Source organism: Hyla sarda, chromosome 2 (assembly GCF_029499605.1).
Source record: "Hyla sarda isolate aHylSar1 chromosome 2, aHylSar1.hap1, whole genome shotgun sequence".
NCBI lineage: Eukaryota > Metazoa > Chordata > Amphibia > Anura > Hylidae > Hyla > Hyla sarda.
In genome coordinates, this window is record NC_079190.1 from 236,751,516 (window position 1) to 236,823,604 (window position 72,089).

General features: G+C 43.6%; 1 long non-coding RNA gene across 2 annotated transcripts; it reads left to right on the top strand.

Annotated features, from left to right (window-relative positions):
* Window positions 1-4,267: 4,267 nt before the first annotated feature.
* Window positions 4,268-57,562, top strand: LOC130357813 (uncharacterized). Of its 2 annotated transcripts, XR_008889283.1 has the most exons (5): window positions 4,268-4,356; window positions 40,111-40,231; window positions 47,896-48,157; window positions 49,181-49,320; window positions 57,237-57,562. It is a non-coding gene; the product is annotated as an uncharacterized LOC130357813 (long non-coding RNA). The 2 variants fall into 2 exon arrangements; XR_008889284.1 differs by lacking the exons at window positions 49,181-49,320; window positions 57,237-57,562 and adding an exon at window positions 48,247-48,366.
* The last annotated feature ends 14,527 nt before the right edge of the window (window positions 57,563-72,089 follow it).

A 72,089-nucleotide genomic window follows, 5' to 3' on the forward strand; every position in this document is an offset into this window, starting at 1 on the left:
CCTACCTCTTATCTCAGAACTCTTTGATCGCCTTCAAGGTGCCCACATCTTTACCAAACTGGACTTAAGAGGTGCTTATAATCTCATCCGCATCAGGGAGGGGGACGAATGGAAGACTGCATTTAACACCAGAGATGGACACTTTGAGTATCTGGTCATGCCCTTTGGCCTGTGCAACGCCCCTGCCGTCTTCCAAGACTTTGTTAATGAAATTTTTCGTGATCTCTTATATTCCTGTGTTGTTGTGTATCTGGACGATATTCTGATTTTTTCTGCCAACTTAGAAGAACACCGCCAGCATGTCCGCATGGTTCTTCAGAGACTTCGAGACAATCAACTTTATGCCAAAATGGAGAAATGTCTGTTTGAATGTCAATCTCTTCCTTTCCTAGGATACTTGGTCTCTGGCCAGGGATTACAAATGGACCCGGATAAACTCTCTGCCGTCTTAGATTGGCCACGCCCCTCCGGACTCCGTGCTATCCAACGTTTTTTGGGGTTCGCCAATTATTACAGACAATTTATTCCACACTTTTCCACTATTGTGGCTCCTATCGTGGCTTTAACCAAGAAAAATGCCAATCCCAAGTCCTGGTCTTCCCAAGCGGAAGACGCATTTAAACGGCTCAAGTCTGCCTTTTCTTCTGCTCCCGTGCTCTCCAGACCTGACCCATCTAAACCCTTCCTATTGGAGGTAGATGCCTCCTCAGTGGGAGCTGGAGCGGTCCTTCTACAAAAAAATTCTTCCGGGCATGCTGTTACTTGTGGCTTTTTTTCTAGGACCTTCTCTCCGGCGGAGAGAAACTACTCCATCGGGGATCGAGAACTACTGGCCATTAAATTGGCACTTGAGGAATGGAGGCATCTGCTGGAGGGATCAAAATTTCCAGTTATCATTTACACCGATCACAAGAATCTCTCCTATCTCCAGTCTGCCCAACGGCTGAACCCTCGCCAGGCCAGGTGGTCGTTGTTCTTTGCCCGTTTTAACTTTGAAATTCATTTTCGCCCTGCCGACAAGAACATTAGGGCCGATGCCCTCTCTCGTTCCTCGGATGCCTCGGAAGTAGAGGTCTCTCCGCAACACATCATTCCTCCTGACTGTCTGATCTCCACTTCTCCAGCCTCCATCAGGCAAACTCCTCCAGGGAAGACCTTCGTTTCTCCACGCCAACGTCTCGGGATTCTCAGATGGGGTCACTCCTCCCACCTCGCAGGCCATGCGGGCATCAAAAAGTCCTTGCAACTCATCTCTCGTTTCTATTGGTGGCCGACTCTGGAGACGGATGTTGTTGATTTTGTGCGGGCCTGTACTGTCTGTGCCCGGGATAAGACTCCTCGCCAGAAGCCTGCTGGTCTCCTTCATCCTCTGCCTGTCCCCGAACAGCCTTGGTCACTGATTGGTATGGACTTTATTACAGACTTACCCCCATCCCGTGGCAACACTGTTGTTTGGGTGGTCGTTGATCGATTTTCCAAGATGGCACATTTTATTCCTCTTCCTGGTCTTCCTTCAGCGCCTCAGTTGGCAAAACAATTTTTTGTACACATTTTTCGTCTTCACGGTTTGCCCACGCAGATCGTCTCGGATAGAGGCTTCCAATTCGTGTCTAAATTCTGGAGGGCCCTCTGTAAACAGCTCAAGATTAAATTAAACTTCTCTTCTTCTTATCATCCCCAATCCAATGGGCAAGTAGAAAGAATTAACCAGGTCCTGGGTGACTATTTACGGCATTTTGTTTCCTCCCGCCAGGATGACTGGGCAGATCTTCTACCATGGGCCGAATTCTCATACAACTTCAGAGTCTCTGAATCTTCTGCTAAGTCCCATTTTTCGTGGTGTACGGCCGTCACCCTCTTCCCCCCCTCCCTACTCCCTTGCCCTCTGGTTTGCCCGCTGTGGATGAAGTGACTCGTGATCTTTCCACCATATGGAAAGAGACCCAAAATTCTCTTTTACAGGCTTCATCCCGCATGAAAAGGTTTGCCGATAAGAAAAGAAGAACTCCCCCCATTTTTGCTCCCGGAGACAAGGTATGGCTCTCCGCTAAATATGTCCGCTTTCGTGTCCCCAGTTACAAACTGGGATCACGCTATCTTGGTCCTTTCAAAGTCTTGTGCCAGATTAATCCTGTCTCTTACAAACTCCTTCTTCCTCCTTCTCTTCGTATTCCCAATGCCTTCCATGTCTCTCTCCTTAAACCACTCATCATCAACCGTTTCTCTCCCAAACTTGTTTCTCCCACTCCTGTTTCCGGTTCTTCTGACATCTTCTCCGTGAAGGAGATACTGGCCTCCAAGACGGTCAGAGGAAAAAGATTTTTTTTGGTAGATTGGGAGGGCTGTGGTCCTGAAGAGAGATCCTGGGAACCTGAGGACAACATCCTAGACAAAAGTCTGGTCCTCAGGTTCTCAGGCTCCAAGAAGAGGGGGAGACCCAAGGGGGGGGGGGGTACTGTTACGCCGAGCGCTCCGGGTCCCCGCTCCTCCCCGGAGCACTCACAACATCCTCGCAATTGCAGCGCCCCGGTCAGACCTGCTGACCGGGTGCGCTGCGATACCTCTTCCAGCCGGGATGCGATTCGCGATGCGGGTGGCGCCCGCTCGCGATGCGCACCCCGGCTCCCGTACCTGACTCGCTCTCCGTCGGTCCTGTCCCGGCACGCGCGGCCCCGCTCCTTAGGGCGCTCGCGCGCCGGGTCTCTGCGATTTAAAGGGCCACTGCGCCACTGATTGGCACAGTTGGCTTAATTAGTGTGTTCACCTGTGCACTCCCTATTTATACCTCACTTCCCCTGCACTCCCTCGCCGGATCTTGTTGCCATTGTGCCAGTGAAAGCGTTTCCTTGTGTGTTCCTAGCCTGTGTTCCAGACCTCCTGCCGTTGCCCCTGACTACGATCCTTGCTGCCTGCCCCGACCTTCTGTACCGCGCCTATCTTCAGCAGTCAGAGAGGTTGAGCCGTTGCTAGTGGATACGACCTGGTTGCTACCGCCGCTGCAAGACCGTCCCGCTTTGCGGCGGGCTCTGGTGAATACCAGTAGCAACTTAGAACCGGTCCACCAGCACGGTCCACGCCAATCCCTCTCTGGCACAGAGGATCCACCTCCTGCCAGCCGAATCGTGACAACGGATATTCCATTTTCTGTGTCTGCAAAAAGAATGAACCTGTTCTTCATTCTTTCTGCGGACACCTCACAGAATGTATAGCTATCTATGAGACAGCACATTCCTGTGCGGTCCTAGTGACAGAGATTTTCCGTGCGGACATTCCGACATGTGAACATAGCCTTAGGGTACATTCACACTATGACATTTCTGGTCCTCGAAATTTCACTTTGAAATTTCGGTGCAGCAGCCTCCCATTGTTTTCAATGGGCGTTAGCTGCACCATGCAACAATATTAGAATATCATGCTCCACTGAAAGGATACACATGTTCATTCTTTTGGCAGAATCTGCTTGAATATGGATTGCTGTCTAAGGAGACGGCACATGTCCCAGCGGTCTTAGTGCCAATTGATTCAGTTGGTGCGTGTGACCAACAGAATCGCTGTAGTGTGAATATACCTGTACACTGACAGGTAACACCAGTTAAATCAATGACATTTAGTTTGAGACTCAAAATGATTTGACAGGCACCTGGGTGCATTATGTTATCTGTGAAATGTATACACGTAATGCATTATTTGAGTGGTCAAGTCTATGTATATATGGTGTGGATAAGTGATCTGGGTTGCCAGCACCTTTGGTAAGATGAGTATTGTGCCCTCGAACTTGTGGACTAATAGAACTCTTCCCTCCACCAGTCTAATACTGAACTCCTGTGAACATTACTTGAAAAGTAAGGTTGAGAGGGGACTGTAAATTGCACATCATTCTCAGGATCAGCAGTGGCGTAGCTATAGAGGTCACAATGGTCGCTATCGCGACCGGGCCCCTTAGCCAGGGGGGCCCACAGGGCCCCCCTGCCACATTAACATGATGGATGCGCTGCCATCATGTTAATAAATCAATATGACAGCCACGGCTACCAGACCTGTCCGTTCGGCAGTAGCAGAGTCTGTATGGGGACCTGGGGACAGTGCGGTGGCATCAGGACCTGGAATAGCTGGGGACAGCATTAAGTGAGTGGAGGAGGAGGGGCCCTGCCCCTCTCCTTCCGTAGTGTAGCCTGACCGCCCGCTTATTTGCCCGCCCGCTCGCACGCTTGTTCCTCCGTCCGGCCACCCGCTCGCTCACCCACCCACCCGGCCGCCGTCCGCCCGGCCACCCGCCCGGCCACCCGCTCATCCGCCCGGCCATTCAGTGTGGAGCTTTCCCTTCCCTCCAGCAAGCCGACCCCGCTATCCTGCCAGGTATGACTTAAAACACTGCTCAATATAAATGTACGGCGCCGTTCATTTACGGCATGGCTATGAAGTTAGTGCCGGAGCTCCTGCACTCACTTCATAGTAGTTGCACAAAGTGACTTCCTCAGACACCTTAAGCCAGTGGTTTCCAACCATGGTGCATTCAGCTGTTGTAATACTACAACTCTCAGCATGCCTGGACAGACAAAGGTTGTTTGGGCATGCTGGGAGTTGTAGTTTTGCAACAGCATCCTGGTTGGAAAACTTTGGCTTACAGTAAATGTTAACTTTTAGAATTTTTTTTTTTTATATAATGTTTTATTATCATAAAACATTTTGTAATGATTAACATTAGTGTAGGGGCACACATAACAGATCCGCAGTGTATTTTACTCTGTGGATCTGCCAATGACCCGAACCTATAGGGTGCCTCCAGCTGTTTTCCACCCTGTGTGCTACTTGCAGCAGCAATTCGCCGTTACGAGCAGCCACACAGGGACCTGCGAGTTGCCGCAGGCACATTCTGTGTACTCACGGACATCGCGGAGCGGCTCATAGCGGCAGATTGCTGCTGCAAGCAGGACATGGGGAAAACAGCTGGAGGCACACTATAGGGTCAGGTCATTGACGGATCAGCATCGTAACATACACTGCTGATCCATTACGTGTGACCCTACCCTAAGGGTACGTTCACACGTGTATTTTCTGCTGCAGATCTGCTTCTGCAGATTTTGCTACCCATTGAAGTCAATGGGTAGCAAAATCTGCAGAAGCAGATCTGCAGCAGAAAATACACACGTGACCGTTCCCTAAAGCAGTGGCGTACCTAAAGTATGGCGAACCCGGGCCCTGCCAGGAGCACACACCTGGTGGGGGCACAGGTCACCAAAGCGCAGGGGGGCCCCAAGGCATTTTTTTGCCTCAGGGCCCTGTGGTTTCTAGCTATGCTCCTGAGGATCAGTCATCATCACAGTGAAAAATAACTCCTTGCCAACTCCTAAAATCCCTGGTCAATAACCATTTTCCAGTACTCTAGTATCTATGCTTGTAATATTTGAACTCCAGGCTCTATTTGTACTCCAGGCTCTAAGTGAATTCCATATTTCAACTTTCCCCAGTCATAAAGCTTTCAAAAAAATCCCTTTCTGTGTTGGTTTGGGATCATTCTTTTTGTAGATGTGGAGGATATCCCCTTATTATAGTTTTGGGGTGTCCACAGATATCTCTGAGGTCCCATACACTTGTAACTTCTCTTTGCTTGGCAAGCCAATCCTGAGCCTCTGCTGGGTACCTATCTGTAAGCACATGTCCACAAAACTTCTCCAGCTTTAGTCACTGCTCAGTTCCTTTCCTTGTGCAGTCCTCCATCTTCTGGACAATGTATGTAATTGCAGGATAATACAGAACAATAATACCAGGGGGTTACCTGGTTATTGTAAGTATGAGAGATATCAGGTCAATCCTGAGCTGCCTTTATTGTTATACTAACTTTAATTCTGGTAATATCTCTAAAAACTGTTGATTACCCTTTTTATTTTTTACTTGCCTGCCTTCACACTTGCACAGCTCTTTTATGTTTTTGCATTGTGGCTGGGCACATTATTCTGCATTATTCTGCTGAAAGAGGCCACTGATATTACAAAATGCTGTTACCATTAAAAGAATGTACTTAGTACCACATGAATGTCAGGACACAAGATTTCCCAATAGAACATTGTCCATTGTACCACATTACCTCCTAGAGCTTGCATTCTCCCCATAGTGCATGCTGATGGTATATTCTTCCCAGATAAGTGACGCAGAAGCACCTGGCCTTCCGCTTGATGCAAATCTTTTGTAAATTATTTGCAAGTGCCTGATGAAAAATCCAGTGTGGGTTATAAACTGGTTGCACCTTCAAAAATTTTTATAAGACCTGAAATAAAAGTTTGTCTGTAATCTAGACTTATTGATTCCATCTGGAGAAACACCTTTTGGTAAGCAGTCGTCCAACCCCCTTGAAAATCATCGTAAGTATTTTTGGCAACTCCGCTGCTGTGTCTCTGCTCCTGTCACAGCCACTCCTACCTCATTATCTGTTTATAAAAGATGGCTGCACCATTGTATGAAGAAGAAGTTTTTGCCTTCTGCCTTTTGTTTCAACCCTGTTTCTCATACTGTAGATCATAAACTCTTGTGAGTAGGGCCCTCACTCCTCTTGTTTTATTTGTTACCTAGTGTATAAATTCTGTAATGTTGGTTTATTGTGTATAAATATACAGCCACTATACACATGAATGTTATTGTAATGATTATTAATAATAACAATAATAATACTATTATTAATAATAATCATATCACCTATTATTTCAGGTGTCCACACCTACCCCACCTTACCTAAGAAAAGGTTCCATTTGAGGATTTGTTTTAAAGCGTACCTGTCAGAATCCCCCCCCCAAAAAAAAAAAAACTGTTATATGTTGCTCAGTACCTCACCCTTATCATGTACATCTAATCTTGATGTGTATATGACCTATATTTCTCTAAGTACCTTTATTCACTTGCCATCATTGATCAGTGAGGTTTCTGGACATCTCCTCACTCTGATGACTTCTCCCCCTCCCTTACGCTGCTCTGACTCACAGAGGGCCAGTTCTGGACCTGACTACAGCCATGTCAATCACTCATGGTGTCCATGACATGTCCATGACCACTGGACACTGCAGGACTGGTATGTGTCCCAGAAGGCAGGGGGACTCCTTGTGGACACTTTTTTGACTGGCTTTTTCAGTATGAAATACTGAAAATTTTCTGATGAAAGCTTTTGCAAAACAAATTGCTTTTGCATGCTTTATAACATATCAAATGTTATTATGATTATTAACCTGTGCTGCCCACCCTGACCTGTTTGTCTGTTTCTGACAATTCAACTTCACTGCCAGCCCCAGACCCTGGTCTGTACCTGAACTTGTCCCTGCCCGATCCTCCAAGGCTTCAGACCAATGTGTCTTGGTTTGTTGGACCAACTGCTCCCCTCACTGGGACTAATCTCTGAGGCAGGGACCTTTTAGCCATTTGCAGTGAAATCTAGATCCTTATATGAGGGTTTAAGGGTAAAAACCAGGTGGGATACTTAGACAATGTCCTCAAGAGCATATCAAAGCCAAACCAGATTAGTGGTACAGCAGGTCCACACCTGTTTCTCATTATAGCAGCTATACATCCCTATACTCACCGATCTGTGATGCACTGTGTTTGGAGACCTTTTGTTCATAGTCAGCTTTAGCTTTCACAGCAATATATGCAACAGTGACTCTTCTGTAGAATTGGACCAAATGAACTAGCTTTGGTTCCCCACCTGCAACAGGATGGTTCCCCAGATCATCACACCAGGGGCAGTGTCTTGCTCCAAGGCAGGATTGAAGCACTTACCACCAGGTTTCCATACCCCCACATAGAACCTGTAGGATTTGCCGCTACAGTTCCAGTCCATATTAATGCAGTTTCCGCATCCACATTACCACTGCAAACCAATGTGGCAGGACACATAAATGGTTCAGTGATACCAAATTTCCTTCTGCTAAGTGCCTAGATATCGTCCAGGCAGAGACAGGTGTGTGTAATATATGCGTCTAGATTCCTGACAGTGAAAAAAGCAGAGCTCCTAACAGCTTGATTAATATGTCCTACATAGCTGCCAATTTTATGACTATCTTGCTTCTCTCAGTCTAATGATGCTCCCTTCTCAAAGTCTGTCAACTGGAAAAGATGTTATCCTGTGTGTCGTAGAGACATTCTTAGCAGTCATGGATCTCTCACATAGACATACACTACCCAAAAGTACTCTATGAGAGCCTTTTTTAAAGGATAGTTGGGGAAGCAATTTTATGCTCCTTTGTGACAGTGTCTAATCAGACCACACCTGTAATGATTTTCATATCTGCCTGAGACAATCTGCATGCCAAGTTTTGCAGCAATCCAACATTTCTATCTGGGTGCATTTTTTTGTTGTTGTTGTCAATGAGTGTATTTTCTTTTATTACCTTGTAGCAACTAATATAGTGTTATTATCTAAAGTTAACAGATCACCTATTATAGCGGTGGTTTCTTAAGCTGTTACAGAACTTTACAGCCTGAGCAGCAGCCCTGTCCCTCCTCCCTTTCCCTAGTGTCAACTTGGAACTGCAGTCATGTGAAGGAGATTGATAGAGTACAGTAAGTTGAGAGAGACAGAAGCTGCAGAGACTACAAAAAGACTACACAAGAGCTTATTGTCAGGGCTGTATTTGCTGCTACTGGCTGACCAGTGCCTAGGGTGGCACCATACACTAATCCCAACCTGCTGCTATGGTCCTGGAGGTTCCTTTCCTAGGTTACATACTGACCTCTCAAGCCTTTCGCAGGGATTTTGCGAAGGTCCAAGCTAGAGATGAATGAACTTTTGAAAAATTCGATTTGGCCGAATTTATTCATGATGAATCTGTATTAGAAACTGCCATTTTTGGGCTACAGAGAGCCTCAATAGGGGTGTAGAACAGTTTGCTTTGTTCTGACATGCATAGGGAGTGTGCTGTGTCAATGAAATAATACTGTTGTTCAGTCTGACATGCAGATTACATGCCACACTATTAGAATCACTGCGGCAGAGCATCTGAATGTGGCAGCAGGGAGACCATATGGCGTCAAAATTTAAGTGAGTAAATAGATTTTTTAATGTCATTTTTATTTAATTGAATTTGGCTTTAAAGAGAGTAAATAGTTTTTTTAATGTAATTTTTATTTACTTTAATTTGAAAGTATTGAGCTGGCGTTTTGCTGCGAGGTGAGCTACCACCTGTTCCAGCCCATGCCTCTCACCGCCCCTGCCCCTTCCACTGTCTTACTCTTTTGTGGGACTGCAAATGTTTCATTTAATCAGTAATGGTTAATTGTGATCGCTCCAACCTGTTTCATTGGATTCTTGTGGTAATTCCACAGCTACTATATGAGGTCAATGACCATAGGGCCTCAGTCTTGAAAAGATTAAATCAAATTTTTTTAATTGAAATTTAAGATTTTGAAATGGAAATGTAAGTTTACACTCCCAAGTTTTAATATCCTGGGCCCCGGAGTGGGGTTACAGAGTACCAAATTTAACAAGGAGTCACATGTCCCAAGGCGGCACAATGACAGAGTCTGGAGGTTGCATCAGTATGAGGAAACCATATAGTGACTGAATGGCACAGCCTGGATTTGGCAGCAGCATGAGTAGAACATATAGTAGCTGAATGGCACAGCCTGGAGTTTGTGGCAGCATGAGGAGACCATGTAGTGTCTGAATGGCACAGCCTGGAGGTGGATGAAGCATGAAGAGACCATATAGTGGCTGAATGGCACAGCCTGGAGTTGGCTGAAGCATAAGGAGACCACATAGTGCCTGAATGGCACAGCCTGGAGGAGGCTGAAGCATGAAAAGACCATATAGTGGCTGAATGGCACAGCCTGGAGTTGGCTGAAGCATGAGGAGACCATATAGTGGCTTAATGGCACAGCCTGGAGTTGGCAGCAGCATGAGTAGAACATATAGTGGCTGAATGGCACAGCCTGGAGTTTGTGGCAGGATGAGGAGATAATATAGTGTTTTAATGGCACAGCCTGGAGGTGGTTGAAGCATGAGGAGACCATATAGTGGCTGAATGGCACAGCCTGGAGTTGGCTGAAGCATGAGGAGACCATATAGTGTCTGAATGGCACAGCCTGGAGGTGGTGAAGCATGAGGAGGCCATATAGTGGCTGAATGGCACAGCCTGGAGGTGGATGAAGCATGAGGAGACCATATAGTGGCCGAATGGCACAGCCTGGAGTTGGCTGAAGCATGAGGAGACCATATAGTCACACTATACTTAGAGTAACACTTGCCAAGAAGGGAATTAATAGTTCAAGAGTAGGGCCTTACAGGGGAATTTTTTTACCCACACCTGTTACAATGGACCATGCGTTGTTCCCTTCCACCTTTTAGAGTTCTTTGCATCGCATAAATACTTGGTGGTATTGGTGGCACGTGGTGTTTTTTGCACACCTTTCCTTTTGTTTGATTTAAAAAAAAGTTGGGTCCATATATTTTATCCTAAGAAAAGGTAAGTTTTACGTAATGCATATCCTCAATACTTACTTGTGGTCTAATGCAGAGGAATTTCTGAAACTAGGGACCAGCACCTTCATTATGTTTTGCAGTATCCATGGCAGCGCAATGAGAGAGCCTGGAGGTGGTAGCATCAGCATGAGGAGACCATAGATCAGAACAATTAGAGAGCCCGGAGGTGGCAGCATCAGCATGAGGAGACCATATGGCGGCACAATGACAGAGCGTGGAGGTGGTAGCATTAGCATGACAAGACCATAGAGCAGAATGAGAGAGCCTGGAGGTGGCAGCATCAACATGAGGAGACCATATGGCGGCACAATGACAGTGCCTGGAGGTGGTAGCATCAGCCTGAGGAGACCATATGGTGGCACAATGACAGAGCGTGGAGGCGGTAGCATCAGCATGAGGAGACCATAGAGCAGCACAATGAGAGAGCCTGGAGGTGGCAGCATCAGCATGAGGAGACCATATGGCGGCACAATGACAGAGCGTGGAGGTGGTAGCATCAGCAGGACAAGACCATAGAGCACAATGACAGAGCCTGGAGGTGGTAGCAGCAGCATGAGGGCCATGCCAACTGAAGGTTGAGTCTGAGGATCCCACCGACTGTTGACTGGGGGTTTCGAATGTCACTTGGGATGAAGTGGATGACTGAGTGAACCAACTAATCACGGCCTTTTCCCATGGTTTATAGTTGGAAATAAGGAGAGGTTCCTGTGTGGGGCTGCCCTTTTTAGGACGAGTAACATTTGCCAAGAAGGGAATTAATAGCAGCACAATGAGAGAGCCTGGAGGTGGAAACGTCAGCATGAGGAGACCATTGATCAGCACAATTAGAGAGCCTGGAGGTGGCAGCATCAGCATGAGGAGACCATAGAGCAGCACAATTAGAGAGCCTGGAGGTGGTAGCATCAGCATGAGGAGACCATATGGCGGCACAATGACAGTGCCTGGAGGTGGTAGCAACAGCATGAGAAGACCATATGGTGGCACAATGACAGAGTGTGGAGGCGGTCGCATCCGCTTGAGGAGACCATAGAGCAGAGCAATGAGAGAGCCTGGAGGTGGCAGCATCAGCATGAGGAGACCATAGAGCAGCCCAATCAGAGAGCCCTGAGGTGGCAGCATCAGCAGGAGGAGACCATATGGCGGCACAATGATAGAGCATGGAGGTGGTAGCATAAGCATGAGGAGACCATAGAGAAGCACAATGACAGAGCCTGGAGGTGGCAGCAGCAGCATGAGGGCCATGCCAACTGAGGGTTGAGTCTGATGAAACCACCGACTGTTGACTTGGGGTGTTGGATGTCACTTGGGATGAAGTGGATGACCCATCAATCACGGTTTCTGGGTTGCTGGTCGAGACACGACTGCTAGCTGACAACGGGAGCTCAGACCTCTCGCTGCGACTCCAGCTGCCACACGCCCCTAATCTGCTGCAACCTGTGTCTACCCTGATGAATTTAGGCCTCTGCCAGTCCTCTGTACATGTCCTGGCACTACTCTGCCGGACATACTTATTGTGTATATGAGGGGAGTACAATATGCTTCACTACGCTTAAAACAATATTTGTCTAGAAAAGCAGCAGGTGTGTACTATTGGCTGTCCTTTCACAGGATCTAGGCCCTTGACAGATTAACAGGAACAAAATAGTACACTACTTATATGTACGTATGTAGCATGCACTTATGAGGGCAAAGAAATGCGCTACAGTACGCTTAAAAATGCATATTTTTGCATAACACCAGCAGTACACAACAGTATGTACTAAACCCAAAATTGCACTCTCTAAAAGACTATTAGGAATGGACTGCTGGGTATGTATTATATCGTCTACAGACTAATATAACCAGCAGACCATTTGTTGTGGAACAAAGAGGGCAGAAAAATGCGCTACAGTACGCTTAAAAAACGTATTGGAGTAAAACACCAGCCGGTGATTACTTTTGCCTGGACTTTCACAGAATCTAGGCCCTTGACAGATTAACCGGTTCAAAATAGTACACTCCTTAGATGTAGGTATGTGGTATCCACTTTTGAGGGCAAAAAAATGCGCTACTGTACGCTTAAAAACATTTATTTTTAGTAAAACACCAGCCGGTGACTACTTTTCCCTGGCCTTTCACAGTATCTAGACCCTTGACAGTTGAACAGGTACAAAATAGTACACTACTTAGATGTAGGTATGTGGTATGCACTTATGAGGGCAGAAAAATGCGCTAGAGTAGGATTAAAAAATGTATTGGAGTAAAACACCAGCCGGTAATTACTTTTGCCTGGACTTTCACAGTATCTAGGCACTTGACAGAAGACTCTATAATGCAGGACGGTGAAAAACACAAAGAAATCCTTTTAAAAATAAAAGGGTCCCTCAGCAGGCACGACAGCATGAAAGACCCCATTTGCTCAAGGTTGGATGCCGAGCTACTCATGTCTCGTTCCTCGTCCTCAGTGATGTCAGGGAAGGTATCATCTTCTTCCCCCCAGCCACGTTCAACACCACGGGAACCAGATAGGTGACAATGAGCACCCTGGGATGCCTGTTGTGGTTGGTCTTCCTCCTCCTCTTCAAAGCCACATTCCTCCTCTGACTCCTCTTCCTCACAATCCTCTTCCAGCATTGCCGCAGGTCCAGCAAGCGATGCTGATAAGGCTGTTTCTGGTGGTGATGGTGACCACAACTCTTCCTCTTCACGCTCATCTACTGCCTGATCCAGCACTCTTCGCAAGGCACGCTCCAGGAGGAAAACAAATGGTATGATGTCGCTGATGGTGCCTTTGGTGCGACTGACTAGGTTTGTCACCTCCTCAAAAGGACGCATGAGCCTACAGGCATTGCGCATGAGCGTCCAGTATTCCCTGCTCCGCAGATGATGTCCTAGCACCCCGGTCATACAAATATTCGTTAACTGCTTTTTCTTGTTGGAGCAGGCGGTCGAAGATTAGGAGAGTTGAATTCCAACTTGTTGGGCTGTCGCAAATCAAGCGTCTCACTGGCATGATGGACAGAGATGTCAGCAGAGAGTACCAGAAAAATTAGGCATGCACACATGGCTGAAAAATGTGGTATTATTGCAGTCGCTGCTGTAGCAGAGGCCAGAAAAATTGCAGCAGCAGAAAAAGTGCAGCACCAGAGGCCAGAAAAATTAGGCATGTACACATAGCTGAAAAATTTAGTATTGTAGCAGCAGCCAGAAAAATTTCTGTTTGTTTCCCAGCCAGAAAGTGCCCTAAAACATTGCGGCTTGAACCATAGTTGGTGGCGGATAAGTCATGCAAGTCATCCTTGGTCGCCACCTTACCCAGATGGAACGTGATTGGTCGGATTCTTCAAAAAAGAGTTGCCGCCGATGCCTCTTGGAATCCTCCAAAGAGGAAATACATGTCCCATCCCTGATTGGTCACCACCCGGACCTTCCCAGCAGCGATTGGTCGAATTCTTAAAAAAAGATTTGCCTAGGAATCCCCCAAAGAGGAATCATACGTCTTTAACCTTGTCGCCGCCCGGACCTGCCCAGCAGCGATTGGCTGAAAGATTTGAAAGACATCCTGCCGCCACCAGCGGCAAAGACTTGCAACCTGAACTCATACGTCCCCTCTCTGATTGGCTCACTCGACATCCCTAACAGCCAATCGGAGTTAAGCTTACCATCCCCATGCCCATGTTTGTTTGACATCCCCTCACCGACTTTTTCCTATGACAGCGTAACTGTACACAGCCATGTACGGCACGTTCCTTATTGGTCGCCCCCATACCATCCAGCAGCGAGTGACCAATCAGCTTCAAGAGGCCCGTCTTCATTCAAAATCCACCGCGGCAACCCTGCACAGCGTCACCAGGTTTACCCAATGCACAGTGTAGGTGATATACCTGCCCTGACCATGCTTTGCAGACCAGGTATCAGTGGTCAGATGGACCCTTGCCCCAACACTGTGTGCCAGACATGCCATTACTTCCTGTTGCACAATTGAGTACCGGTTGGGGATTGCCTTTTGTGCAAAGAAATCTTGGCCGGGTACCTTCCACTGCGGTGTCCCAATAGCTAAAAAAATTTTTTTAGCTATTTTTATTTTAATTTTTTTTTTTTATTTGTTTTTTTTTTTAATTCATTTTTTAAAAGCTGGCGGGCTATGAGTTCAAACAAGCCAGCCGTCAGACGCCGGGCTAGGGGGTGACCTTGTGACATTGGCATCTTACGCTCAAACATGTCCTTGACAGATGTAGACGTAGAGTAGACGCTGTAGGCCTGACACACGCTTGCAGACAACTAACTGCTATTCAATCTATTACAGTCAAAAATTTTTTTTTTTTGTTAAATTTACACAACTGTCACACCACATATGATTTGCACTAGTGTGACAATGAGCCCAGCAGGCCCAAAAACTCCCAAGTGTGAAGTGAACTAACTGATTTTATTTCACAGCCAAAAAAAGGAATTTTTTTTCCAAATTTACATTACGGTCACACCACATATGATTTGCACTAGTGTGACAATGAGCCCAGCAGGCCCCAAAACTCCCAAGTTTGAAGTGAACTGACTGATTTTATTTCACAGCCAAAAAAGGGAATTTTTTTCAAATTTACATTACGGTCACACCACATATGATTTGCACTAGTGTGACAATGAGCCCAGCAGGCCCCAAAACTCCCAAGTTTGAAGTGAACTGACTGATTTTATTTCACAGCCAAAAAAGGGAATTTTTTTTCAAATTTACATTACGGTCACACCACATATGATTTGCACTAGTGTGACAATGAGCCCAGCAGGCCCAAAAACTCCCAAGTGTGAAGTGAACTGACTGATTTTATTTCACAGCCAAAAAAGGTATATATTTTTTTCCAAATTTACACTATGATTGGTCACCCCAAAGATGATTTGCACTAGTGTGACAATGAGCACTAAGGGCCAAAAGACTCCCAAGTGTAAAGTGAAGTGACTGATTTTATTTCACAGACAAAAAAGGAATTTTTTTTGCACAAGTGTCACACTAAATGTGATTTGCACTAGGGTGCCACAATTTGCCCTGCAGGCAAAAAAACTGGCAACTGTGACGTGAACTGACAGTGACTGGTTTTATTTAACAGCCAAAAAAGGTATTTTTTTTAATTTGCACAACTGTCACACCAAATATGATTTGCACTAGTGTAACAATGAGCAAAAAAGCTTGACAGCGGAGTTCCCCTTTTAAGCAGTGGTCCCCAACCAGGGTGGCTCCAGCTGTTGCAAAACACACGGACTGATATATTTCAGCCCTTTGAATACTGTAGTAGTTAGTTGCTTTAAAGAAAAAAAGCTTGCCAGCGGAGTTCCATTTTTAAGCAGTGGTCCCCAACCAGGGTGCCTCCAGCTGTTGCAAAACACACGGACTGATATCTTTCAGCCCTTTGAATACTGTAGTAGTTAGTTGCTCGAAGGAACTTAGGTTTTATTCTGGAGTACCCCTTTTAACCAGCGGTTCCCTCCCAACCAGGGTGCCTCTAGCTGTTGCAAGACACACAGACTGATATTTGAGCCCTAAAAAGGGCTTTTTTTTGGGTGCTGTCGTTAAAGCAGATGTTACACTAGTGCTTTAGGAGTAAACTGGACCCTGAATACACCAGCTAGCAGCAACCTAGCTATCGCTTTCCCTATACAGCAGGAGCAGCTTCTCTGACCCTCCACTTCCTAAGCCTGCAGCATGCTGAATGAGGGTAAAATGGAGTCTGAGCAAGAGGTAGGAGTGTCTGGAAGGGAGTGACTGCTGCTGATTGGCTGTAATGTGTCTGCTGACTCTGACTCACAGGGTCAAAGTTTACCGCAATGTTAAAGTATAGGAGGCGGATCGAACTTCACATATGTTTGCCCGGCGAGGCGAACGCGAACATGCTAAATTTGCCGGGAATTGTTCGCCGGCAAACAATTCCCTACATCTCTAATTAACAGGTACAAAATAGTACACTAATTAGATGTGGGTATGTGGTATGTACTTATAAGGGCATAAAAATGCACTACAGTACTACACAACAGTGCTGTAGCACATAAAAGCTGTGTACTAAACCCAAAATTGCACTCTGTCAAAGACTATTAGGAATGGACTGCTAGGTTTTATACTGTCTACAGACTACAGGGTGGGCCATTTATATGGATACACCTTCATAAAATGGGAATGGTTGGTGATAATAACTTCCTGTTTGTGGCACAATAGTATATATGAAGGGGGAAACTTTTCAAGATGGATGGTGACCATGGCGGCCATTTTGAAGTTGGCCATTTTGAATCCAACTTTTGTTTTTTCAATAGGAAGATGGTCATGTGACACATCAAACTTATTGGGAATTTCACAAGAAAAACAATGATGTGCTTGGTTTTAACGTAACTTTATTCTTTCATGAGTTATTTGCAAGTTTCTTACCACTTATAAAATTTGTTCAATGTGCTGCCCATTGTGTTGGATTGTCAATGCAACCCTCTTCTCCCACTCTTCACACACTGATAGCAACACCGCAGGAGAATTTCTAGCACAGGCTTCCAGTATCCGTAGTTTCAGGTGCTGCACATCTTGTATATTCACAGCATAGACAATTGCCTTCAGCTGAGGTTGTAAATCAAGCGAGGTCAAGAGTGGATCGGATTCCACGTAATGATTTATTTAAAACCAAAAATAAAAAGAGGAAAAATAATAGGTGCGTCTTCTCATTTCAGAATTCCCCTATGAACCACAAAATCAAACAGGCGATATTAAACAACTGGTTCATGTTAGAAAGAGATGAGGACCTCAAAGAGGTCACAGAGAATCGGCCGATAATAACTTACAAACAAAATAAAACCCTGCAGAACTATATCAAAAGAAAGCAAGAATATAAATCGGACACCACCAATTGGTTAAGAGATGCAAGGCCAAAAGGCAACTATGCCTGCGGTTCTTGCTCCTTTTGCCAATACAATAGCAAAAGTGACATTATTAAATTAGGTGAGCATACCATCAAAGTTAACCAGTTTATTACCTGTAGATCTACATATACGGTGTATTCTCTTACCTGTGGCTGCAGTTTTTACTATATAGAGAAAACCATCAGACCCCTTTTTCACCTAGTTCGAGAACATCTTCGATCACTACGCACAGGTTCAGGGGCACCGAGATTTATGAAACATATGACAGAATGTCATGGTGGTCGCCCCGAGACACTTAAATTTGCTGCTATAGAAAGGGTAGAAGCTCCTGTGAGATTTAGTGACAAAGACTTGCAACTATTGCAGAAGGAGGCTTATTGGATTCTACGTTTAAATGCGACAGGCCCGTTAGGTCTCAATGACCGAAACGAAATGGGCGTCTCTTTCTAGTTTTTTTCTGTATTGGCACAGTTTATATCCTTTAAGCCTCATTCAATCTTGTTGTCTCTGTTTGAATTTGTTTTTAACAGGATTTGTTGTCCCACTGTGTACATACATTTTTTATTATCCACTGCGGGCAGCATTTGCCCAGGGTATTGGAGATTGTGTACATGTATCCATGGTAACACATCAGCCAGGGTCCTTTTTAAGCACACCTTCTTACCTGTGATGTAGTAAGGGCCTTAAAAAGCACCGCTGTGCACGAGATGGTGCTGTAGCCCGCGACTACCTCCTTTCCTCCTGTTCCGCTGCACTCCTGATGTCTTTGACCTGGATGTTCGTAATAAAGTCAAGTTTTATACTGCTGAAGTGGTGAGTGCGCTTGTTTTACCTTTTTCTTATCTTGGATTTGTCTGCTGCTTTCACAAGCTTGCACCACCACCACCTATGCACAGGACAGACCTGCTGCTCTATTGTCAGTATTGGACTCCATGCACGTTTAATACCCTACAGTGGAGTGCCAGGTACATATTTCTCTACATAGACAATTGCCTTCAGATGACCCCAAAGATAAAAGTCTAAGGGTCAGATCGGGAGACCTTGGGGGCCATTCACCTGGCGCACGACGATCAATACACTAGATGTGTTTCCCTCTTTATGCACTGAAGCTGGCACGTTCCCTGAGTTTTTCCAGCAAGATGGTGCACCACCACATTATGGGTGTCAGGTCCGGGCATTCCTAGATGAACAGTTTCCTGGAAAGTGGATTGGTCGTCGTGGGCTAGTTGAATGGCCCCCAAGGTCTCCCAATCTGACCCCCTTAAACTTTTATCTTTTGGGTCATCTTAAGGCAATTGTCTAGGCTGTGAAGATACGAGATGTGCAGCACCTGAAACTACGGATACTGGAAGCCTGTGCTAGCATTTCTCCTGCGGTGTTGCTATCAGTGTGTGAAGAGTGGGAGAAAAGGGTTGCATTGACAATCCAACACAATGGGAAGCCCATTGAACACATTTTATAAGTGGTCATAAACTTGTAATTAACTTATGAAAGAATAAAGTTACATTAAAACCAAGCACATAATTGTTTTTCTTGTGAAATTCCCAATAAGTTTGATGTATCACATGACCCTCTTCCTATTGAAAAAACAAAAGTTGGATTCAAAATGGCTGACTTCAAAATGGCCACCATGGTCACTACCGATCTTGAAAAGTTTCCCCCCTCACATATACTAATGTGCCACAAACAGGAAGTTAATATCACCAACCATTCCCATTTTGTTAAGGTGTATCCATATAAATGGCCCACCCTGTAGTATAACCAGCAGATGATTTGTTGAGGAACAAAGACACAGAATTGGGCTGAAAAAATATTCCTGCCTCCTCTGCTAAGGTTTATGAAGTTGAGGCAGCTTGTTGAAATGTATGAGGCAACACACAGCTATCTGCCCTTCTCTGTAATACAATGCTTTAGAAAGGGACTGGGAGGTTAATGGCTGCAGTAAAAATCCTTTTCAGTGAAAAAAGCACTGCTCTCTGTCCACCAGAACGCTGATGTGACTAGGAGGTGAAACGCTGCTGGAAAAAGCTTTTCTGTATAACACACACACACACACACACACACACACACACACACACACACAGGCTTTCTGTCCTATCTCTCTGCAGTGTAATGAATTAATTCACTAGCCGGAATATGGCTGCCAATTATATAGGGCTGTGACATCACAGGGGTGACTGACTGCTGATAGGCTGCATCCTGCATGTGATTCAGGGTCCTCCCGTATACCCGCATTGCCTTCTAAGAATCCCTTGCCCCATGTCCTCACATGTGGACCTGCCATTTTAGATACCCTGGAGTGCACTAATTGGAGTTTAATGAAGTTATTTGCGCAATAGAATCGCGGCGATATTCGCATTCTTTGTGAATCAAATTTTTTCATGAAATTTGTAACGGATTCATATTTGTCAGTTTCGATTCGCTCATCTCTAGTCCAAGCCATTGTGGACTGTGTCTGTCCTTCCTCTCTTAAGGTATTACTTCATCTTTTTCTTGGGTTTGAAAAATTATTAGCCGAAAATGTATTCCCTGTAATTGCCAAACCATTCACAAACATGACTAGGAAAGGGGCAAACTTTCTTCATAGGCAACCTAAGGCAATTTTGGCCTTTAAAAAGAGAGAGAGAGAGAGAGAGAGAGAGACAGAGAGAGAGAGAGAGAGAGAGAGAGAGAGAGAGAGACTAATACAACGCACTCAAATTGGCATCTCAATTTGTTGGTCATTATGGAGTTCTTTTGGAGATCAAAAGGGTGAGATCTCCAAGATTCTGGATTGCAGAAAGGTCCAAGGGGCCTTACAGTACTTGGGCCATTGGAAGCGTTATAATCCTGAGGAGAGGTTGTAAGTTTGTGCTAGAGATTTTTATGCTAATCTTCAAGTTGATAAAAGGTTTTATGAAGATCAATCTGAACAAACATCTCTGATAGCTTGGAGTCCTGAGGCCCTTCATAAAAAGGCAAGGTGGTACTATCAGAGACTTACCTTCCCTTGCTGCTGCATCATGTCTGGTCCCAGGGAGAAGGTGCCGGAAGCATTTTGATGTAATTATGTCACTGTGAAGCAGTCCCAGCTAGCCAATCAGCTGAGGGGCCAGTGTTCAGATGGTGGTGGGGCATTTAAATGGACATCTGATTGTGATCGATACCCTCAGTGGTGTTATTTGTACACCTGCATTCCAGACCCTGACTATTGCCTGTTTACTGATTTGGACCTGACTCTCCTGGTTTTACCCCTGCTTTGTATTACTCTGGTTCTGGTTTGGTTCTGCTGGTTGTTCTCTTGGTTCTGACTCTCGAGCTTGTTTCAATTGTTAAACAATTCAATGACGGTGCATTTTCTTTTTCTCATGATCGTAAGCAAGGGAACCCTGACACTGTACAGAAACTCTATACTCTTACATTTATATAAAAATAATAGTATGAAGTTAGCTTTTCAGTAGTGCTTACTTTTTTTTTTATTTAAAAAACTATTGTATATGAAACTACCTTCATGCTTTTAAAATTCTATTATTCTTTTTTTTTTTTTTAGATAAGAGTGGATCATGTTTGCATGTTTTTACTTAAAATTGTCTGTGACCTCTGATGTAATATTGGTAACATGCACCTACCTATCTGTAGGTGGCAGCATAACATAAACCATGCATATTAATCAGCTATAAATTGTAGTGGAACATGTGTTAATAAAAAGATAATATCAACAAATACTGTATAGACTTATTAAGAACAGTACTATACTGTACAGGAAACATGTTTTTTTCCCCAGTGTTATTTCTATAATTTGTGCTGTATTGCTTTCTTTTAAGGTGATACATACACTGTTGGTGATTTTTTTATTTTTATGAAATAGGACATACAGTTCATTGGCCTGACTTTATATAAGTATTATACGTGTAGACTTTAATACTTCTTATTAAACACAGTACATTTTAAACCAGAGGACGCTGTAGCATGTGATTTTTTTCTTTAATTTTGCATGCTAGCAGCTTATTATTCTTATCCCTAGTCTTTTCTTTTATCCAGCATTATATTACCAAGGATCTATTCTGTTTCTGCATGTGTTTTGATTTATAGCACGGAAAATGTTTTCTTTTAACAAGAATATGCATTTAACAGTATTTTATTGGGGCCTGTTTTACCACAAATCCAAAGCTTTTACCTTTTTTTTCCAAAGGTTACTCTCTGGCCAGAAATGTTCACTTCCATTAAACTGTTTATCTGTTTGATTTAGGTTATTTTTATATTGGGGATTGTTATTACAGGGTGTAAGACCATATCCTTAGCTTTTTTTCATGTAGGGTTCCTGTGCAGACAGTCCTACTCTAGTGCGGAGAACAATGAATTATGACAGCAATTAGACACAGTTAGTTATGTGATATTTCTGCTTAACTTCACCTTGGTATTGGTCAGAGAATTAGATTAAGGGAAATCATGGGCTAAAATATAATTCACAAGATAACGACTGAGGATTTATTCATCAAAGTATTTTAAGGTAGAATTTCTTATTTACTTTGCATTTGAAGCATAATGGGGCACCACATGTTTGTCTTTTGGGTGTAATACTGTCATATGTGACATATTTTTTAAACATTGCAGAGAATTTACACATTTGGCAAAACTTCATCAATTGGGATACTTTTGTAATAGGGTTAGGCTAGGTTCACATCAGCGTTGAGCTCCATTCAGAGGAGTTCCACTAGCCAAGTCAGTTCAAATAACGGGAGTTGAGCTGAGAAAAAATTCTACATGTCCTAATTTATTTCTCCATTCAACTCCTGTGAAACAACGGACCCCAGACAGAAACCGAACGGAACCCATGCAGAGTCAGCATAACCCGTTAGGTATTGTTGTTTGTCACTTTAACGGACGAAGCTCCCGAACTGAGGTCCAACGCAGGTCTGAACTCGACTTTAGACTGTAATAATAGCCGATTGTAAATGTAAAAGTTATTTTAATTTACAAGTTACAGATGTTATGGGTTCACAGCTTTTATTGTCTGTTTGCTCTTGATGGGTATACAAATTGGTAACTTAAGCCTTAGTCTTAGTATGTTCTAAGAGAAAAAATATAGAAAACACTTGTATTTTATCTAAAGATAGGAAAACTATAAACATATATGGCATAATATGAAGCTTCTCAAGTGAAGGCAAAAATTAGGATAGAGCTTTAACCTTTTCAGGACGCCGGGCGTATGCATACGCCCTGCATCCCAAGTCCTTAAGGACGTGGGGTGTATGCATAAGCCCGTGGGAATTCCGGTCCCCGCCACTAGCCGGTTGGGGACCGGACCGGGATGCCTGCTGAAATCCTTCAGCAGGCATCCCGACACATCGCCGAGGGGGGTCCTGAGACCCCCATGTTGGCGATCGCAGAAAATCGCATGTCAATTCAGACATGTGATTTTCTGCTATTCCGGGCTGATCAGGTCTCAGGTGACCCGATCACCCGGAAAATAGGGATGATCGGAGCTGTCAGTGAGAGCCCGGATCATCCTGAGGGATAGGAGCAAGGTTGCAGTGCTGCGATCTCTTATCCCCTGTCATTGGTCAGAACTGATTCTGACCAATGGCAGAGCCGGACAGTGGGTTGCCATGGCAACCCCCGTCCTGCCCACCCCTGGATGTCGTGGGGAACGTGTGGAGGAGTTGTAGTTTTGCAACATCTGGAGGGTCCCAGTTTGAAGACCACTGTTACAGTGGTGCCCAAACGGTAGCCCTCCAGATGTTGCCAAACTACAACTCTCAGCATGCCTAGACTGCCCAGGCATGCTGGGAGTTGTAGTTCTGTAACATCTGTCCCTTCAGATTTTGCAATTTTCATGAAATGTTTGAAAATTGCTGCTCTACTTTGAAGCCCTCTAATTAATTTTTTTCAAAAAGTAAAAATATGTCCATTTTATGATGCCAACATAAAGTGGACATATTGTATTTGTGAATAAAAATAAAATTTATTATTATTTTCCTTACAAGCAGAGAGCTTCAAAGTTAGAAAAATGCAAAATTATCAAACTTTTCATGAAATTTGGGGATTTTTCACCAAGAAAGGATGCAAGTAACGCCGAAAAATTTACCACCAAAATAAAGTAGAATATGTCACGAAAAAACAATCTCAGAATCAGAATATTCGGTAAAAGCGTTTTCGAGTTATTAATGCGGAAAGCGACGGTGGTCAGAATTGTGAAAAAGGGCTCAGTCCTTAAGGTGAAAAAGGGCTGCGTCCTTAAGGGGTTAACCTAAAATGTGCCACTTATAATACTGGTAGGAACGTAGTTAAAGCTCATAATGACCTAGGCACTTGAACCATAAGGGTGATACCACACATGGCAGAATTTTTTCAGGCAGATCTGCCTCAAATACGCAGTAAAAGCTACTAGCCTTGCAAAATTTTGTTAAGGATACAGTACATTGTAAAAGATACATTTTAAAGATGCATTTTGAAAAAATGTTCAACTGTTCAGGCCCATGTGGATTTCACAAAAGTGGGGAATTTATAGATTTTTTTGTCTTGGCCAAAGCATGGCAGCGGCAATAGCTACATCAAAAGTATTCATATTTTTTTCAACCCACTTAAGAGGAATGTATCTCCTACATTTAGTTCCTGGTTAGAGCCAGATTCTGAAATGTGTTCTTTTTCTCTAATCTATTTTTTTGTACATAATTATGTGGGCAGCCATCTTGCCCATGCTGTTTTTTTAACAGCATTTAGAGATATGCTTTACTGCAAGTCCCATAAACGTAGGCAACAATAGAATGAAGTTGTTCCATTAACATAAATGAAAGAGCTGACTGGTCGTGCTCAGTGGTCATTCTACAGGGAGTGGGAGGCTGATCTGTGAGGAACAGCTATTGTGTGTACCTCTGTTATCTTTATGCTGGTGTCACCTTTCACTATAATCCTGTCTGTAATGATATGGAGGAGACTGTTGGAATGGCACAAAGATTTGTAACATGGTTGATGTTCCTCAGACATTTAATGTGGATAAGTACAAGATTATACACCTTGGGCATAAAAAACATAGAGCAGAGTATAGAATATGTGATACGGTCCTAACTTTAGTATCTGAGAAAAGGGATTTAGGGGTCATTACTTCAGAATAAAGGTAGGCAGACAATGTCATAGAGCAGCAGAAAATGCTAGCAGAATTCTTAAGTGTGTGATGTCCCAGTAGAGATGTAGCGAATTGTTTGCCGGCGAATAGCTCCTGGCGAATTTAGCATGATTGCGTTCGCCTCGCCGGGCAAACATATGTGAAGTTCGATCCGCCCCCTATACTTTAACATTGCGGTAAACTTTGACCCTGTGAGTCAGAGTCAGCAGACACATTACAGCCAATCAGCAGCAGTCCCTCCCTTCCAGACCCTTCTACCTCCTGTACGGATGCCATTTTACCCTCATTCGGCATGCTGCAGGCTTAGAAAGTGGAGGGTCAGAGAAGCTGCTCCTGCTGTATAGGGAAAGCGATAGCTAGGTTGCTGCTAGGTAGTGTATTCAGGGTCCAGTTTACTCCTAAAGCACTAGTGTAACATCTGCTATAAGGACAGCACCCAAAAAAGCTCTTTTTAGAGCTCAAATATCAGTCTGTGTGTCTTGCAACAGCTGGAGGCACCCTGGTTGGGAGGGAACCGCTGGTTAAAAGGGGTACTCCAGAATAAAACTTAAGTTCCTTCAAGCAACTAACTACTACAGTATTCAAAGGGCTGAAAGATATAAGTCCGTGTGTCTTGCAACAGCTGGACGCACCCTGGTTGGGAGGGAACCGCTGGTTAAAAGGGGTACTCCAGTATAAAACTTAAGTTCCTTCAAGCAACTAACTACTATAGTATTCAAAGGGCTGAAAGATATCAGTCCGTGTGTCTTGCAACAGCTGAACGCACCCTGGTTGGGAGGGAACCGCTGGTTAAAAGGGGTACTCCAGTATAAAACTTAAGTTCCTTCAAGCAACTAACTACTACAGTATTCAAAGGGCTGAAATATATCAGTCCGTGTGTTTTGCAACAGCTGGAGCCACCCTGGTTGGGGACCACTGCTTAATAGGGGAACTCCGCCGGCAAGCTTTTTTGCTCATTGTCACACTAGTGCAAATCATATTTGGTGTGACAGTTGTGCAAATTAACAAAAACTTTTTTGGCTGTTAAATAAAACCAGTCACTGTCAGTTCACGTCACAGTTGTCAGTTTTTTCCCCTGCAGGGCAAATTGTGTCACCCTAGTGCAAATCACATTTGGTGTGACACTTGTGCAAAAAAAAAAAAAAATACTTTTTGGGCTGTGAAATAAAATCAGTCACTTCACTTCACACTTGGGAGTCTTTTGGCCCTCAGGGCTCATTGTCACACTAGTGCAAATCATCTTTGGGGTGACCGACCATAGTGTAAATTTGAAAAAAAAACAAAAACTTTTTTTGGCTGTGAAATAAAATCAGTCAGTTCACTTCACACTTGGGAGTTTTTGGGCCTGCTGGGCTCATTGTCACACTAGTGCAAATCATATGTGGTGTGACCGTAGTGTAAATTTGAATAAAAAAATCCTTTTTTTGGCTGTGAAATAAAATCAGTCAGTTCACTTCACACTTGGGAGTTTTTGGGCCTGCTGGGCTCATTGTCACACTAGTGCAAACCATATGTGGTGTGACCGTAGTGTAAATTTGAAAAACAAATACATTTTTTGGCTATGAAATAAAATCAGTCAGTTTACTTCACACTTGGGAGTTTTTGGGCCTCCTGGGGTCATTGTCACACTAGTGCAATTCATATGTGGTGTGACAGTTGTGTAAATTTAACAAAAAAGAAAATAACATTTTGACTGTAATAGATTGAATAGCAGTTAGTTGTCTGCAAGCATGTGTGTCAGGCCTACAGCGTCTACTCTACGTCTACGTCTGTCAAGGACATGTTAGAGCGTAAGATGCCAATGTCACAAGGTCACCCCCTAGCCCCGCATCTGACAGCTGGCTTGTCGGAACTCATAGCCCGCCAGCTTTTAAAAAATGAATTTAAAAAAATAAAAAATTAAAATAGAATTTTTTTTTTTTAAATAGCAAAACATTTTTTTTTAGCTATTGGGACACCGCAGTGGAAGGTACTCGGCCAAAATTTCTTTGCACAAAAGGCAATTCCCAACCGTTACTCAATTGTGCAACAGGAAGTAATGGCATGTCTGGCACACAGTGTTGGGGCAAGGGTCCATCTGACCACTGATACCTAGTCTGCAAAGCATGGTCAGGGCAGGTATATCACCTACACTGCGCATTGGGTAAACCTGGTGACGCTGTGCAGGGTTGCCGCGGTAAATTTTGAATGAAGACGGGCCTCTTGAAGCTGATTGGTCCCTCGCTGCTGGATGGTATGGGGGCGACCAATAAGGAATGTGCCGTACATGGCTGTGTACAGTTACACTGTCATAGGAAAAAGTCGGTGGGGGGATGTCATCCAAACTTGGGCATGGGGATGGTAGGCTTAACTCTGATTGGCTGTTCGGGATGTCGAGTGAGCCAATCAGAGAGGGGACGTATGAGTTCAGGTTGCAAGTCTTTGCCGCTGGTGGCGGCAAGATGTCTTTCAAATCTTACAGCCAATCACTGCTGGGCAGGTCCGGGTGGCGACCAATCAGGTTAAAGACATATAAATCCTCTTTGGGGGATTCCTAGAGGCATTGGCGGCAAATCTTTTTTGAACAATTCGACCAATCACATTCCGTCTGGGTAAGGTGGCGACCAAGGATGACTTGCATGACTTATCCGCCACCAACTATGGTTCAAGCCGCAATGTTTTAGTGCACTTTCTGGCTGGGAAATAAACAGAAATTTTTCTGGCTGCTGCTACAGCAGCGGCTGCAACAATGCCAAATTTTTCAGCCATGTGTATATGCCTAATTTTTCTGGTACTCTTTGCTGACATCTCTGTCCATCATGCCAGTGAGGCGCTTGATTTGCGACAGCCCAACACGCTGGAATTCAACACTCCTACTGTTCGACCGCCTGCTCCAACAAAAAAAGCCGTTAACGAATATTTGTATGACCGGGGTGCTAGGACATCATCTGCGGAGCTGGGAATTTTTTTGCCACGTTACTGGACGCTCATGCGCAATGCCTGTAAGCTCATGCGTCCTTTTGAAGAGGTGACAAACCTAGTCAGTCGCACCGAAGGCACTATCAGCGACATCATACCATTTGTTTTCCTCCTGGAGCGTGCCCTGCGAAGAGTGCTGGATCAGGCAGTAGATGAGTGTGAAGAGGAAGAGTTGTGGTCACCATCACCACAAGAAACAGCCTTATCAGCATCGCTTGCTGGACCTGTGGCAATGCTGGAAGAGGATTGTGAGGAAGAGGAGTCAGAGGAGGAATGTAGCTTTGAAGAGGAGGAGGAAGACCAACCACAACAGGCATCCCAGGGTGCTCATTGGCACCTATCTGGTTCCCGTGGTATTGTACGTGGCTGGGGGGAAGAAGATGATACCTTCCCTGACATCACTGAGGACGAGGAACGGGACATGAGTAGCTCGGCATCCAACCTTGAGCAAATGGGGTCTTTCATGCTGTCGTGCCTGTTGAGGGACCCTTTTATTTTGAAAAGGATTTCTTTGTGTTTTTCACCATCCTGCATTATAGAATCTTCTGGACTTTATGATAATTTAAACTTGAATTTTCCAGAGTACTAACCATTACACCAAGGAATGCCCGTTGCGTGTGATTTTTTTAACTTACATTTTCAAAAGTAAAATACAGAGAGGGAAGAACTCTGTTTCTTTATTTGATGAAAAATTTTATTTATTTCTTTGTGTGTTTCTCCGTCCTGCATTATAGAGTCTTCTGGACTCTTGGATATGAGCTTGTTCTTATTCTTCAGCCATGTGTACATGCCTAATTTTTTTGGCCTCTGGTGCTGCACTTTTTCTGCTGCTGCAATTTTTCTGGCCGCTGCTACAGCAGCGGCTGCAACAATACCGACTTTGTTAGCCATGTGTACATGCCTAATTTTTCTGGTACTCTCTGCTGACATCTCTGTCCATTTTAGCAACCATGCATATTAGATGCATATTAGATGTATGCTAAGGGTAGCATGGTGGCTCAGAGGTTAGCACTGGGGCCTTGGGTTCAAATCCCACTATGTGCTGCCTAAAGGGGATCTAACTATGTGCTGTCTAATATGGGGAAATCTATGTGCTGCCTAAAGGGGGATCTAACTATGTGATGCCTAAAGGGGGCTAAAGCACGTTATTCCAAAGAATTTAGGAATGTTAGGTGATTTATGCCCTTTATGGATTAAAACCAGACTCTGCATCAACTATGTAATTTTCCATGGGAGTTTTGCCATGGATCCCCCTACAGCACGCCACAGTCCAGGTATTAGTCCCCTTGAAACAACTTTTAAACCCCTATTTTGGCCAGAAAGAGTCCCTGTGGGTTTTAAAATTCGCCTGCCCATTGAAGTCAATGGTGGTTCGCAAACATTTGCGGAAGTTCTCGTTCGCGTTCGTGAACCGAAAATTTTATGTTCGCGACATCACTATGTCGCAGTACAGGATATCATTCCACAGTCCTATCAGCTTGAGTCCCTGTACGTCATCAAGGCTCACCTGCAGTGTTTTATTTACACAGTTTAGTTTTTTTTTTGTTCTTTTTTTATATGGGAAAAGGGGGATGATTCAAACTTTTAATAGGGAAGGGGTTAAATGACCTTTATTAACTTTTTCCCCCCACTTTTTTTTGCATTGTTATAGCTCCCATAGGGGGCTATAACACTGCACACACTGATCTTTTACACTGATCACTGCAAAGGCATATCTTTGCATAGATCAGTGTTCTAGGGGCTCGAAAACTTTTGTTTTGGACGCGGCAATCAACTTTGATCGCCGTGTCTAAAGGGTTAATAGCGCAAGGCACAACGATCTGCACTATAAGCCCAGGGTCCCGGCTATCATTAGCGCCCAGGATCGACCCGGTATGATACGGGGTCACGACGGGACCCCGTTTTAAATACCGGGACCGGGCGCAGGGCATACAGGTACGCCCTGCGTCCTTAAGAGGTTAAAATTGTCATCTTCTGACCCCAGTAACTTTTTTATTTTTCCGCATATGGGGCTATATGACGGCTAATTTTTTGCGACGGGATCTTTAGTTTTTATCTGTACCTTTTTTCCATAGTTTTCATGGAACTTTTTGATCGCTTTTTATACATTTTTTTATGGTATATAAAGTGACCACAAATCCACAATTTTGGACCATGTGGTTTATCTACCCTTCCCTTATATTTTAATAGTTCAGACATTTATGCACGCGGCAATACCACGTATGTTTATTTTATTATTTGATTTAAAAAATGGGAAAAGGGTGGGGTTCAAACTTTTATTCGGAAGGGGTTAATTCATTTTTATTAACTTTTTTTTAACACTATATATATATATATATATATATATATATATATATATATATTAGCCCATAGGGGGCTATAACATGCAATATTTTGATTGCATACACTGTTTTGGTCATTTTTGAATGCTGGCGGTTCTTTCACTCTAGTGGTAGCATGAGGTGGAGTCTACAACCAACACAAGTGGCTCAGGTAGTGCAAGGTTTGCTATGTCTGTCAGCGTAGTGTCCAGAGCATGGAGATGCTACCAGGAGACAGGCCAGTACATCAGGAGACATGGTGGAGACCACTCAAATGGTCAGAAACAGACTCCAGGAGGGTGGTACGAGGGCCCAACATCCACAGGTGGGGGTTGTGCTGGATGTTTGGCATTTGCCAGAGAACACCAAGATTGGCAAATTCGCCAATGGCACCCTGTGCTCTTCACAGATGAAAGCAGGTTCACTCTGAGCACATGTGACAGAGTTTGGAGACACCATAGAGAACGTTCTGCTGCCTGCAACATCCTCCAGCATGACCGTTTTGGCGGTGGGTCAGTAATGGTGTGGGGTGGCATTTCTTTGTGGGGCCACACAGCCCTCCATGTGCTTGCCAGAGGTAGCCTGACTACCATTAGGTACCAAGATGAGATCCTCAGACCCCTTGTGAGACCATATGCTGGTGCGGTTGGCCCTGGGGTCCTCCTAATGCAAGACAAGGCTAGACCACATGTGGCTGGAGTGTGTCAGCCCGTTCCCCAGACTTGAATCCGATTGAGCACATATGGGACATCATGTCTCGCTCCATCCACCAACGCCACCTTGCACCACAGACTATCCAGGAGTTCCCCAGGCATTGTAGGGAGGTCATACGGGCACGTGGAGGCCGCACACACTACTGAGCTTCATTTTGACTTGTTTTAAGGACATTACATAAAAGTTGGATCAGCCTGTAGTGTGGTTTTACACTTTGATTTTGAGTGTGACACCATATCCACACCTCCATGGGTTGATACATTTGATTTCCATTGATCATTTTTGAGTGATTTTGTTGTCAGCACATTCAACTATAAGACAAAAGTCAACAACAAAAAACGTGGTCTCAATTGGCTGGAGGTGCACAACCCCAAATGCAGTCGTGCATATATACTGGGGGAGCAGATCCTGCCCTTGTAGTCCATTGCTAGGGGCGATCCCCAGCATGAAAATGCATACAATGGAGGATGCCTGCAGCGGACTGCAAGTGCCACAATAAAATCCTACACCAGATAAACGGTGTGGATGTGTAACAATTAGAATAATCCAATACAGAAATTTAGGTGCACTACTGTGGTAGATGTATACAATGACATTGGCTAATCCCTCAACACTGATGTTAAAATTGAGACATTCGCCAGTGTATCCTTATATTAAGGACACACCAGAGCCCGCACACCAACGCCAAGGTTTCTCAGATATAAGACAAAAGTGTTTCATATGATTAGTTCCTTCATTCATTCAACTCTAGGATGTGTTATCTTAGTGCTCCCTTAATTTTTTTGAGCAGTGTATGTTTTGTAATAAATATGATGTTGGGTCTTGATCTCCATATATGCTAGTTTCCAATATTTGAGTGCATGGGTTATTATGTTTTCAACAGGGGAAGAACATATGCATTTTGGTCACGATACTCTGGCCACACAATCTTAAAGGGTAGCTCCCACCATCCTATTTTTTTTTTGCTAGCCCGTTCCCCCCCCCGCTACGACACTAGCCCGTTCCCTCTCCCCCCCGCCCCGCATACCCCGTTCCCTCATTACACTTGCAGTTACTGCAGAGTCCGGCAGCGGGCGTGCAGGGACAGCGGCGGCAACGAGGCGGCGGCGATGTGCGGGAGGAGTGGCCTCCCAGCCAGTGGCCGTGGAGCCAATGTGCTCGCTCCCGCCTATCTGATTGACAGGCAGGGAGCGAGTGCAGCCTAACTGAAAAAGGACTGATTGCCACTCCAAAATCAGTCCTTTTTCAGTAGCCGGTTTTTAAATGTAAATTAAACCTTTTTAATGAAAAAAAATAAATAAAAGTATATTAGAGATATGTTGTACTACATAAGTACTACAACATATCAAAAAATAAAGTTGGTGACAGTGCCCATTTAAATCAGTCTTTGGTAGAACATATTTGTTCCAGGTTTATTCTATTATTATGTGTGACACTGCATCTCTGATGGCATAGTCAGCACAAGATTCTGTGGGGGAGATTTATTAAAACCCGTGTAGAGTAAAAGTTGACCTGTTGCTCATATCAACCAATCAGATTGCTTCTTTCCCCCGGCTCTGCTCGGGGCCCCCCAGCCAGCCCGGGGCCCCAAGCAATTGCTTGGTTTGCCGGTCCGGTAGCGACGGCCTGACTGTACTGTCTCACTATGCATATTGCTGATAAAATGTGTATATGCAAAGGGGACTGCTCTGCTAGAACGCATTCATTGGTTACTATGCAGATGCTAATAACGTCCGAACAGGGAACAGATTTCATCCTGAGCATGCATTTTAACAGATAGGGTGACGTTGAACTTTCTTGGGTGAATAAATCCACTTTTTTCCCATATTTGCAGCGCAGTGGTGCCTTTTTTTTGCTTAGACATGAATTCAAATAGATCTGTAACTTTCCCCTGTTTATTGTTATGCAACCACATCCATAGATATAAAACTCAATGGCCCTCATTTACTAAGAGTGGAGTGTCATTTTGTGTTTCTTTTTTGTGTTTTCAACCTTTTTTTTCACTTGGTATTTACTAATCTGTCGCACTTTTCACGATTTTTTTAGTCGCAGGGAAAAATTCTGTAGCACAGTAATTTCTGTTGCACGGTTCTGTCGCATGGTAATTTCTGTCGCATGGTTTTCTGTCACACTGTAAATTCTGTCGCAGGCAGGTTTATTTCTGTCACAGGGTTTCTTCTACAGAAGTATAAATGTGGGAGGTAGGAATCCCAGCAGGGGTTTCATTGACCTTCCAGTGATATCCGACTTCGGCACTGGAGCGCTACACTGGCGTGGTGACACAGGAGTCGGGTATAGATTCGTAATGTCTTTTTATTGAAAATCATAAAAAGTAGCAATGCATGGTAGGACTACGCGTTTCTGAGGGGCTCCCTCCTTCCTCAGGTCCGAGTTACAGTGTGTGGATACAGTACTATATATATACATATTTCCATGAATACATTAACCCATTAAACATTTGAAGTTTGCCTGGTCTGAATGCCATTGGAGGCTGAGTATGACGTCTCATGGTCTATTGGTGGTGTATAGAAATGCATGGGCTAGATCTATAACATTGTGATTTTTGGCCCATCGAAATCAATGGGACCATTGTGGTCTATGGAGATCTTGTGGCAAACAGGGTAGAAAGCTAAACAGCATGGTCCTGGTAGTAATGTGGATGGGAGACCCTGGTGTAGGTTCAATTACCTGGTTGATATACAGTGTTGGGATTATACTTTAATTAGGATAGACATGATTTTTTGAACTGTAGGAACAAGGTCAATTGAATACCACACATTACCTCCTGTTTCAATTAACCTAGTTCCCACACTTTCTTAACTATCAATTGACCCATATATGTCTATCTTAATTAAAGTATAATCCCAACATTGTATATGAACCGGGAATTGAACCCACACCAGGGTCTCCCATCCAGTTTACTACCAGGACCCTGATGTTTAGCTTTCTACCCCATTTGGCACAAGATCATCATAGCCCACAATGGGCCCTTTGATGTCAATGTGCAAAAAATCACAGTCTTATAGATCTAGCCCATTCATTCTATAGACCACCAATAGTCCCTGGAGGCTGACATCATACTCAGCCTCCAATGGCATTCAGACCCGGCAAACTTCAAATGTTTAATGGGTTAATGTATTCATGGAAATATGTATATATATATATAAAGTACTGTATCCCCACACTGTAACTCAGACCTGAGGAAGGAGGGAGACACATATAGATAGATGTATTAAATGAGTATATATATATATATATATATATATATATATATATATATAGATATATATACAGTGGTCCCTCAACATACAATGGTAATCCGTTCCAAATGAGCCATCGTTTGGAAATCTTACAATATCTTTACCACAACCTGAGGACAGGATATGAGGATTAGAAATGAGGATTAGATATGGGGATGGGATATGAGGACAGGATATGAGGACGGGATAGGAGGTCGGGATATGAGATCGGGATATGAGGTCAGGATATGAGGTCGGGATATGTGGTTGGGATATAAAGATGGGATATGAGGATGGGAAATGAGGTCAGGATATGAGGACGGGATATGAAGACGGGATATGAGGACGGGATATGGGGTCGGGATATGAGGACGGGATATGGGGATGGGATATAAGGACGGAATATGGGGGCAGAATATGGGGATGGGATATGAGCACGGGATATGAGGACAGGATATGAGGTTGGGATATGAGGACAGGATATGAAAACAGGATATGAGGTTGGAATATGAAGGGGGATTTAAGGACAGGATATGAGGACAAAAGCTTCCTCCTTTGTTGCTTTTCCTCCCCCACAAGGATAAGGTAGGAAAAATTGGGCAGCGCTGGGTACTCAGCTAGTATCTAAATAAACATAGGGCTGTCCATTGACATGGCTCTTTAGTAAACTACTTATGCATTTTTGATAAATCGTGTAAATAGCATTGTGCAAAGCATGATGAAAGTGCAGTGAACCCTGCCATTGGAATCCGTCCAAGACTTTACATCTCATGTGTATGAGGAGCTTTGCCTTTGTACTGCTCCAGATAGTCATGTATTGTTTTGCCATTGTTGTTATTTTTATTGTGTAGATAAATTATTTTTTTTATGTATAATACCTTGAACATTAAAGGGATTTTTGGTTTGTGTGAGACTACTTTTGATGTTTGCTTTGGGCCTTAATATGATGCAGACACAATACATGAAAGCTCTCGCTCACTCTGTGTTACACCCATTAACACAAAAGTTGCAATGTTTTCTGAGATGCTTTTATTGAATCACCAGTTATCCTGAACTTTTCACAGCTTGAACCAATAGTACATCACCAATAATGAAGGCTTCTCTTATGTGATGTGGTACAATAGGCCCAAAACAAGCACAGATCAATGGGAATACTAAACATTTTGAAAGCACAACTTTTGTCAGGGAATCTTTTTTATACGTTGGCTGTTGCTGCCAGACAATAACAGGATGATATTTCAGCAGGTGTGCCTTTCTTTCCTCAAACACAGGTCGTTCCAACTTCTACAAAGCTCATGGTTTCAATAGGGGATGGAAAATTCTACTGTGAGGCTTTCCTTCACTTACAGTATGTTTTTTTATTTATTTTTTAATACAGTTAAGTGTACAGATACATGCACATTTGCCAGTCTTAAAGGGGTATTCTGGTGAAAACCATTTATTTTTCATATCAACTGGCTCCAGAAAGTTAAACAGATTTGTAAATTACTTCCAGTGGCGCATCTTCCGTTTGGCGGGGGGGTCCCTTACGACTGCAGGGGAGCCGAGCTGACGTTACATCACTGATGTGTGGCATCAGCTGTCCTGACTGCTTCCTCCCTAGTCCTGGGGAGGAGCATAGACCGGCATTAAGCACGGGCCGGGCCTGAAGGTTTCCAGCATGCAAGTAGCACTAGAGCCTGTGCGTGTGGGAAGGAATGTCTGACATGTATGTATTCAGGGTCGGTTTAACGTAGCAGCGCATAAGAAGGAGAATAAAAAAGTGGGCATGACCTTTAAATGGGCGTGGCTTGTGAAGTGCGGAAGGTTTTATCATCGCTGGACACTACTGTCAGGCTTGTCCTTTTTTTTTTAACCTTAAGTTGTAGTACAACTTCCTGGGAGTTGTAGTTGTGGGACTGCTGCTGGGCCATTGGCTGTCACTGCATGTTGAGAGTTGTAGTTTTGGGACTGCGGCCAAGCCGTAGGTTTGTGTCAAAGCAGGCTGGGAGTTGTAGTTAGGACAAAACCAACTTCCAGTTTGCCCTGACAGCCTATGGCTCTGCAGCTGACCCAACACTACAACTCCCAGCATGCCCTGACAGCCTGTTTCTTTGCAGCAGACCCAACACTACATTTCCCAGCATGTTGCACTATAACCTGTATTATACTACTATAAAGTGTAACATGTTGGGAGTTGTAGATTAGGTTTGGGTCAGCTGCAGAGCCATAGGCTGTGTCAGGGCATGCTGGGAGTTGTAGTTAATAGTTAGTCCCTTAATGCAAGCAGACTGCCAGCATGTGGGGGCACAAATAAGTATATAATCAATACAGGGGGACCAAATGATTTTCATTTTTGCACTTTAGTTTATTCCTCCTCCCCTTCTAAAAATCTTAACACTTTCAATTTTGCACCTACAGACCAATATGAGGGCTTGTTTTTTGCGTCACCAATTGTACTTTGTAATGACAAACTCATTTCATAAAAAAAATCTGTAGCGAAACAAACAAAAAAAAAATGTATTTGTGGGGTGAAATAAAAAAAGTGGGCTTCCATTTCTACGCAGTGCATTTTTTGGTAAAAATGACACCTTATCGTTATTCTATAGGTTCATACCGTTACAAGGATACTCATTTATATACCGTATTTTTCGCCATATAAGATGCTCCGGCATATAAGACGCACCCAATTTTAAAGGAGGAAAATCTAGAAAAAAAAGATTCTGAACCAAATACTGTAGTAAAATATTTTATATCAGTATAGTTCCCCCACAATAGTTGGCAGTATAGTTCCCCCACAATGGTAGGCAGCTCCCCCCCCCCACAATGGTTGGCAGTATAGTTCCCCCACAATAGTTGGCAGTATAGTTCCCCCACAATGGTAGGCATCTCCCCCCCCCACAATGGTTGACAGTATAGTTCCCCCACAATAGTTGGCAGTATAGTTCCCCCACAATAGTTGGCAGTATAGTTCCCCCACAATGGTAGGCAGCTCCCCCCCCCCCCCACAATGGTTGGCAGTATAGTTCCCCCACAATAGTTGGCAGTATAGTTCCCCCACAATGGTAGGCATCTCCCCCCCCCCCCACAATGGTTGACAGTATAGTTCCCCCACAATAGTTTCCCGCTCTCGCCCGCAGCAGCCTCGGGTGTATATTCGCCGTATAAGATACACCAACTCCCCCCCCCCCCCCCCCCCCCCCCCGTTTTGGGGAAGAAAAAGTGCGTCTTCTACGGCGAAAAATACGGTAGGTTTTATTTTATTTTACAAATTAAAAAAAAATTATAACTGCATGTACCAAAATTAGTATGTTTAACCGCTTAGGGACCAAGGCCGTACAAGTAGGCCTTCGCTCCCTGGTACTTAAGGACCAGCCCAGTGTTCCAAAGATCTGTCAAACGCCAGTGGGGTGTAAATGCTCACTGCACCCCTTATTAAATTCTGTGAGGGGTGTAGTTTCCAAAATGGTGTCACATGTGGGGGGGTCCACTGTTTTGGCACCATGGGGGGGGGGGCATTGTAAACGCACATGGCCCCTGACTTCCATTCCAAACATGGGAACTTGACGTCCACACATGGGGTATTATCATACTTAGAAGAAATGGGGTTACAAATTTTGGGTGGCATTTTCTCCTATTACCACTTATAAAAATGTACACATGTTACACATCCGACTTTAACAAAAAGTCTTCAAACACCTGTGGGGTGTTAAGGTTCACTGTACCCCTTGTTACATTCCTGAAGGGGTGTAGTTTCCAAAATAGTATGCCTTTTTTTTTTTTTTTTTTGCTGTTCTGGCACCATAGGGGCTTCCTAAATGTGACATGACCCCCAAAAACCATTTCAGAAAAATTTCCTTTCCAAAAGCCAAATGTGACTCTTTGTGAGCATTGTAGTTCACCCGCAGAGCATTTTACATCCTAACATGGGGTATTTCCATACTCAGAAGAGATGGGGTTAAAAATTTTGGGGGCATTTTCTCCCATTACCATTTTTGAAAATGGTAAATTTTGGGGAAAAAAACTGCACTTAAGTGAAAAAATTATTTTTTTCATTTACACATCCAACTTTAAAGAAAATCGTCAAACACCTGTGGGGTGTGAAGGCTCACTGGACCCCTTGTTATATGCCTTGAGGGGTGCAGTTTCCAAAATAGTATGCCATGTGTTTTTTTTTGCTGTTCTGGCACAATAGGGGCTTCCTAAATGCGACATGCCCCCCAAAAACCATTACAGCAAAATTCACTCTCCAAAATCCCATTGTCGCTTCTTCCTTTCTGAGCTCTCTACTGCGCCCGCTGAACGCTTCACATACAGATATAAAGTATTTCCTTACTCGAGAGAAATTGGGTTACAAATTTTGGGGGCTTTTTCTCCTATTACCCCTTGTAAAAAAAAATCTAAAACTGGGTCTACAAGAACATGCAAATGGAAAAAATGAATATTTTGAATTTTCTCCTTCACTTTGCTGCTATTCCAGTTGAAACACCTAAAGGGTTAAAACACTTACTGAATGTCATTTTGAATACTTTGAGGGGTGCAGTTTCTATAATGGGGTCATTTATGGGGTATTTCTAATTAAAAAAAATTCCGATTTTGAAAATGTTGTGAAAAATAGGAAAATTGCTGCTGAAATTTGAAGCCCTCTGATGTCTTCCAGAAGTAAAAACATGTCAACTTTATGATGCAAACGTAGACATATTGTGAATCAATATATCATTTATTTGGAATGTCTATTTTCCTTACAAGCAGAGAGCTTCAAAGTTAGAAAAATGCTAACTTTTCTATTTTTTCATAAAATTTTGGAACTTTTCACCAAGAAATGATGCAAGTATCGACAAAAGTTTACCACTAACATAAAGAAGAATATGTCACGAAAAAACTATTTTGAACTCAGAATGAAAAGTAAAAGCATCCTCAGTTGTGCAAAAAGAAACCCCCCAAAAAAACGCTCTGGTTCTTAAGGTGAAAATGGGTTTGGTCCTTATGGGATTAACATTTTCATCTTCTGACCCCTATAACTTTTTTATTTTTACGCATTCGAGGCTCTATGAGGGCTCATTTTTTTGCGCCGTGGTCTGTAGTTTTTATCAGGACCATTTTTGTTTTGATGGATCTTTTTGATCGCTTTTTATACATTTTTCTATGCGCAATTTTGGACTTTGCTATTTTTTTCGCGTGTACGCCATCGACAGTTCGGTTTAACCAACCTTATATTTTAATAGTTCGGACATTTATGCACACAGCAATACTACATATGTTTGTTAATTTTTTATTACATTATTTTATTTAAAAAATGGGAAAAGGGGGTGTGGCTTTCCTATGGAGGAGCGAGGACGTGCTCTACCTCGCTCTGCACTCCTACCGACTTCTATCCCTGCTATTTAGCTGCTGAACCCCACGAACCCGCTCTCATGCCTGGCTCCAAGAAATCTAAAGAGTCTGCGGACCTTTCCAGTCTGGATACCGGCGGCATCGTCCACTTTTTCAGCAGTCAGGCCACCTCTGAAGTCTGCACGCCTACCTCCAAGATGGCGATGGCCACGAGATCCCGGTACATGGTGTGTGACACAGAGCATGCAGGGGCTGCCTCCCCACTGCTGTCTCAGGAATCCGGGCTGGGGGACTCGGATGAGGAGGACTCGGAAGGTGACTGGGACATTAAAGGGGTATTCCGGGCAAAAACATTTTATCCCCTATCTCAAGGATAGGGGATAAAATGTCTGATCGCGGGGGGCCCACTGCTGAGACCCCCCCTCGATCTCCCTGCAGCACCCCGCATTCTATGCGGGGACTGTGTCTCTAGTTTCAGAAACCTCCGGGTTTCTGGGACTGGGGACGTGACATCACGCCACGCCCCCTCCATTCATGTTATTCAGGTAGTGTGTGTGTGTGTGTGTGTGTGTGGGGGGGGGTTGGGGGTAAGAGTTTTGGGCTTTGCTTCTCATAGGCTTTCACTTCCCAACATAGGGAAGATGATCAGCGGTTTGTTTTGCTCATATTTTTTGTTTCTCTTCGTTGTTCTCTCTCTTTCTCTCCTTTTCGTCCTTCTTCTTTTTTCTTGTTCCTTATAGTGTCTGTCTCCCTCCCTTCCTCATGTGTCTTCCCTTTCCTCCCTCCCTACCTCAGTTCACCATGGATTCCCCAGCTGTTTGTTACTTTAACATAAAGGGGTTTAACATCCCTGAGAAGCAGCGGCAGATCCTCTATCACCTTCATAAGAAGGGTGTTTCTGTGGTTCTTTTTCAGGAAACCCATTTCAACTCTTCCTCCTGTCCGTCCCTTAGGGACCGTAGTGACTCTGTTTGGTACCACTCTATGAATCCTGCTAAGTCTAAAAGGGTGTCTATTGCTTTTCACAGGACTTTTCAACCTACGGTCACTAAATCGCTATCTGTTTTTACAATTCTCTCATGCTTCTCAATTGTTTAATTGTTTACGGTGGTTTATGTTTATTTTCCTAACCAGGGAAACGTCGCTTTTTCACTGGATTTGCTGGCCTGTCTAATTGCCTTTGCCGGTTCCTCGCAGATTATTATGGGAGGTGACCTCAATTAGGTCTGGGACCCAGCTACTGATTCTTCCTCAGGTACTGTAAGTCTTCCCTCTCTTTTGCAGCGCTCCGTAGATTATGCAAGGAGTTCCACTCCCGTAGGTTAATGGATCTATGGCATACATTACATCCTGATGTTAAGGATTATACTTACTATTCTCCTGCACACTGATATTTAAGTAGGCTGGATATGATTTTTCGGAGCCATCCCCTCCTTTCCTTATCCCTGAGGGCCTCTATTGCCACTATGGTATGGTTCTACCACCCCCTGTATTGGCCAAGCTACATCTCGCTCAGCATACTCCTCGCCCTTACTCCTGGAGGCTTAAAGATCACCTTCTTAACCCCTTAAGGACTGAGCCCTTTTTCCCCTTAAAGACCAGAGCATTTTTTGAACATCTGACCACTGTCACTTTAAACATTAATAACTCTGGAATGCTTTTATTTATCATTCAGATTCAGAGATTGTTTTTTCGTGACATATTCTACTTTAACATAGTGGTAAAATTTTGTGGTAAGTTGCATCCTTTCTCGGTGAAAAATCCCCAAATTTGATCAAAAAAATGAACATTTTGCATTTTTCTAACTTTGAAGCTCTCTGCTTGTAAGGAAAATGGATATTCAAAATACATTTTTTTTGGTTCACATATACAATATGTCCACTTTATGTTTGCATCATAAAATATATGAGTTTTTACTTTTGGAAGACACCAGAGAGTTTCAAAGTTCAGCAGCAATTTTGAAATTTTTCACAAAATTTTCAAACTCACAATTTTTCAGTGACCAGTTCAGTTTTGAAGTGGATTTGAAGGGTCTTCATATTATAAATACCCCACAAATGACCCCATTATAAAAACTGCACCCCCCAAAGTATTCAAAATGACATTCAGTAAGTGTTTTAACCCTTTAGGTGTTTCACAGGAATAGCAGCAAAGTGAAGGAGAAGATTCTAAATCTTCATTTTTTACACTCGCATGTTCTTGTAGACCCAATTTTTTAATTTTTGCAAGGGGTAAAAAGGAGAAACTTTTTACTTGTATTTGAAACCTAATTTCTCTCGAGTAAGGACATACCTCATATGTCCATGTAAAGTGTTCGGCGGGCGCAGTAGAGGGCTCAGGAGGGAAGGAGCGACAAATGGTTTTTGGGGGGCATGTCACCTTTAGGAAGCCCCTATGGTGCCAGAACAGCAAAAAAAAAAAAAAAAACACATGGCATACCATTTTGGAAACTAGACCCCTCGGGGAACATAACAAGGGGTAAAGTGAACCTTAATACCCCACAGGTGATTCACGACTTTTGTATATGTAAAACAAAACAAAAAAATTTTTTACCTAAAATGCTTGGTTTCCCAAAAATATAACATTTTTAAAAAGGGTAATAGCAGAAAATACCCCCCCAAAATTTGAAGCCCAATTGCTCCAGATTCAGAAAACAACCCATATGGGGGTGAAAAGTGCTCTGCTGGCGCACTACAGGTCTCAGAAGAGAAGGAGTCACATTTGGCTTTTTAAAAGAAAATTTTGCTCTGGGGGCATGCCGCATTTAGGAAGCCCCTATGGTGCCAGAACAGCAAAAAAAAAACAACACATGACAACCATTTTGGAAACTAGACCGCTCAGGGAACGTAACAAGGGGTAAAGTGAACCTTAATACCCCACAGGTGATTCACGACTTTTGCACATGTAAAAAAATATTTTTTTTTTTACCTAAAATGCTAAGTTTCCCAAAACTTTTACATTTTTAAAAAGGGTAATAGCAGAAAATACCCCCCAAAATTTGAAGCCCAATTTCTTCCGATTCAGAAAACACCCCATATGGGGGTGAAAAGTGCTCTGCTGGTGCACTACAGGTCTCAGAAGAGAAGGAGTCACATTTGGCTTTTTGAAAGCAAATTTTGCTCTGGGGGCATGCTGCATTTAGGAAGCCCCTATGGTGCCAGAACAGCAAAAAAAAAAAAACACATGGCATACCATTTTGGAAACTAGACCCCTCGGGGAACGTAACAAGGGGTAATGTGAACCTTAATACCTCACCGGTGATTCACGACTTTTGCATATGTAAAAAAAAAATGTTTTTTTACCTAAAATGCTAAGTTTCCCAAAAATTTTACATTTTTAAAAAGGGTAATGGCAGAAAATACCCCCCAAAATTTGTAACACAATTTCTCCCGAGTACGGCGATACCACATATGTGACCCTTAACTGTTGCCTTCAAATACGACAGGGCTCCAAAGTGAGAGCGCCATGCGCATTTGAGGCCTAAATTAGGGATTTGCATAGGGGTGGACATAGGGGTATTCTACGCCAGTGATTCCCAAACAGGGCGCCTCAAGCTGTTGTAAAACTCCCAGCATGCCTGGACAGTCAGTGGCTATCTGGCAATACTAGGAGTAGTTGTTTTGCAACAGCTGGAGGCTCCGTTTTGAAAACAGTAGCGTACCAGACTTTTTCATTTTTATTGGGGAGGGGAGGGGGGCTGTGTAGGGGTATGTGTATATGTAGTGTTTTTTACTTTTTATTTTAATTTGTGTTAGTGTAGTGTTTTTAGGGTACAGTCGCACGGGCGGGGGTTCACAGTAGTTTCTCGCTGGCAGCTGTTGCAAAACTACAACTCCCAGCATATACGGTCTATCAGTGCATGCTGGGAGTTGTAGTGTTGCAACAGCTGGAGGCACACTGGTTGTGAAACACAGAGTTTGGTAACAAACTCAGTGTTTTGCAACCAGTGTGCCTTCAGCTGTTGCAAAAGCTACAACCCCCAGCATGTACGGACAGCGGAAGGGCATGCTGGGACTAGTAGTTATGCAACAGCTGGAGGCATACTACTTTGGCTGGGGATTGTATTTATGCAACAGCTGGAGACACACTGGTTTGCTACTTAACTCAGTTTTTCACAACCAGTGTGCCTCCAGCTGTTGCAAAACTACAACTCTCAGCAGTCACCGACAGCCAACGGGCATGCTGGGAGTTGTAGTTATGCAACCAGCAGATGCACCATTACAACTCCCAGCATGCACTTTAGCTGATTGTGCAAGCTGGGTGTTGTAGTTATACAACAGCTGAAGGTACACTTTTCCATAGAAAAAATGTGCCAACTATAAGTCCCAGCATGCCCATAAGGGAATGCTGAGAGTTGTGGTGGTCTGCCTCCTGCTGTTGCATAACTACAGCTCCCAGCATGCCCTTTTTGCATGCTGGGAGCTGTAGCTAAGCAACAGCAGGAGGCTGTCACTCACCTCCAACTGCTGCTCCACGCCGCCGCTGCAGGTCAGTCCCTCGCCGTCGCTCCTGGGGCCCCAATCCCAACAGGGAAGCCGGGGATTGGGGTCCCCAGCTCCCGGGGACTTCTTCCCGCACCCGCTCACAACCTCCGGAAGAGGGGCGGAGCGGGTTGGGGGAATGACACCCACAGCAGGCGCCCTGATTGGTCGGCCGGGAAACCGGCCGACGAATCAGGGCGATCGTGAGGTGGCACCAGTGCCACCTCACCCCTGCTGGCTATGGCTGTTCGGGGCCGTCAGAGACGGCCACGATCAGCCAGTAATTCCGGGTCACCGGGTCACTGGAGACCTGATTGACCCGGAATCCGCCGCAGATCGCTGGACTGATTTAGGGCCTAAGGAGCTGTCAATTGCTACTGCGGACCTTAAAAAACAGTAAAAATCCTGGGCCCGATGGGTTTATGGCCTGCTTCTATAAGGCCTATAGTGACATCTTATTGGCGCCCTTATTGGCTTCTTATAATGCCATTGCTGGAGGTGCCTCTTTTCCTCCTCAGACCCTAATGGCACATATTGTGGTCATCCCTAAACCCGATAAGGATACTAGCTACTGCGGTAATTATCGCTCCATCTCCTTAGTATAGATCTTAAATGATATGCTAAACTGCGGGCTTCCTGCCTTGGTCCACTGCTCCCTTCACTGATACACACCGACCAGGTCAGGTTTGTTATGGGCAGAGAAATTAGGGATAATACCCTTAAGTCATTCTCTCTCATTGCTGCTGCCAGATCCCATCGTGTCCCTATGTGTTTGCTCTCTGTTGACGCTGAGTTGGGACTTTTTGAAACCGTTGCGCCAAAATTGTAAGGGACTTTTTGTCTGCAATATTTTTATGTCGAGAAGTGCTTGTGAAATAGAGGGGGAGGTGAAGAAATGTTTATTGTCTGCCATTGTGAAAAGTGTTGAAGTTGTGCACCACTGTGTTAATCTCTGGTTAATCTGGTTGCTGCTCCGCCCACGTCAGTCCCAAGCGGTGACGCCTCTTCAACTCAGCGAGGAGGAACCAAAAGGATCGCCCTGTGTTGCACAGGGGAAGACTTTCTTGACCGGACTCAAACAGAAAGTTCCCTGGGTGCAGCCATCTTAGAAGTTCCCGGCTGCTGCGATCATGCTGGGCGGTTGTATACATAGTCAGCGCTGCACCGCAACTTCTGAAAGCCTCCGGTACCCAAATCTGTTATTATTATCCCATTACTCTCCGCAAATCTGGTTATTAAGTCTCCTGTTACCGAGTAACTGCAAAATAGAGGGGAGTGTCTGCTGTTGTTACTCCCGTTATATAAACTGAAGCCGCTGCAGCACCTCGCCAGCTTTCTTAAAAGGGAACGCACCTCATCTTTCTTAAAGCGACAGCGCACTCAAAAAAATCTACAAGATGTCTGAACCGAGCACCACAGATCAACTGGGCACTATCGCCCCTCCAACTCCCGTGGTGAACACGCCACCTGGTCCAGCAGCTAGTGTCCTAGCTCCTGGAAGTATCAACAACCCTGGTGTTCCAGCAACCGCACCGGTATTCATGGGGAATCCTGTCCTTCCTACCAATGATGGAGACCCCTTCACCCTGAGGGATTTCAAAGAGAGGATGCAGAGCTTGTTTGTTTTTCCCTCTTTCCCTCCTAACCAACAGGTGCAACTGCTAACAGGACCGTTACAAGATGACATCCGCACCTGGCCATTAGAGGTACATCTCCAGCTGTATCAAAGGCAACAAAAGCCAGGTGAGACCCAGAGAGTGTATGCTGTAGCTCTACAGAATGCCCTAGAGACTGTCCAGAAGTTAGATGGTATAACTCCCGAGCAGGGCAACAAAGTGTTAATGGACAGATTTATTGATGGAGCCCATAATAAGTGGGACAAGGCCCAACTGACAATGTTAGTAGTCCAAAACCCCAACATCTAATTTCCTGCTTTTAAGAGACTAGCTATCCAAGAGATTGAGTCCGAGTCTGAGGTTGAAGATGTTTGTACTCCCCTTGCACCTGCTCAGGAACCACTAGGGGCGGCAGTCAGGCCTGTACCATCACCGTCCCCTGTCCCCGCCCCAGTACAACCTACTCTGCCAGTCACCACAGCCTCAGATCTACACAGTGTTAGGCAGGACATTGAGCAATTGACTAAAGCTGTTAGGCCAGCTCCACCTGACCGTGAACCGGTCTTACCTAGAAAACCTGCCCCTGCTCCCTGCAATCCCAGCTACCGTAACCCTCTGCCCAATAGATATTCAGGGACTCAGAGACCTCTTTGTACTTTTGTAACAAGCCCGACCATTGGAACATGCTGTGCTGGGATTTAAACTAATTCACCCTGAGGTCGAGGACCAGCCCTCAGGAAAACTGAGGACCAGCCCTCATCAGGTATAACCCCTGAACAAAGAGAGGATGCAGAGCTTGTTTGTTTTTCCCTCTTTCCCTCCTAACCAACAGGTGCAACTGCTAACAGGACCGTTACAAGAGGAAATCCGCACCTGGCCATTAGAGGCACATCTCCAGCTGTATCAAAGGCAACAAAAACCTAAATCAGGACTCTCACTTTATGTCACAGTAGTTGCAGATAATGGGCAACCAGTCCTCAAGCATGGATACTGGGAGCAAACAATTTAATTGGGTGAACATGTACTTACAGGGCAGGGAGTGATTGTAACTAATGTGACAGATAAGGGGTCTGCCGCATTTATATTGGGGATGAACATTATGAGAAATTGTTTTACTGAGATACTAGATGCTTTGTATGCCTCTATTCCCCATATGCCACCTTCTAGCAAGGCTAGATCTGCAGAGTACGAGTCTAAGACATCAGGTTGGTGACCTTGCAACCCAACACTGAGACCATCATATGGTTCCGTGCATGTTCTGGAGTCAAGAATCGGGACTATCAGGCCCTGCTGGAACCCATGCAGCTAGAAGATCACCCATTAGCCCGGGCTGCGAGAAGCCTCGTCACCGTCTCAAACGGAAGAGTGCCAGTACAGCTGGTGAACCTGTCTGATTCTGCTACTGTCTTACCTAAGTACCCTCCAGTGGCTCAGTTGTACCTCCTAGAGTCGAGAGATTGAGGAGTCGCTTACTGCCCTTGAGTCTGCTGCTTACTTTTCCACCCTGGACTTAACCAGCAGGTACTGGCAAGTGCCCATGGCCTCGGAGGATCAGGAGAAGACCACCTTCGTGACACCCATGGGGTTGTTTGAGTTCAAAAGTATGCTGTTTGATGGAAAGGTGCCTGGGACATCTGAATTTCCAAAGTGTCTTATTGTACCTGGATGATGCCATTGTGCATTCCAAGTCTTACCAGGAACACCTCAGTCATCTGTCAGACGTCTTTCAATCCTGATCAAACATGAACTGAAGATGAAATCATCGAAGTGTAATTTGCTCAAACCCCAAGTCCATTATCTGGGCCACGTTGTCAGCGCAGAGGGAGTTCAACCAAACACTGAAAAGGTGGATGCTGTTAAGAACTGGCCTACACAGCGCACAGTGAAGGATGTCAGGAGCTTCCTGGGATTCACCGGCTACTACCACCATTTTATTCCATCTGGGAGACGGAGTCCAATGTCTACGAAGTCCAGAAGTCAGGGTATGAGCCACAGGTCGTCCACAGAAACCGTATCAAAATCTGTCTAAAAGAAGATCTCCCAGCAGCTCCACCACCTCCATGTACCAGACCAGTCCGTGAATATATGCCTGGGGAAGGGATACATCCCTACATGGATTTTTCTATGTTCTTGCCCACTCAACCCACATACCTCTGGCTACTGGCTTATTCCCATTGGCTCCATATGGGCCAGCTCCCAGAGCTCCTGAAGAAATCCCTGCAACTCCAGCCCATGTACCGGCTCCCACCATACCAGCAGTCTCTATCTAGCTGGTCTTGGATTCAGTTCAGGATCAAGTTCAAGTTCCAGTGCCTACGGAAGAAGTACCTGCGGAGCCTCCAGATGTCACTCCAGTTCCTGATTTTCAAGAGGTGGTGCTGCACAAGTCCCAGCTGTCTACTCAAGGCCAACTGCCCGCTAGGTACAGAAAATAAAGCACTTATATATATAAAATAGTCACTAGTAACACCTATTAGTGCATCAGAATTGTGTAGTCTTCAACAAATGTTGTCCATTGTAGTTTCATGTATTGATATAGAGAGTCAGTATAAATGTATATTAGAGAGTAATGTAAGTACATTTAATGTACAGAAGATAGCCATGTACAATATTCGTCAGTGTATATTCAGTCCATAGTAGCTATCAAATGTAAAATATTTAATGCCTATTGTTTTCCTGTCCACCGTGCACAGGGTTCTCTTGTGGCCAGAGAGATCACCTGATAAGTGTAAGTAGCACATAAAAGTAGCAGAGCTATTGTGTACATATAACTTGTCATGTATTGTGGAAAAGTAAATATAACTTCTATTCAATTGTTACAGGGAGAAGTAGCATATGCTGATAGGCCCCGTTAGCACAGGCATCAGGGTAGAGAGCCTCAGGCAGCCCGATCCACATCAATTCCCACCAAAAAGCAGTTGTCAAGTCAAAAGAATTCACACAGCAAATAGTTGATTTCATCCTGGTTGAGTACTCCTTTGCACATGAACATTCGAGGACACTGTTCAAAATGCCACATGGTAGAAGGGAAGACAGGAAAAGGCCGGGTATAAGGCGCAAACCACTCCAGACGTCTCTTCAAAGGTAATATAACTTTATTACAGCCACATACAACGCGTTTCGAGGCACATGCCTCTTCTTCAGGTAACAGGCTTATACTGTCCCATGGGAAGCTCTGCCTTTTTTATCTTATAGAGACAATTGTTACAAAATACCACATGGACTCTTCCCCAGTTTATCACCTCTGTGCATGACCAAGGAAGTAACCAAGGAAGGTGCCAGTGACCAGGTGACTTGTTGGTGAACTATGGGACCCCTATAAATTACTCCCTTATATAGCAGGGAGGAGCTAGCCTAGTGAGTCTAGAGTTTGCTGGGGTTCAGTGAAGACCTGAGAGTGTCTGGTGTCCTGAGGGAGACCAAGATCTTACCACGCAGCCACGCTTCCCTCATCAGTGAACCCCCTTCAGGTGAAAGTCAAAGCCTGGTAAGCAAATACAGGGGAGAAGTCTAGTCCGCATAGTCAAGTCTGTCAAGTGTACCTCAGTAAAGTGCCATTGGTCCATAACCTTGCATCGGAGTGATTATTTGCCCCATGCTTGGCCCAGGAACCAGCGGCCATACCTTGGGTGGTGTAGAGGATAACCACGCCCTGGCGTCACAAATACCAAGGGTTAATAACATCTGCCCTCATCACACCCTCACCACATTATCTAATCCATATAGGGGAGCAAAGTATTTAAACCAAATATGTCTCCACACTGTGTCTAATTCATATACGGGGGCACAGTATATAATTGTTTATTTATAGGGACACAGTGTGGGGGCAAGAGCTGGGCCCAACTACTGTATCTGGGCACAGAGTGGGGCAGAACACATGGGGAGTTTGTAAAGAGGTGAGAATGTTTCTGGAATGAGGACCCTAAAATGTTTTTCTAGAAGATTCTGTGGAGACTAGTCTTAGCTGGAGAAATCTTCATGATGGCCTATGCTAGATAGAGAAGAAAAGGAAAATTGAACTAGATGTGGACTAGATCACTAGATGTAACAGTATGATGTATATCACTGCATGACGTGACATCTCATTTAATTTAATTAAACACACAGGAGAGGAGAAAGGTGACCAATAACCACCGCCGACTCTGACCCTGACCAGCGACCTAGGGCTATGTAAAACCATTTGCTCCCCTGCCTGCCTCTATTTACTGCTGCTGCACCTGCCACTTGATTTTTCATTTACCTAAAAGGTAGCTCAAATTCTATTTTCCACGCATTGTGTGAAGTCTGAACACAGTTTGCAAATCACAATGACAATGACATGATATATTTATTTAGTATAGTATTATTAGTCACACATTGTTTATGAGAATGTGTATTATTGTATTATCCTAATGTAGGCAGGATACAGCATGTGTGTATCTAATCCTTTAGGGTAGGGTCAACCGGACGTATCCACAACATATTTTATGCTGTGTATCTGCTGACAATGGACCCTGCAGTGTGCCTCCAGCTGTGACTGCTCATGGCAGCAATCCACTGCCATGAGCAGACACACTGTGATGTGCGATTCGCCGCACACATGAGCAGTATACTTGCACAAATCGCGGTTGCTCTCGGCCGAGCTCAGGGAGCAGGGGGAGCGGCCGTGATGTGTGCGAGTACACTGCACATGAGCGCGGCGACTTGCACAATGCAGTGTGTCTGCCCATAGCGGCGGATTGCCGCTACGAGCAGGAACAGCTGGAGGCACACTGTAGGGTCCATCGTTGGAGGATAACATACAATACGGATCTGTCTGTGTGACACTACCATAAAGGGAATCTATCATCAGTATCACCTGAACTAACCGGTTGGTATAGTAGGCTTGTAGTGCAGGTGACACTGATTAAAATAATACTTACCTGCGGTCGATTATATAAGTAATTAAAAAATGTTTTGGGTGGGGGTGGGGGGCGTCTAAACAGCACCTCGCCAGGGGCGCAAGGCACACTAGGTACACCTCTGATTACTTCTATTGCAAAATCTTAATCCTACTTATCAGCTGCTGAAGTTGGGTTGTTCTTTTCTATCTGACAACAGTGCTCTTTTCTGACACCTCACTGTTCAGAGTAGGAGCAAATCCCCATAGCAAACCTCTCCTGCTCTGGACAGTTCCTGAGACAGACAGAGGTGTCAGCAGAGAGAACTGCTGTCAGACAGAAAAGAACAACTCAACTTCAGCAGCTGATAAGTACTGGAATGATTAAGATTTTTTAATAGAAGTAATTTTCTAATCTGTTGAACTTTGTGGAGCCAGTTGATTATCTATCATTTTTGCTTCCTATTCCTTTCCCCACTATTTCTGGGTGATAAACCTAAGAATATATCCTAAGTTGTGCATTATAATAACCATGGCTGCTTGTATCTACCATACTCAACCAGTGCATTAAGGTTCTATTCACATGAAGCAAGCGGAAAATCAGAAGTGTGAATGGGAGTGTGGAATCCCATAGAAGTCTATGGGCTTTTATTGAGGTGGAATTCCGCAAGCAGAAATTCTGCCATGTGAATAGACCCTTAGATATATCCAAAGGAAACTGCAATAGGCACTCTAATTTACTTATTATTTAAATTGAATAAAGGCTGCTTTCAAGACATAAATCACATTATACTTTGGATGCTTTTTCAGTGTGGGAAACACATAATTCTGCACCTAATAAACCTGTTCTGGAAAAGTACTACTGCTGTCTTGGAGTCCATTGCTATATGCTTTACATTATATACTACTTGAGCATTGTGAAATTTCACTGTGAATGCTATCTAATTATTATGGGAAAAGAGGATATATAAACTATAAAAGTACAGATCAATAAACGTGCTGAAAAATCAGAAAAGCATTATTGCTCATTTGGAGTCTGTACCTATATGCTATATACTATATACTCCTCAATCATATTAGTCCACCAGTACTCAGCTTAGAAAGTACAGGATGTGTATGTTGTTTTACTGTTTGAACACCAGGTGGTGCCATACTATCTAAGAATATGTAAATTGATCCTATACATTCATGCATGGCAAATATTGTTATCTAATGATTTATACAATAAATGTAAACACTGCCAAGAACATCAGTGATAAGCAGAGAAGAAATATCCACAGTAAAGGTAGAAGGATCCAGCGCTGCGGACAGCAAAAATTCCAAAACTTTTATTATGTTATTTTAAAATCCATATTGTTAACAGTTTATATGACTCAGATCCTTCAATCGTTGGATGTTGTTTTGATTGTTGTCCAATACGTTTACATTCAACACTTGCCGCTTGATAAACAGACTGCAGGATTACCTTATCTACTGGCTACGTGATTTATACCTTTACTTTATTTTTCTATTTTTGAAAGAGTATTTTTGTAAATGCCAGGACAGAATTTCTCAGGCACAGAAGTTGGAGAGCAGCTATATCCCCCCTGAGCATATGCAATGTATGACTTACACTGATCATGACAAAACTTTTTTTCCTCTAGTTGTAGAGGATACAGAAAGATCTCTGTACTGTCCATTCACATATTTGTACATTGTAATCAGATCGTCCCTAAGACGTCTTTTCTCCAAACTAAATAATCCCAAGATTGATAACCTGTCTTGGTCCAGTAATTCTCCCATACCATTAATTATCTTTGTCACCTTCCTTTGTACCCTCTCCAGTTCAGATGCTCAAAATTGGACACAATACTTCATATCTGATCTGACTAATGACTTACACAGAGGCAAAACGATGTTACTGTCACAAGCCTATATGCCTCGCTTAATACATCACATGACTTTATTAGCCTTGGTACCTGCTGCCTGGCACTGTTCACTAAAGTTGAGTTTACTATCCGCAAGTTTCCCCAAGTCGTTTTCTGTATTATTTATTACATAATTGTTAATTTTGTTTTTTACAGTGCATAACCTTACAGTTATCCACATAAACTTTATTTTCCATGTCTGTGCCCAAGCCTCCAGCTTCCCCAGATCCTTCTGTAATATTATATTATCTTCCTCTGTGGTTATCACCTTACCCAATTTAGTGTCATCTGCAAATATCAAAATTCTACTCTGTAATTCCTCTACAAGGTCATTAATAAGCATATTAAAAATAAGTTGACCCAGTACTCCAGTACCCCAGTGCGGTACCACACTTGAAACTGTGACCAGCGCACATTCCATTGATACTCACCATCTGCTTCTTATTACTGAGCCATTTACTAACCCATTTTCATATATTCTTTTCTTGCCCTAGCATCCTCATTTTCTGTACTAAACTTATGTGTGGCATGGTATACAACATCCACAGCTTCACCCCGATCCAATCTATAACTGACCTCCTCATAGAAGCTAATCAGATTAATGATAGGGCCGATCCCCCAACATATGTTAAATTTACAGGCCCATAGTTTCCACAATCCTTTTCTGACTCCTTTTTGAATGTTAGTACCACGTTTGCTAAGCGCCAGCACTGTGGAAGAATCCCTGTCATTATAGAATCTTTAACTATAAGCAATCAGGGTTTGTCTAGCATGTTACTTAAAGGGGTAATCCAGGAATTGAAAAACAGACCTCTTTTCTTTCAAAGACCACTCCCTGTCTGTCTCCAGGTTGGGTGTGGTTCTGCAGCTCAGTTTCATGAAGTGAATGGAGCCAAGTTGTAATACCACACCCCTCCCCCTTTTTTACTTGTACGGTCATTTCTGAGCAGGCTGTAACCCTGTATATTAACTGCCCAGTCATGGCTTGTATTTCTGGCTTATTCCCACTGTATCGTAGTCTTCTTCTAACATTAATAGTTTCATTTTTTTATATCCTATTATTTAGGCTTTTTGAATTAGTATACATACACCTAATGTTTTTATTCATAATTTCTTTCCTCTTATCAGTCACCACCCCCGCTTCACCCCCAGTTTTATTACTATCCCCAGCTCTCCATCTATTTCCCCCTCTTTATTGTAGTTTCCCTCCCCAAGTCCCTAGTTTAAACACTTCTCCACCCTTCTGGCCATCTTCTCCCAAAGCACAGCTGCACCCTCCCCATTGAGGTGCAGCCTGTCACTACCGTAGAGGCTTTATCAGACAGAAAAGTTGGCCCAGTTCTTCACGAACTAAAAACCCTCCTTCCTACCCCAGTCAACCTCTTGAACTCTTTTTCATGTCCCTCATATCATTCCTGAACAATTGTTGCAGTGTGGAAGGGTGTAGTATCCTGCTGAAAGATGCCACTGTCATTAGGAAATACTGTTGTCATAAAGGGGTGTACTTGGTAGGCAAGAATGTTTAGGTGGATGGTACATGGTAAAGCAGCATCCACATGTCAGTACCCAAAACGGTTTCCCCAGCAATAAATTATACTTTTTCCCTTAAAGGGTACTCCGGTGGAAAACAATCTTGTTTCAAAGCAACGGTGCCGAAAAGTAAAATTTGTAAATTACTTCTATTAAATAATCTTAATCCTTCCAGCACTTATCAGCTGCTGTAGTTGAGTAGTTATTTTCTGTCTGACCACAGTGCTCTCTGCTTACACCTCTATCCATGTCAGGAACTATCCAGAGCAGGAGAGGTTTGCTCCTGACACAGACAGAGGTGTCAGCAGAGAGCACTGTTGTCAGACAGAAAGAACAACTCAACTTCCTCTGCAGTATAAGCAGCTGATAGGTACTGGAAGGATTAAGATTTTTTTTATATAAGCAATTTAAAAATGCTTTTAACTTTCTGGAGCCAGATGATATGAAAAAAATCCAGGCTTGAGCAATCAACTGCTGATAACACTGATCCCTGCCATTGCAATGCAATGGCAGTGATCGGTGTATTGAATCAATGTACTGCAAGTTAATAAAGATCATTTAACCCCTTCCCTTATAAAAGTTTGAATCACAAAACCCAATACAAATTGCTCATGGGATGGTATCATACCCCGGAGCTGTTAAATAGATTGAACCCTGACATCCCCCCTGACGGTGGCTGGAGGTGTGGGGTTGGTTTGGGGTCGGTATTTCATATCTTCTTGTCCTGTCCTCTTATAGTGGACTATTGGAATAAAGTGCAGGGTCTGCTCTCTGAGGTTTTGGGTGTGTTGGTCCCCCTTGACCCTCTTATCTACCTTCTTCAAATTTCTCACCCTGCTCTGTCTAGAAAACTGTTTAAGCTTTTTATGCATTTAGTTTTGGCTGCTAAAACCCTTATTGCTAAATGCTGGAAGAGGACCCTGCCCCCTTCCGAGTCTGACCTGTTGTCTCGCATACGTGAGATCCGTTCTCTGGAATCCTAAATGGCCTTCTTGAATAATACTATACTTCCTTCCTTTCATTCTTGGAACCCTGGGATCGCTTCTCTAAAAACCAACCGCCTTTACTTTCCCTTCTCTCTTTCTTATCTCCTTTTCTCTTACTTTTCATATCTGCTTCCTTATGTGTGGAAATGTCCTTTGTGTAGGTCTCTGTGCTTCCCCCTGTTTGTTCCCCCCCCCCCCTTCCCTTGTTATTGGGCTCTGGCCCCTCTTTCCTATGATTGCTGGCATACCGATATTTGATGCTTGTTTGTCCTTTTCACTTATACCTGCTGATGATGCTACAGTTACGGATTTCTATGTTGGTGCCAGGGGCTGGCAGAGCACTTTCCGTTGTTGTATTAGCCCAACCAGGTCCTTTCACGTACAAGCTTTATTGTACTGTTTGTTTAGCATCGATCGTTCCTGGGCTTTGGCCTAACTACTGTTTCTGTTTTTCCCTGTTTGGATTTCTAATTATGAAAATTCTTAATAAAAAATACAGTAAAAAAAAAAAAAGTTTGAATCACCCCCCTTTCCCCCCACCCCCCATAAAAATTGTGTAAATAAAAATAAACGCGTCGTATCGCCGCATGCGTAAATGTCCAAACTATAAAAATATATCATTAATTAAACCGCACAATCAATGGAGTATGCACAAAAAAATTCCAAAGTCCAAAATAGCGTATTTTTGGTCACTATTTACCGTATTTATCGGCGTATAACACGCACTTTTTAGGCTAAAATTTTTAGCCTAAAGTCTGTGTGCGTGTTATACGCCGATACACCCCCAGGAAAGGCAGGGGGAGAGAGGCCGTCACTGCACGCTTCTCTCCCCCTGCCTTCCCTGGGGTCTAGAGCGCTGCTGTCGGCCCTTTTCACCCCCTGGTTACCCTGGTTGCCGGCGCCGCTGCCCCGTTGCCTCCCCCCATCCCCGGTGGCATAATTACCTGAGTCGGGTCCGCGCTGCTCCAGGCCTCCGTCGTGCGTCCCCGGCGTCATTGCTATGCGCTGAACGGCGCATGACGTCAGAGCGCCGCGCCGTGCATAGCAACGACGCTGGGGACGCACGACGGAGGCCTGGAGCAGCGCGGACCCGACTCAGGTAATTATGCCACCGGGGATGGGGGGAGGCAACGGGGCAGCAGCACCGGCAATGGGTGCCGCTGCCCCTTCTCTCCCCCTGGCTGTCGGCGCCGCTTCTCTCTCCCTGGCTATCGGCGCCGGCACCGATAGTCAGGGGGACAGAACGGGCAGCGGCGCCGATAACCAGGGGGTGAAAAGGGCCGACAGCAGCGCTCTACACCCCAGGGAAGGCAGGGGGAGAGAAGCGGGCAGCGACGGCCTCTCTCCCCCTGCCTTTCCTGGGGGTGTATCGGGGTATACACGCGCACACACGCACCCTCATTTTATCATGGATATTTGGGTAAAAAACTTTTTTTACCCAAATATCCTTGGTAAAATGAGGGTGCGTGTTATAGGCCGGTGCGTGGTATACCCCGATAAATACGGTATATCATAAAAAAATGAATAAAAAGTGATCAAAAAGTCAGATCAAAACAAAAATGGTACCGATAAAAACTTCAGATCACAGCACAAAAAATGAGCCCTCATACCGCCCCGTACATGGAAAATAAAAAAGTTATAGGGGTCAGAATAGGACAATTTTAAACGTATACATTTTCCTGCATGTAGTTATGATTTTTTTCAGAAGTATGACATAATCAAACATATATAAGTAGGGTATCATTTTAACCGTATGGACCTACAGAATAAAGATAAGGTGTCATTTTTACCGAAAAATGTACTGCATAGAAACGGAATGGCGTATTTTCTTCCATTTTATCACACAATGATTTTTTTCCGTTTTGCTGTAGATTTTGGGGTAAAATGACTGATGCCATTACAAAGTAGAATTGGTAGCACAAAAAACAAGTCATATTATGGATTCTTAGGTGCAAAATTGAAAGTGTTATTTTTAGAAGGTGATGAGGAAAAAACTAAAATGCAAAAACTGAAAAACCCTCCGTCCTTAAGGGATTAATGACCAGGCTCTTTTTTTAAATGTTTTTTATTTGAAATGTGTCTCTTTAAATGGTAATAACTACAGATGAGCAAATTTTCGAAAAATTTGATTTGGAATCGGTACAAATCGCTATTAAAAATGGCTATTTCTGGGCTACAGAGAGCCTCAATGGGGGGGTAGAACAATTTGCCTTGTCGTATCATGCATAGGGAGTGTGCTGTGTTAGTGAAATAATACTGTTATTCAGTATGACATGCAGATTACAGGCATCGCTATTAGAATCACTTCCGCAGTGCGTGTGGATGTGGCAACAGGGAGGCCATATGGCATCAAAATTGAAGAGATTAAAGAGATTTATTTAATGTAATTTTTATTACATTTAATTTGAAATTATTTATATTTTTTGAGTACCCATTCTGGTGAGCATCGAGCTGGCGGTCCGTCGCGAGGCGAGCTACCACGTCGACGACCATAGGGCCTCAGTCTTGAAATGAAAAGATTACATCGATTTTTTTACATTTAAATTTAAGATTTTGATTAGATTCACATGTTTATTGTTCCGGGTGCTCGAAGCATTTACTTTGAACTGTATGACCACAAAACCGAATTTAAGTCAAGGAGTCACATGGCGGCACAATGACAGGGCCAAGAGGTGGCAGCAGCCTGACAAGACCATAGGGTCTCACAATAGAAAAGATTAAAGATATTTTTGAAAATTTATTTCAAATAGATTACCCTAAAATTTTTTAGGTAATGTCCCAGCAGCATAAGAAGACCATAGGGCATCGCAATTGAAAGGATTAAAGATATAGTTTCAAATTTAAATTTAAGATTTTAAATAGATTATTATAAAATTTTTTAGGTAATGTCCCAGCAGCATGAGGAGACCACATGGCGGCACAATGACACAGCCTGGAGGTGGCACAAGCATGAGAAGACTAAAATGTGGCAGAATGACCAAGCCTGGAAGTTGCAGCAGCAAGAGGAGACCATCTGGTGACCGAATGACAAAGCCTGGAGGTGGCGGCAGCCTGACCAGACCAAAGGGCATCACTTTTGAAAAGATTAAAGATATTTTTTTAAATTGCATGTGGCCATGTTAACATCCTCCAGATACTTGATGAAAAACTGCCACACTGCAGAGTAGCTTGCCCGCCTAGCGGAGGAAGCAGGTGATGTCTCCTCCACGTCTTGGCTGGGCAGTAGCTGCTGACTGTCCTCTAGTAGATCGTCCTGACTAAAAAGTGGAGATAAACCCACAGCATAGGATACTTCTATGGGGGAGGGAACAGAATAGGACAGAGGCAATTGGAGGACAGGAACTGCTCCCGGGCCTCACCAACTGATGGTTGTGTCTGAGGAACCCACCGACTGTTGACTGGGGGGTGTCAGATGTCACTTGTGATGAAGTGGATGACCAAGTTAACCAGTCAATGACTGCAGATAGGTTGCTGTTCAAGACACGACCGCTAGCTAATACTCGGAGCTCAGTCCTCTCGCTGCGACTCCTGCTGCAACTCGCCCCTTCTCTGCTGTGACCTCTATCTGCACCTGATGAATTTAGGCCTCTGCCACTCCTCTGTGCATGTCCTGGCACTTCTCTGCCTGACATACTTAGTGCGTATATGAGGGGAGTACAATACGTTCCACTACGCTTAAAACAGTATTTGTCTACAACAGCAGCAGGTGTGTACTTTTGGCTGGCCTTTCACAGTAACTAGGCCCTTAAGACTTTAACAAGAACAAAATGGTACACCATATAGATGTACCGATGTGTTATGCACTTATGAGGGGAGTACAATGCGCTCCTGTACGCTTAAAACAGTATTTGTCTACAACACCAGCAGGTGTGTACTTTTGCCTGGCCTTTCACAGTAACTAGGCTTTTGAGACTTTAACAGAGACAAAATGATACACCACATGTACGCACAGGTTACACTTAATAGAGGACAATACGCTTTTAGTGCTCTGCTCACCCTAACTGGCTGGCTACTATTAGCTTTTCAGTTGTTGTACACACCAGTGCTGAAGCACACAGTCACTGTGTACTACACCCAAAATTTCACTTTCTCTCTCAATCTCACTCCATTTCATATCAAAGCTTCTAGGCTGAATTTGGGCCTGAGGTGATTCACTGCTGTAATACACCCACAACTGCACTTTCTCTCAATCTCTATCCCTTCCCTATCAGTGCTTCTAGGCTGGATTTGGGCTTGAGGTGATTCACTGCTGTAATACACCCACAATTGCACTTTCTCTCTCAATCTCACTCCCTTCCCTGTCAGTGCTTCTAGGCTGGATTTGGGCTTGAGGTGAATCGCTGCTGTAAACACCCACAATTGCACTTTCTCTCTCAATCTTTCTCCCTTCCCTATCAGTGCTTCTAGGCTGGATTTGGGCATGGGGTGAATCGCTGCTTTAAAAAAGCTTTTCTGTGCAACACACTGCTCTCTGTCCCTCTCTCTCTGCAGTAGAACGCTGACGTGAGTGGCCGCATGATGGCTGCCAATTATATAGGGCTGTGACATCACAGGCGTGGCACGCTGCTGATAGGCTGCATGCGGCATGTGATTCAGGGTCATTACGCTGACCCTTGTTCAACCCTTCCCAGGATTCCTTGCCCAACATCCTCACATGTGGATCCGCCATTTTAGATGCCCTGTAGCCTGGACCACACTAAACTGCCATCACACCCCCTCCCATAGACTTGTGGGGGCAGGGTGTGATGCCACACGGGGAGGAGTCGTGATGTCAGGATACTCCGGCCCCGTAGTCGTGACCCGGTAGACTCTGAGGCTGCAGCGCTGCGTGCAGCTCCCAGAGGTGGGTGCTTCATGCGAGATAGCGGGGGTCACCAGCGGCGGGACGACCGCAATCAGACATCTTATCCCTATTCTAATATTTGTGGGGAGAAATTGAAAAAAAAGGAAAAAAAAGTTGAAACTTTTGGGGGCTTCTGTCTCTACTCAGTGCACTTTTCGGTACAAATAACACATTGTATTATTACATGCTACTTTTAAAAAATTATAACTTTTTGTACTATAATTAGTATGCCTAAAATTGTCCTCTTCATAATTCCCCCGCCACCCCCCCCCCCCGGTATATGAGGAAGTATGAGGGCTAATTTTTTGTGGTGTGGTCTTCAGTTTTTACTGATACCATATATGTTTTGATGGGACTTTCTGATCGGTTTTTATAAAATGTTTTTTCTGTTATTAAAGCGACCAAAAATATGCAAAAATACGTTTACACCATTGACCGTGCAGTTTAATAAACATAATTTTAATAATAGTTCGGACATTTACGCACATGGCGATACCACATATGTTCATATATATTTTTGTTTACATCATTTAATTTAAAAATGGGAAAAGGAGGGTTATTCAAACTTTTATTCATATTAACTTTTTTACACTTTATTCACTATGTTTTATTCTCTATAGAAGACTATTGCATGCAAAACTCAGATTGCATACATTGATCAATGCTGTTCTATAGAACAACATTGATCAGTGTCATCGGCGCTGCATTGCTACAGCCTGCCATGGCTGGCTGCAGCATAGGAGCGCCGATTAGATGGCAGGGAAGTAGGAAAGAGACCTACAGCTGATTTCTCTGTGATGGTCCCCATGAGCTACCCTGCGCTATTGACAGTAGTTTTTGCAACTTTTAAATGCTGTGATCAATTTTTATTGCGTCCTCTAAAGGGTTAATGCTGGAAATTGGCCTGATCAGCGATGTCCGGCATTAGCCACGGATCCTGGCGGCTGATAGCTGCCGGGACCAAGCGAGTATGATGCTGGCTCAGCTTGCTTCATACCTGCCATACCACTGTGACGTTTAAAGACAAACCTGGCAATGTTCAAAAGTTCGACAAGCCACGAATTCCCCCAAGTTTGGATCAAATCCGTGTTCGGGGTCTTGGCTTGCTCAACTCTATCCTTTAACCCCTTGGTGACCATGACATAGATAGTATATATACATGTTGCGCATGTCAATTAGTTAACCCTTTATAGCAGAATTGAAAAGTAGAAATGATAGCTGCTGGATTTTTTTTTAGGGGGAGGGGTCTGATTTGCACCTCTGCAACTTGATTGGGGGTGCCTATCAGTTAAAGGTTATCCACCATAAGGTGATTTTAGTTCGTACCTGGAAAACAGTAATGGACATGCTTAGGAAGTATCTGCGCTTGTCTTGGGGCTAAATGGCTATGTTGTGAGATTACCTTAACACTGTTCCTCCCTCCCACACATCAGCCACCCCACCCATTGAAACATAAATGAGCTGCATTCAGCTACATTCAAATCAGTGTGGTTTTCAATCAGGGTGCCTACAGCTGTTGCAGATTGATCTCTCTCCCACCAAGAGATCCCTCCACCCATTGAAGCAGACAGGCTCCCTGTCATCAGCTGACTAGTGAGTCAGGTCTTGGCCGCATTGCAAGCTGGGAAAGTCATTTTGTATGCTGGTAAAAATAAATATTGGGGTGAAAATCACAGAAGAATTGTGAGAAAACCATCACACACAGGTACAGACACTATATTATGAACTAAACTAACTTTATAGCCCCTGTAGCATAGTGAAATAAATAAAAAAAAAATCCTGGAATACCCCTTTAATATGGTGGGTAAAGGCCTTTTGAAAGCCTGAGTGCCAACCACATTGGCTCTGCTTATACAGTCTGCCTAAGGCAGACTGTACTCACAGATTGCCGATTCAACTGATCATTGTTATGCAATTGCATAGCATTAATCAGTATATGCAATTCAGGGATTGATTATAAAAAAGTGTAAAAGACATAAGTAAACATATTTGGAATCACAGTACATTAGGGGGGAATTGATCATTACATGCAAAAGGGCAGAGTGACAAAAATTGATCAAATTGTTTGCACAAGCCCCACATTTAAGCAAAACATATTGTGGGAAAACATCCACCAGATAGCTGCTGGAATTTTTTTTGGTGGTAGGGGTCTGCTTTGCACTCCTGCAATTTGATTGGGGGTTCCTATCAGTTAAAGGTTATCCACCATGAGGTGATTTTTGTACTTACCTGCCAGACAGTAATGGACATGCTTAGGAAGGATCCGTGCTTGTCTTGGGGCTAAATGGCCATGTTGTGAGATTACCATAACCCTGTGGCTAGCTTTTTGTGAACTTGTATTTCCTGTTTGAGTTTCCTTTTTTGCCTACAAATCCCATCATTCCTTTTTCCTCCCTCCCACAAATCAGCCACCCCACCCATGGAAACATAAATGAGCTGCATCCATTCAAAGGACCTGTGTTTTTCAATCAGGGTGCTTACAGCTGTTGTAAAAATACAATTAGTTGCAGATTGAGCTCTCTCCTACCAAGCAATCACTCCACCCATTGAAGCAGACAGGTTCCCTCTCATCAGCTGACTAGTGATGTCAGGTCTCAGCCGCATTGCAACCTGGGAAAAGTCTGAGACAACAGTCAGTTTGTATGCTGTTAAAAATAATTATTGGGGTGAAAATCACAGAAGAATTGTGAATTACACAGGTAAAGACACTTTATTATAAACTACATCAATTTTAGAGCCCCTGTAGCATAGTCAAATAAACAAATTCCCGGAATGCAATGCAATGTTATTTAATGCAATGTTGAAGAGGTACTCCACTGGAAAACATTTTTTTTAATCAACTGGTACCAGAAAGTTTAACAGATTTGTAAATTGCTTCTATTTAAAAATCTTAACCCTTCTAGTATTTATCAGCTACTGGATGTTCCAGAGGAAGTTCTTTTCTTTTTGAATTTCCTTTCTGTCTGACACAAGTGCTCTCTGCTGCCACCTCTGTCCATTTTCAGAATTGTCCAGAGTAGGAGAAAATCCCCATAGCAAACCTATCCTGCTCTGGATAGTTCCTAAAATGGACAGAGGTGTCAGCAGAGAGCACTTGTGTCAGACAGAAAAGGAATTCAACAAGAAAAGTACCGTATTTATCGGCGTAAAATTTTTAGCCTAAAGTCTGTGTGCGTGTTATACGCCGATACCCCCCCCAGGAAAGGCAGGGGGAGAGAGGCCGTCGCTGCCCGCTTCTCTCCCCCTGCCTTTCCTGGGGTCTAGAGCGCTGCTGTCGGCCCTTTTCACCCCCTGGTTATCGGCGCCGCTGCCCGTTCTGTCCCCCTGACTATCGGTGCCGGCGCCGATAGCCAGGGGGAGAGAAGCGGCGCCGACAGCCAGGGGGAGAGAAGGGGCAACGGCACCCATTGCCGGCGCCGCTGCCCCGTTGCCTCCCCCCATCCCCGGTGGCATAATTACCTGAGTCGGGTCCGCGCTGCTCCGCTGCTCCAGGCCTCCGTCGTTGCTATGCGCTGAACGGCGCGGCGCATGACGTCAGAGCGCCGCGCCATGCATAGAAACGACGCTGGTCCCCAGCGTCGTTGCTATGCACGGCGCGGCGCTCTGACGTCATGCGCCGCGCCGTTCAGCGCATAGCAACGACGGAGGCCTGGAGCAGCGGAGCAGCGCGGACCCGAGCAACACGGACCCGACTCAGGCCTGGAGCAGCGCGGACCCGACTCAGGTAATTATGCCACCGGGTGGAGTGCCAGAACGGGCAGCGGTGCCGATAACCAGGGGGTGAAAAGGGCCGACAGCAGCGCTCTAGACCCCAGGAAAGGCAGGGGGAGAGAAGCGGGCAGCGACGGCCTCTCTCCCCCTGCCTTTCCTGGGGGTATATCGGGGTATACACGCGCACCCTCATTTTATCATGGATATTTGGGTAAAAAACTTTTTTTACCCAAATATCCTTGGTAAAATGAGGGTGCGTGTTATAGGCCGGTGCGTGGTATACCCCGATAAATACGGTACTTCCTCTGGAACATACAGCGGCTGATAAGTAATGGAAGGGTTGAGATTTTTGAATAGAAGTAACTTACCAATCTGTTTAATTTTCTGGCACCAGTTGATTTAAAAAAAATTTTTTGCAGGGGAGTACCCCTTTAGTACGTATAGATTTGTATATACATACTTAATCCTTTAATATTTAAATACAATGTTATTAAATTTAAATCTGTAAAATAAAATTGAAACAAAAACCTCTTTAAAAATGTCCCAGGTTTAAAACAAGCTGCTCCTTTGTGCTGTCCAGGTTATTTGCACGTATGCCACCTGTTATTTTCCACATTGTGCAAACTCTTCTTGACTTCATTGTAAATAAAGCCATATTCCTGTCCAGTCAAACATCTGTTGTGCTCCACTCTACATTACATTGTACTGATATTATTTTTGTGTGTATTATGTAATCTTGTATAAATCTGCATTCTCTGGCTGGATAAGTTATTGGCTATGTTTAATAGTTATGGCCCTTCTACATGTTTAATATTACCAGTTATTGTGGAGTGAGATCTCTTGCCAATAGGAGGAATTTGTTGGGTGAAAAGCTTACTGTGAATTGCAAATTAAACATAAAATTCTATGACTGTAACAAATATGAAGTGTCTTAGAATGTTGCACTAGTAATAATTCCCCTTATCCTACAAAATGTGTATTAGCCCTAAGGGAACATTCTCTTAATAAAAATAGTTCTCTGTCTTCAGTCGTCCAATTAGTGGATCTCTTGGACGTGCAGCGACTAACAGTATATCATGTACTCCGGAACAGCTGATGCCCTTCTCCAAGTGATTCTCTATTTCTAAATCCCCATAATAGAGTAATAAAGAGGTAATGATGTAAAGTACACATATGGCTATACACAGCAGACTATCACATGTCATTTGGCTTTTCCATATGAAGCTGTTGTGTCCAAATTATGTAATGATGCTGAATTGATTTTTGGAGGTATGGGGTAAATTGTGCAAGGTTTATTTATTTATTATAGGTACAGTTTATTTCTATGTAAAATGTTAAACAATACAAATAATATGCCTATATATATATATATATATATATATATATATATATATATATATTGTGGCTATTGAATATAACAAAAATAAAACTATGGCTGGTTTCACACAGGTATATTATATAGACTTTTTTAGCATTCTGTGGCGGTAGTGGTCATGGTATGATGGTATTATTTGTTCCTTGAATGCTGGTTTTATTGATAATATTGGTCTCAGTATACAGAATTTGGTCAGTAACACTATGACAGTAATATGTATGATGATAATATTCCTCCTTGTATACTGTTATTATTTGTAATATTGGTCTCAGTATACAGGATTTTGTCAGTAACAGTATGATGGTAATATGTATGGTGATAATATTCCTCCTTGTATGCTGGTTTTATTAGTAATATTGGTCTCAGTATACAGGATTTGGTCAGTGACAGTATGATAGTAATATGTATGGTGATAATATCCCTCCTTGTATACTAGTAATATTGGTCTCATTATACATGATATGCTCAGTAACAGTATGATGGTAATATGTATAGTGATAATATTCTTCCTTGTATACTAGTAATATCGGTCTCATTATACAGGATTTGGTCAGTAACAATATGATGGTAATATGTATGGTGATAATATTCTTCCTTGTATATTGGCATTATTGATAATATTGGTCTCAGTGTAAAGGATTTTCGGATTTTCACATGCAATGCTTCAGTTCCACCATAGAACCTTTTTCAAACATTGCTGTATTTCTTCTGTGACATATATGTATATACAGTGGGGATCAAAAGTTTGGGCACCCCAGGTAAAATTTTGTATTAAAGGGGTACTGCGGTGCTGAGACATCTTATCCCTATCCAAAGGATAGGGGATAAGATACCTGATCGCGGGAATCCCGCCGCTGGGGACCCCGGGATCATGCACACGGCACCCCGTTTGTAATCAGTTCCCGTAGCGTGTTCGCTCCGGGACTGATTACCGGTGACTACAGGGCGGCGTGTGACGTCACTCCCCCGCCCCTGTGTGATGTCACGCTCCGCCCCTCAATGCAAGCCTACGGGAGGGGGCATGACAGCTGTTTTTCCTTTTCTCCCTACGGGGTACCTGGTTCCTGTAGCTCTTGTTCACGGTCCTGGAAATGCCCAGTTATTCCGCAATGGTAGAGTTCTGGGGAATGGTAGAAGATGTCCTGATGGCGATATCCTAGAGAAACACGGTGTCCGGGTGGGTCACAGCGGGTATATGCACAGGGAGATCTGCTCCGGCCGGTAGCGTCTCACCGGTGCTACCACGCTGTCAGCTAGTCAGAAACACACCGCAATCTGTAAACTGTTATGTGACGTCACACTTACAGCAGGGCACAAGGGCCAAACAGCAAGACAACGCGTTTCGGTCGGGACGCCGACCTTCGTCAGAGATAAGTGATGGTGACAGGTTGCAGTTATTTATACCTGATTCCCCCTGGTAGTCCGGTGTTTCTCCCCTCAATAGTCCAGCGGATTTCTCTAGTGGATCCCCGATTTTGGTTGCAATTTTAAATTGCATATAGTCTATGATCAGGTGGCATTCACAGGATAGTCCCTTACCACATAAAACAGTCCCGCACATTAAATAAAGTGCCCTAACGTGATTCCCTGATTTACACTTTCATATATGCAGTGGCCCTGAGCTGTTATCACAGAAAATGCATTGGAAATGCATCTATCCAAAATGTCCAGTCTGAATTGTATCCTAAATGTCATATGTTAAAAAGTGAGCAATGCTAAGCAAAAAACTGGCAGTTCCTTTTCTCCTATAGCCGGATTTTTTACTAATATTTCTTTTCCTCCTATAGCCAGCTATATTGAGACACATTTCTTGTTCATTTTATTTATTTATTTATTTTTTAAGAGCTTTTTAGAGAAAGGCAAACAACTCCAGGTCCATATTTAAACCAAATGGAGACAGGGTGTTAAGGTTAAAAATCCAGCGGCTTTCTGCTCTCACCGCTATATGGTCTCCCATTCTCCAATGTTTTTTTAACCTTTTCTATACCAAAAAAATTTGATTGTGCAAAAGAGGCATCATGCTTTTCCGTATAATGTTTTGAAAGGGGGTGACCCAAAAATCTACGTTCAATGTTGTAGATGTGTTCCCAAATTCTTGTTGATAGGAGGCGTTTTGTTCTCCCTACGTATGTCTTGCCACAAGGGCACTGTATCCCGTACACAACATCCTTGGATTTACAGTTGATATGGGACTTTATAGAGCACTTAAAAGACCCATCCCAGCTTTCCACTTTATATATCGATTTTTATTACAGTGTACACAGTGAGCACTATCCTGAAGTATCCCTCACTAGTGCTAATCAACAGTAACTACGAGCCTGCTAGTTTGTATCATAAGGAAGTTACAACATCGGCAAAGAATAAGTGTAACTATTACAGGACGTTGTTCAATGTGAGTCCTACCAATATTAACTGTGCATACATCATTAACTGTGTGTGAACTCATCTAAGGACTCCATCTATACATTTTATTTTGTTTCTGATTATTATCATTACCTTTTTTTCTAAAGGAGACCTCCACCCAAAAAGAAAAAAAAAGAAAAATTTATTTTCACTTCATCAGAATAAAATCAACCTTACCTTTTTTTATCCTCCACAGTGTCCCTTTTTCTCAGTAAATAGTTAGATTTTATTTCCATCATTTATACTTTCAAAATAACAGAAAACAAAAAAATGCACCGGAGTACTCCTTTCAAATTGAACTTTTTGGCCGGAATGAGCAAAGGTACGTTTGGAGAAGAAGGGGAAAAGAATTTAATGAAAAGAACCTCTGTACAACTGTTAAGCATGGGGGTGGATCAATCATGCTTTGGGGTTGTATTGCAGCCAGTGGCACAGGTAACATCTCACGAGTAGAAGGAAAATGGATTCAATAAAATTTCAGCAAATTTTGGATGCTAACTTGATGCCATCTGGGAAAAATCTGAAGTAAAAGAGGATGGTTTCTACAAATGGATAATTATCCTAAACACACCTCGTAATCCACGGGGGATTACATCAAGAGGCGTAAACTGAAGGTTTTGCCATGGCCTTCACAATTTCCTGACTTCAACATAATTGAAAATTTATGGATAGACCTTAAAAGTAGACATGTACAGAACCAGAAATTTCGTTTCTTTTCGTTTAGTTCGTTTTCAAAAATTTTCGGTTCTGTGAATATTCGGAATGCTGTTAATTCGTTATATTCGGTTTTCGGATGCATAGGCTAAATATTTTTCGTTTTTGGATGCATTCGTTTATAACATCGAATGCATTCATTAATTCGGATCTTTCGTTATATCTGTAAAATTCGTTAAATTTAGCATTCGTTACTAAACGAAATGCACATTAGTTTCACTTGTTGATCCTCCTTTGTAATAAATAGCAGGTGTTATTCTTGTTGTTTTCACCTTTTTTTGCAGTTTTCTCTGTGTAGGAAGGCAAGTTTTCCTCAGGTAAACCCAATGAAAAAAATCTAATTCATTCCTTACATTCGGTTTACTGATAACATGCATTATTCGTTCTACTTTATTTAACGAATGCATTCGTTAACTGTATATTCGTATTCTTTTTCGGAAATATTAGATTATTTTTTTCGTGCATTCGGATTGTAACGAACACCCGAAAACGGGAAAATTTGTTAAGTTTAGTATTCGTTCCGAAACAAATTGCACATGTCTACTTAACCCCTTAAAGACGCAGCCCTTTTTCAGCTTAAGGACAGAGCCCTTTTTCGCAATTTTGACCACCGTCACTTTACAAATTAATAACGCGAAAACGCTTTTACCGAACATTCTGATTCTGAGATTGTTTTTCGTGACATATTCTACTTTATTTTGGTGGTTATTTTTCGGCGTTAAGTGCATCCTTTTTTGGTGAAAAATCCAAAAATTTCATGAAAATTTTGAAAATTTAGCATTTTACTAACTTTGAAGCTCTCTAATTGTAAGGTATATGTATATTCCAAATAAATTTTATTTTTCTTCACAAATACAATATGTCCACTTTATGTTGGCATCATAAAATGGACATACTTTTGCTTTTTGAAAAAATTAGAGGGCTTCAAAGTAGAGCAGCAATTTTCAAAAATGTCATGAAAATTGCTAAATCTGAAGGGACAGATGTTACAGAACTACAACTCCCAGCATGCCTGGGCAGTCGAGGCATGCTGAGAGTTGTAGTTTGGCAACATCTGGAGGGCTACTGTTTGGGCACCACTGTAACAGTGGTCTCCAAATTGTGACCATCCAGATGTTGCAAAACTACAACTCCCAGCATGCCCAGACAGCCTTTGGCTCTCTGGGCATGCTGGGAGTTGCAGTTTGGCCCCCCTAGTGGTTGCTACAGTAAATATCGATTTACTTTCACTTTCAATCCCCCCCCCCACTGTCGATTCCCTACCTGATCAGGATCCTGCAGGCTCCAGCGAAGATCCCAGGTCCCCAGGCATCTTCTCCTGCAGGTACGGCCTCCATCTTCTTTCCAGAGCCCCTCGACATCCAGGGGCGGGCAGAATGGGGGGGTTGCCATGGCAACCCCCTGTCCTGCGCTGCCATTGGTCAGAACTCCGTTCTGACTAATGCCAGGGGATAGGAGTAGATCGCAGCTTTGCGACCTCACTCCTATCCTTTAGGCTGATTGGGGCTGTTGCTGACAACTCCGATCAGCCCTATTTTCCGGGTGATCGGGTCACCAGAGACCCGATCAGCCCGGAATTGGAGAAAATCGCATGTCTGAATTGACATGCGATTTTCTCCGATCGCCGACATGGGGGGGTCTCAGGACCCCCCTGGGCGATGTGCCAGGGTGCCTGCTGAATGATTTCAGCAGGCATCCGGCTCTGGTCCCCAACCGGCTAGGGGTGGGGACCGGATTTCCCACGGGCGTATGGATACGCCCTCGGTCCTTAAGGACTCGGAATGCAGGGCGCATCCATACGCCCTGTGTCCTGAAGAGGTTAAAAGAGCAGTGCGTGACAGACATCTCAAAGAACTGGAAGACTTTTGTAAGAAAGAATGGGCAAAGATACCTCAAACAAGAATTGAAAGAATCTTGGCTGGCTACAAAAAGCATTTACAAGCTGTGATACTTGCCAAAGGGGGCAGTACAAGATATTAACTCTGCAGGGTGCCCAAACTTTTGAAGACGCCCTTTTTTGGTTTTCTGTTATTTTGAAAGTGTAAATGATGTAAATAAAATCTAACTTTTGTGCAACACAAAAAGAGAGAAACACAGCCGCACATCCACCATATGTAATTTGATCTACTTGCTTCTCAGCATAATTTCAAAAACTAACAGGTTGTTAGTATACATTTTGATCAAAAAGTACAAGCCCACTCGCCACGTCAAGGCCACCTCATTAGAGTGGGTCCCTAAGCTGACACTGGCGTAGCCCCCGGCGGCCACCACTGCCCCCGAAACCCCATGCCCAATGGGGCAGCGACCCAGTGGCCAGGCAGCCCCACTACTGCCCGACCAAGCCCCTGGCTCTGGGCCACTCCACCCCACAGACAAAGCATCACAGAAACAATGGCCGCCACAGAGAACCACACCAGTATGAAACCTGGGGGGGGGGGGGGGGGGTTGGGGGTTAATGCTAGGCTTTACATGACTTTTCTATTCACTGCTTAGGTTAACTGTGTAAGCAGGGTCCTTACTCCTCTTGTTTGAATTACTATCATGTAATTCTATAATATCTGACTGTCTATGTACCCACAGATTTGTAAAGTGTTGTGGAATAGGTTGGCACTATATAAATACAGTTTATTATTGTTATTTTATCTATTGATCAGTAATGTTACTCATATTGTAACGCAATGCATTGAGTTCAAGTGTCTCTGCTTTTCTCTTTACCATGTTAACATCAAGAGCCCCTCAAAATGCCATCAGCCAGAATGCCATCGCCATGGTGTGCTGTGGGGGAATTATCTCTAAAAAGACATATGTTCATTAAGCATACAAGAGAAAAGGGGGGGGGGGCTCAACCAAACATACCATAGTAATGATAATAAGTGGTGCTACTAACAGCAAAGCCACTTAGATACAGCACAAGGAGAAAAAAATAAATTGCTGCAAAAAGTGCACACCCAATCAATAATTCATTCACAACATGGGAAGGGGTCATCTGCAAAGATGACAAATATAGAGCTGCTACTCCAGGTTTGCACACCATCAAATAATACTGATACACAAACAGTCAATATGAATAACTACCCACGTTATATGTTCATCAAGTTGAACAAGTTGAATACGTTCATCAAGTTGAACAAGGGTATACCTCAAACGTGAGGAGAGGCTATAAATTAAGGGGAGGGGCGTAGGTCCATTTTATAATTTTTTTTCTCCCTATTAATTCAGTGCAAGAAAAAAAGACAAAAGTCTTGAGCCAATCAGCTTTACAGAGAAAAACATTTCCTTCTGATCCTGAGTGGTGATCAGACAAGGCGAACATCCTAAACAAGATTTCTAGACATAAACATAAGTGTTGATGTTATTTAATATTATCAGTTTTTGAAGTTCTAACTACTGCTATGTCCAGCTCCTGATATAGTCTATTCCACTGATTCTCAGTTCTTATGTTAAAGTAAGAAAGAAAGAAAGGGAGGAGAGAGAGAGAGAGAGAGAGAGAGAGAGAGAGAGAGAGAGAGAGAGAGAGAGAGAGAGAGAGAGAGAGAGAACAAACATGTTATTTGTATGTCTTGTATGTCTTCAGATGCAGGATAACCTTTCTATGGGGTGGAGAATTGAACTGCATACTCCATACGCCGCAATATCTGTCCATGTCTTCTATAATACTCAACTGTATCCTGCTGTCCTTAGATGCAGTGTTTTAACTTTGTATGTTGTTATTTAGGCTATGTGCCTAAGGATAATTCTTGAGGCTTGGTATCACCTACCATGTGAAATTATTTCTGGCAGTAGGTTAACACTCCTGTGCCGAGAGGTGAAATTGACATCGGTTAACATGTTATTCACAGTGCAGAAATTTTACTTATTGATGGCTGGTGATAGTTCACAAAATGTGAATATAAAATCGTATCAGTTTGCATTTAAATCTACCTTAATGATACGTTTCCCATCTAGTTAAGGTAAAAGCCAGAAAAGAAAGACTAGTTTAGAATTATTACACTTTAATTTAGAACTTTTAAAGAGAGCATGGTTTAAAAAAATGTAACAGGTCTTGTCATTTTAGTGACTATTAAACTAGGAGCAGGGCAGCATGTAACATATGTGGGATATGGATAAATTGAGATTTTTACAAGGAACATTTTCACCGGAAACACATACCAAACAAAAAGATATATCTACCCTGTGGTAACATTGTACATTAAAACATAACTTTGATTCAATTTTAAAACATACGGTAATAATCTCAATTAAGGACATCACAACAATAAATCATGAAGAAATCTGCTATAAGGAGAAGGTAATATATACCTGATACCTGTGTCACAGTGAGCTATGGATCTAGGTTATATTATTAAAGGGGTATTCCAGCCCTAAAAAACGCATCCCCTATCCACAGGATAGGGAATTAGTGTCTGATTGGGGGAAGAAAGGGGGGTTCTGACCTCTGGGAAACCCTGCAATCTCAAGAAGCCGTGGCCCTCCACATGGAATAAAGCTGGGGATGACACACTTTCCATTAGTTTTCTATTAACTTGGGTATCTCCAGTGCTCTCATAGACAATAACTCAGGGCTCCATTTTGAACATATGTAGATTACCAGTCATCTCTAGTTCTGTTAATGGGGTGCCACCCTCTGCCCTTTCATGATGACACCCAATGTAGGCATGTTAGGGAGGCTTTCCCTTAGCCACTCTCGTA